A 72,089-nucleotide genomic window follows, 5' to 3' on the forward strand; every position below is an offset into this window, starting at 1 on the left:
TATTTTAGGATGATGTAGATTTACATACACTGTAAGAGCACCCCAGATGCTGTGTACCTTTTATTTAGTTTCTCCCAATGGTAACATATTGCAAACAATAGTACAATACCTCTAGCAGAGTATTGACAATGATCTACACAAGACACAATATTTCCATCACCAAAAGGGCCCCTCCTATTGCCCGTTTACAGCCACACCCACTTTCCTCCCAATTACCTCTTGAACTCCTTAGAAACACTAATCTATTCACCATGTTTATAATTTTGTCAATTCAAGAATATAATGTAAATGTTATGTAATTTCTTAGGATTGGTTTTTTTTTCACTGAGTGTAATTCCCTGGAGAGTCATCCAAGTTGCTATGTATGTCAATATTTCTTTCCTTTTTATTGCTGAGTAGTACTCTATGGTATGAATGTACCAGTTTGTTTGACATGCACCCATTGAAGGACACATGGGATTTTTACAGTTTTTTTTTTTTTTTTTTGGCTGTTATGAACAAAGCTGCTATAAACATTCATGTACATGTTTTTGTGTGACCAAAAACTAATATAAAACTAATATACTAGTTTAGTTTCCTATTGTTGCTGTAACAAGTTCCCTGCCAGAATCTTAGTGGCTTAAAACAACACAAATTTATTATCTTAGTTTTGGAGGTCAGAGATCAGACCAGAGGTGCTGGCAGAGCTGCCTCCCTTCTGGAGGCCCTAGGGGAGATCTATTCCTTGCCTTTTCCTTCTAGAGGTACCTAGCATTCCTTGGCTCATGGCCACATTGCTCCGAGCTCTGTTTTTGATGTCATACTTCTTTCTTTCCTGCCTCCTTCTCACAAGACCTTTGTGATTACACTGGGCATATCTGAATAATCCAGGATAATCTCCCCATCTCAAGATCCTTAACTTAATCACGTCTGCAAAATGCCTTTTTCCATGTAAGTTAATATATTCACAGGCTTGGGGGCCATTATTCAACCTACCACAATAAATTTTCATTTCTCTGGGATAAATGCCTGAGTATAACTTCTGGGTTATGTGGTAGTTGGACAGTTAGTTTTACATGAAAGTGCCCAACTGTATTCCATAGTGCCTGTATGACTTTACATTCCCACTCACAATGCATGCAGTGCAGTTTCTCTGCAACCTTGCCAGAATTTGGTATTGTCATTATTTTTTATTTTAGCATAGGTACTAATAACTTAGATGTGTACCAATAACTCATTGTGGATTTAATTTGCATTTCTCTAATGGCTAAAGATGTTGAACATCTTTCATATGCTTATTTGCTATCCATATATATTCTTCAGCAAAATGTCTGTTCATGTCTTGTTTGCCTTTTAGTGCAAATAAAATTCTGAAGTTCTTCAGAAACAATTTCATCAGGGCTAATACCAGAATTAGGGGATTCTTTGGGTAGATTTTTGACCTGCATCTTTGAGCAAATTTAGGGCAGTGGTTCTAAAACTTTGGTGTGCATGAGAATCATCTGCAGGCCCTGTTAAAACACAATTGTTGGGATCCAACCTGAGTTTCTGATTTTGTAAGTGGGAGGTGAGGCCCTAGAGAATCTACATTTCTAACAGCTCACAAGTGATGCTGGTGCTCTTATTCCTGGAGCACACTTTGATAACTGCTGCTTTAGGGAAACCCTAAGGTTTCTTGAGTTATTTTTTGCTGTGTTTTTCTTGTCACTATATATTTCCCTGAGTAAATATGGGAATGAATGAAAAAGCTGTGCTCAAGTGCTATGTAAGGGGAGGGAAAGGATGGGGGCCTTTAAAAAGAACACAAAAACCAATCTGATGCATCCCAAAGTAATTTGGGCAGAGAATAAAAATGTATTTGCAGGGCCCCCTGAGGAACTGGGGGGAAGTGCAGAAATGTTAGACTTCCCCACCTGGGTTATTACTGATATTCTCACAAACACTGAGGTCTAACAATTTTGGAGGACGAGCCCTTGATCTTGGTGCTTACCCTTATGAAGTTTGTTACTGCAAAGGAGAGGCTGAGCCTACTTATAATTGTGACCAAGAATCACCCCCACAGAACCTCTTTTGTTCCTCAGATGTGGCCTCTCTCTCTAAGCCAACATTGCAGGTAAGCTCACTGCCCTCCACCCTGCATGGGACACGACTCCCAGGGGTATGAATCTCCCTGGCAACTCAGGACATGACTCCTGAGGATGAGCCTGGACCTGGCATTGTGGGATTTAGAAAATCTTCTTGACCAAAAAGGGAAAGCAAAATGAAACAAAATAAAGGTTCAGTGGCTGAGATTTCAAATGGAGTTGAGTGGTCACTTTGGAGGGCATTTTTATGCGCTATATAGTTATCTCTTTTTAGTTTTTAGTGTATTGGAATTAGGAAATATCTGAAACTGTCAAACTGCAACCCAGTAGCCATGATTCTTGAAGACAACTGTATAACTATGTAGCTTACACGGTATGACTGTGATTGTGAAAACCTTGTGGCTCACATTCCCTTTATCCAATGTATGGACAGATGAGTAGAAAAATGAGGACAAAAATTAAATGAAAAATAGGGTGGGATGGGGGGGATGGAATGCTTTGGGTGTTTTTTTATACTTTTACTTTTTTTTTTTTTGGAGTAAGGAAAAAGTTCAAAAATTGTGGTGATGGATGCACAACTATATAATGGTATTGTGATCAGATGATTGTATACTATGGATGATTGTATGGCATGTGAATATATCTCCATAAAATTGAATTTAAAAAAAAATCAATCTGAGGTCCAAATGGACCCCAAATGGAGTTTATGGTTTTTATGGATTCAAACAAGGGGAAGTGGTGTTGTTAATGATTATAATAACAAGTAACTATGGAAAAACAGCCATTACAATAACAAGTATAAACAACTGTAGTCAATGGTTACATACTGCCTTCTGCTTCAAGGAAACTGAGCCCACTGCCCCTGCTACTGTCATAAACTTCTGGTCTCCCTCTCTATTGCTAGTCTTCTGTTCTCTCTTCCCTATTATATATAACTTTGAATAAAGTCATCCTTGCCTGATTAGCACAGTCTGGTGCAATTTCTTCTATCACAGTACCAGTGTCAATTTCTTAGTTTTGATAAATGTGCCATGGCTATATAAGATGTTACCATTAGGGGAAGCTGGGTGAAAGATATGCAGGCACTGTCTATACTATCTTCCCAACACTTTTGTAAACCAAAAATTAGTTCAAAATAATAATAATAATAAAGCTTTTATTTTGATACAGAATTTTGAAGATCCAAACCCAGTTTCTGATTCAGTAAATATGGGCTGGGCCCCGATAATTTTCATTTGTTATAAGTTCCTGGAGATGCCTAAACTGTTAGCTTCAGGGCACACTCAAAAAAGCACTGCTTTAGGGAAATCCTAGAACTACTTTAAGTTTTCTGCTCCTTTTTCTTTTTGTTGTAAATTTCGTGCAGAAAATACAAGGAATGAAAAGTTGTTGGCTTTTCTGTTTCAAAGCAGTTTTTAACTTTTTTTGGGGGGGCGGGGTGTTAGTCAGTCAGTGTCCTTTCCAGTAGTTTTACCTTGATAAAAGAAAAGCTTTTTGAACTTCTAGGAAGATGGCTGATTAGAGTTGTGGGGTGCACTTCTCTCCCAGAGAAACAGGGAGGGATGGGCAGAAACTGTCTGGAACAACAGTTCTAGGGCTCTGGAGATCGGGGGGAGTGTTGTGCAGCATCCAGGAAAGTGTGGGATGAAGAGGTGGAGAAGCTGCAGTGACAGATTCTAACTCTCTCAGCCCAACCTCAACTCTCAGGGAAAACAGCCTCAGCTGTCTGATCCTTTTCTGGTGAGTGGCTGCAGACTGACAGGGCTGTGTAAATTCACTTTCCCAAGTACAGGGCAGGTCACGGTCCAGCACTGTTTCAGCTTTTGACTGGTGAATTTACTGCTGGGTTCAGTGGTTTCACCCAGCCTGGCCAGGCATTGCTGTGCCATTGTTTCAACCCATGCCAGGGAGCTGGCAGAGAGATAATAGCAGCCTGCCTTCTCAGAGCTGAGGGGGATAGGCTGCCAAAGAGCGGCATCTGCTGGGCAGGCAAGGAATTTGCACACTTGGGGAGCAGAATTAAAGGCTTTTTTGGCATCTTTACTTGTCCCTCTCCCCAAGATCCTGTGGAACTGGTGTGCGCTTCCTTAATGGGTCCCTGGCCCTGCTTTGGTTGGGTAATACTGATGAACCAAGTGTCAAAGAAGAGCATTAACACAAAACCAATAAACAACACAATCTTAGACAAGACAGAGAATTCAATCTTCAGAGTAAACTCATCAAGATAAACTGATGACTAGACATCAGCAAAAAATTACAAGCCATACTAATAAACAGGAATATATGGTCCAGTCAAAGGAGCAAATTAAAAAGTCGGTGGAGATACACAATTTGGAACAACTAATTAAAAATATTTAAACGAATCTCCTAAACAAATTCAGTGAGATGGATAGAGTTATAGGATATTAAGAAGATACTGGGTGAGCAAAAAGAAGAGTCTGAAAGCATGCAAAGAAAAATAATGGATTCTATGGGAATGAAAGACACAATAGATGAATTAAAAATACACTAGAGGATTACAAAAGCAGATTTGAAGTAGCAGAAGAAAGGACCAGCAAGCTAAATGACACGGCATCTGAATTTGAACATACAAAGAACAGGGAAAGTAAAGAATGGAAAAAATTGAGCAGGGTCTCAGGGAATTGATTGACAAAACAAAGCACACAAACATAAATGTCATTGGTGTACCAGAAGGAGAAGAGAAGGGAAAAGGGGCAGAAAGAATATTTGAAGAAATAATGGCCAAAAATTTCCCAGCTTTTATGAAAGACATAGATATTCATGTCCAAGAAGTGCAATGTATTCCAAACCAAATAAATCTGAATAGACCCTCTCTGAGACACATATGAATTAGAATGTCAATTAGACTGAAATTATACAAATGCCAAAGATAAAGGGAGAATTCTGAAAGCAGCAAAAGAAAAGCAATTCATCACATACAAGGAATGCCCAGTAAGACTAAGTGCTGATTTCTCATCAGACCACGGAGATGAGAAGGCACTGGTATGATATCTTTAAGGTACTGAAAGAGAAAAACCGCCAGCTAGGAATTCTCTATCCAGCAGAACTGTACTTTAAAAAGGAAAGAGAGTTTAAGACATTCACAGATAAACAGAAATTGAGAGAGTTCATTAACAAGAGACCTACCCTAGAAGTACTAAAGAGAGTGCTGCAGACTGAAAGGAAAAGACAGGAGAGAGAGAGGCTTGGAGGACAGTGTAGACTGAAGATTATCAGGAAAGGTTACACAGGTAAAAAGAGAGACAAACATATGACATATAAAAGCCAAAGGATAAAATGGTTGAAGTACTGCCATTACAGTAATAACACTGAATGTTAATTGATTAAACTCCCCAATCAAAAGACACAAGCTGGCAGAATGGATAAAAAAAAAAATGTGAGCCACCTCTATGCTGCCTACAAGATACTCATCTTAGATGAAGGATACAAATAGGTTGAAAGTGAAAGGATGGAAAATATTATTCCATGCAGTAACCAAAAAACAAAAGCTGGAGTAGTTATACTAATATTGGACAAAAAAGACTTTAAATGCAGAGCTGTTATAAGAGACAAAGAAGGGCGTTATACATTAATAAAAGGGGCAATCCACCAAGAAGAAATAACAATCATAAACATCTATGCATCTAACCAGGATGCCCCAAAATACATGAGGCAAACATTGGCAAAACTGAAGGGAGAAATAGAAGTCTCTACAATAATAGTTGGAGACTTTAGTACACCATTCCCATTGACAAACAGAGGATCAATAATGAAACAGAAAATTTGAACAGTATGAGAAATTAACTAAACCTAACAGATAGAACAATGTACTCCCAAACAGCAGGATATACATTCTCTCAAGTGCCCAGGGATCATCCTCCAGGATAGACCACATGTTGTGTCACAAAACAGGTCTCAACACATTTGAATAGACTGAAATTATACAAAGCACTTTCTCTCATCATAATGGAATAAAGCTGGAAATCAATGACAGGCAGAGGACTAGAAAATTCACAAATTTATGGAGGTTAAACAGCATAGTCTTAATCAGTGGGTCAAAGAAGAAATTGCAAGAGAAATCAGTAAACATCTAGAGAAGAATGAAAATGAGAACACAACATATCAAAACTTACAGGTTGCATGAAAGGCAGTCTCTTCAACAAGTGGTGCTGGGAGAACTGGATATCCATATCCAAAAAAGTGAAAGAAGACCTTATACAAAAATTAACTCAAAATGGATCAAAGATGTAAATATAAAAGTTAGATCCATAAAAGTCCTAGAAAAAAGTTAGGGAAGCCCCTTTAAGATTTTGTGGTAGGAGGTGGCTTCTAAGACCTCACACCCAAAGCATGAGCAACAAAAGAAAAAGTAGATAAATGGGACCTCCTCAAAATTAATATTTTTGTGCTTCAAAGGACTTTGTCAAGAGGGTGAAAAGACAGCCTACTCAATGGGAGAAAATATTTGGAAACCATCTGATAAGTGTTTAATATCCAGGATATATAGAGATCCTACAACACAATGATAAAAAGACAAACAACCCAATTTAAAAATGGGCAAAAGCATCCCATTCAGAAAGTAGCAGGAGCTGCAGGGAGGTGGGGGTACAGGGGAACACAAGTGGAAGCAAGTGAGGAAATGTTCTGATTAGCTGACATTGTTTCCGTTTTACATATGGCTGTGTGTGAGTGATGGCTTGAAGCTGTATGTATCCCAGAAAAGTTCATGTACTTAAAACTAATCCATTCCTGTGGGTGTAGACTTCTTACGGGCAGGACCTTATGATAGGTTATTTCAGTTGAGGCATACCCCAGTGGGTTTTAATACTCTTGCCGGAGTCCTTTACAAGAAGCTGAGACAGAAGGATTCAGACAGAAGCTAGAAACTAAGAGATGCAGAAACAAAGGAAAACACACAGAAGCTCAGAAAGAAAGCCACAGATGGAACAGCCAGAAGCTGAAAGCAAAGAAGCCCAGAAGAGAAGGGAAAGACCAGCAGATGCTGCCATGTGCCTTCCCATGTGATGGAGGAGTCCCAGATCACCAGTAGCCTTTCTTCAGAAGGTATCATCCTTGTTGCTGACTTGATTTGGACATTTTCATAGCTTCATAACTGTAAACTTGTAAGCCCACTGTCAAAAGCTGGCTCATTTCTGGTATATTGCATTTCGGCACCTTTAGCAAACTAAAACAGAGAGTCTTACGAAGTGGCGAGCAGATACACATTTGATTAGTATGGTAAGGTAGTCCATTCTGAAACCTAACATTCCTGGAAGGAAGCTACTTTTGTCACCAGGTGCTGGTTATCAGCAACTCTTTAGGGTGTGTTCTGTTTTCTTGGAAAACCCCTTCTCCACAAAGGGAGTCCCTCCCAGCAACACCTAATGCAGGTGGCCATTTTATTTTACTTAATCACCTTAAGCATGATATTTAAGGATACCTTCCCTCTAAAAATCCATCATTTAATCTTTGTGTTCAATTTTCCATCTTTGGTTCTCTCAATATGTTATTTCAATCACAAAAAAAAAAAAAAAAAAAAAAAAAAAGCTTTGCAAATTTTGATTTAACTGGCAAACTCCAAGATAAGACAAATGCTACAAAGTGGCCAAGTGAATCTGGTAAATTTATGACTAACTAGTTATCCCTCACAATTCATTCCCCTGTGCTTCTCTGTAGTAGTAAACTCCCTGATTTTTAGCTGGGCACAAGGGTACCCAGGATACATTTTCCGGTTTACCATCAACTAGGTCATTTCAGAAGACCACGTTCTGGCTATTAGGAGGTAGGTGGAAATGGGGAGTGCAATGTCTACAAAGCGCTATTAAAGGCAAGAGAAATATGCCCTTTTATGCTTTATTTTCTGCTAGTGGGAATGTGATTACTGACATAGGTGGAAGAGTACTGATGAGGATGATGGAGCAATAAACTAGAAGGAAGCTGGATACCTGACACTGGCAGCCGAAGGCCTGGAGTTACTATCTCTGGACCTTTTCCATGGGAGAGAAAAATAAACTTCCATATTTAGTTTCTGTTATTTGGACATGATGTCTCCTGCAGTAGATCCTAATCAAACTGATACAAGGGGTAATGTAGAAGTGGAGGACCAGTGCTTATAGTTGCCTAGAGTGGAAGTGCAATGCATAAGCACACAGATGACTGAGGGGCAGATGGGAACTGAAATCCAGACTGCTGTCTTTTTTTCCAAGTTTTGCACTGTTGAGATTGAGACAGCAAGCCCTGTGGCAGAGAGCACCTTTGTCTAGAATCTACCCTAACGCAGCACTTTCCCATAGTATCCCTGCATATGTGCAGTGACCTTAGAGATGATTTTAGGTAGTTCCCAGATACACTTAAAAAAAAATGCTAACTTTTAATTAAACGTGTTTATATCAGATTGTAGTTAGCGCTCCGTTCTTCAAGTTCAGGCCCCAATGCTGCGAAGAAGGGCTATAAAGGAGGAAGTTGTCTGCTGAAGCACAGGAATGAAAGAGAACAGCAGCTCACCAGAAAATCACATCATCAGGCAATAGAATACAAGCTTTGGAGCAACCAGCCTGTGTTCAAATTTTGGCTCTCACAGTGACTGTGTTATTTTGAGCCTCACTCTGTGTCAGTTTTTATAATAGCCCTTAACACAGAAGGTGGCAGTGAGAATTTAATGTTTACTACAGTGCTTGGCATATAATGAACACTCAGTAAATGCAAGCTATTACTATCACTCTGGGATTCATCTAGCAAAGGAACAAGGAACTAGTTGCCCATAGCCATGATTTGTTGAAAGCTGATTCTGTGCCAGGAATTGTACATATATGACCTTATATGACCTTATTTTATTCATGAGGAAATAAAGGCTAAGAAAGGTAAAGTGACTTTCCGAAGATTCTACAACTAATTCTAATCCAGCTAGAATTCAGACTCAGATTGGTTGCATTCCAAAGCCATGCTTTTAACTAAGATAATTAAGGAACAAAGATAAGGACTGCAATATTTCATAAACTTCCTCTTGCACATTCTACGTTTCCCCACTCGTGTCATGTAGCAGTCAACACACCTAAAAAGTCTATATAGGAGTGGAGGATTGGGAAACGGGAGATGGTAGTCTGGGGGGAGTCTTGGGAAATGGCAAGTGTCCTTAGCAGAAAAGAGCAAGATGAGTCTCTGGGATCTGTGGCAAAGAACAGGAGACACAGAAAGCTGATTAGATCAGAGAAATGCCTCATGGAGATATACATGTTAACAGCGCCCCATCGAGAAAAGTTTCAGCTCTATCATTCAGTTCTTCCTCAAACATTGTTACATTGTAAACCATAAAGTTAACCCTATAATTCAGTAACTTTATACTTTCCAAGTTATTATTTTTCTGATGGCTTCAAGGTATAGAAAGGACTTGGTTAGTTATCTTCTTAAATGGAGTCCACAATATCACAACTCAAGAATCTTTGCCTTTATCGCAAAGATGTTATAGTCCAACAAACGTTTCAATATGTTGCAAATTGGCTACCTTCGATTTTGCAGATTCGTAGAAAAGTAACTTTACTAGTTTACTGAAACTGTAACCTTTCACTCCGTTTAGGATCTAAAATCCGTCCTGTAGGTCCTGTATGTATCTTTCCCAAGCCAACTTTATCCAGTCATAAAAATCAACCGGAACAAAACCAAAGGCTTGAGGAGAGAGGCGAACACAGTCCAAACAGAAGTTTCACGAATTGGGTGGCAGTTTGGCTACGGAAATGACGGTTGAATTGCAAGTTATTCTTATTATAGTCACGGGGCGTGGGGAGAACGAATCCTGGCCAACGCACCTATTTTACATGTGTCAGTGCTCAAAGCTCACACCCAGCCACTTTCGCTGCTCGCGTTGACTCGCGGGGACGGCTTGTCAACTCTGTCTCGAGGGCAGGTGACTCACCAGGGCTAACCGCGCGGCCTTGGATGGCCTCGGGTGGCTCGTGCCGAGGCTCCCGCTCACCGGGGGGGCGTCCATCCTTCCGGTCCTCGCACCCGGCCCCCGGCTCTAATATCTCCGGCCGCCGCTGCCTCATGCCCGGGCTTTCGACCTGCCCAGAGTGCAGTGGAATCTAGCTTTGGCCGGGCTTCTCGCTGCCACCCCCTGGCGCGCCCTGCAGTCCCGGAGCGGGCTTAACCTCTCTCCCGCGAACGGAAGGAATCCTGGAAGTTCGCGCACCCTCCCCGGCGCATGCGCCTGACCCGGCCGTGCAGTCTTATCTTCCGTGACGCGGCAAAGCGGGGGCGGAGCCAAGGTCGGTAGCGGGAGGGCGGGGAACTAAGAGCGAGGTGAGCGCGGACGTCAGAGTGGAGAGCGGAAGGTCAGGGAGGCTCGGAGCGGAAGTGACACTAGGGAGTCGGTCCGCCATTGTGGACCCGAGAAGCGGAGAGCGAGGGGGGAAGAGAGCGTGCAAACGGACTAGACGGGCGCCTTCCGCCAACAACTGAGTGCGAGTCCTTCGTTTTTGGTTTCTCAGCGAGCGGCGGCAGCGCGGCGGCTAGAACAATCTCTCGGCTGAGGGCGGCAGCCAACTGCTGTGAGTGCAGGGGGAGAGGCCCAGGAGGCGGCGGCGGCGGCGGCGGCAGCAGCTCTCGGGTTGCGGTGAAGAATGTCAGCCACTAGCGTGGATCAGGTGAGGGAGCAGAGGCCCCCAGGCTTGGCGAAGGCCCGAGCCCCGGGGCTCCACCCTCGCGTGAGGCTTCGGCTCCTCCCCGCCGCCGCCGCCGGCCCCATAACGGTGCTACGGGCGCAAGTTGCTGCGGTGCTGTCGCCTGGTCCGGGGCTTGCTCTGGCCCCGGGGCCTGCGGCGAGGCAGGCGGGCGCGGTGCCGTCGGGGAGCGGGGAAGGATTGCTCCTAGGGGCCTTAAGGTGCATCCTGAAGGCTGAAGACGTGGGGATGAGCCCAGGCGACCTCCAGGAGATGGGCCCCGAGTGGTGGGTAGGAGGTTTAAAGGCTGAGGGGCATTTGGGAAATTGGTGGCTGTGGAGGATGTGGTGGGATTTACTCCTACGCGGATTGTTTAAAATAACTTGTTTTTGGTAATGTCTTTGATTAATACGCTTTCTCTCCTTTTTTTTTTTTTTCTCTCTCTCTTTACCATACCTTTGGACTTGATGTTCAGAGACCTAAAGGGCAAGGAAATAAAGGTGAGTTTGGATGTTTTTCTTATTTCCTAGTGTTGGCTTGGTATTACTTTGAAATGTATGTGTGTGTGTGTTTTGCCTCCCCCCTCTTTTTTTTAAATATAGGGTTAAAGTAGAGAAAGATCATGGCAAAAGCAGCCAAATATCCCAACTTCAGTAGTTTCCTACTTTGAAGCCACTTTTGTAGAAATCAGAGTTGTACAAGAAACAGTTTTCTCAGTTGTATTTCCATTAAGGAGGTATTTTTATGAAGGTCGTGGTTTTTGTTAATGTTTCAATTTATTTTATTATTTAACTTATACCACAAAAATTCCTACATATTTATGTAGAAAAGTATGTTTTCAGGTGGACATTTTGTTCCACTTCTGTTTAAATTGGAAAATGAAACCCACATAATATTCCATTCCACATTAATGAAAATTGTTATACTGTTAATCACTAATTCTGTTGAAATCAGTTGCAGTGAGCCAACAATATGTGAGAACTCAAAGCTCAACAGGCTCTTCACCTTGCTATGTAGTCTTGATTGCAAGCTTTGACTCAATCTGGAATTTTAGAAAGGACTGGGAATGAAATTATTTGTAAGTTTTCTACCAGTATTATATGATTTATCATTAGTTTCAGTACCACTGAAAGCAGTGTTTTTAAATAAGTGTATTTTCTAATTTTAATATGGACTAGTGCAGTCAGCTGACTGAAACATTGCGACATTAATCATGTGACGTTAGTAAGTGTAGAACAATAGCTGTTTTCTTGGGACAAGGCCAGTTAAATAACATTACAGCCAGTTATGTATTTATAACATTTTGTAATAGGTTTTGAAATTACACTATTTAGAATTGTGCTTCCTGTTTTTTTATTTCAGTAGCCAAGTTTTACTTAGAAAAGATCTACAGTAGTGTTAGCTGTGAGTTCATTGACTTTACTGGTGCTCTTTAAATTCTTAAGGTTTTTATTTGCTATTGCAGATTTGGTTAATTTGAAATTTATCAGAAAGTCAGTGTTCTTTTTTAGGAATTAGATTCTGTATACATAGCTTAGTTAAAATTTTTGTGCTGTACAATTTATGTAAGAATTTGTACATTTCAGATATATGGTGCTGTACTAGGTAACAAATTTATTGCTTTGTTTTGCTTAAAGATGTGTTTTCTTGCAATATATAAACATTTAGAAATTGTAATTTTAGATTGTAATTTTTTTAATTGGAATTTAAATTTTATTTTTAGAATTTTCTGTGTGATAAGCATAAAACTAAGAATTTGCTGCTGATTTGTTTTAAATGAGTTTAAAACATTTTGTAAATTTAAAAAGAATGATTCATTAACTTATTTTTTGCTAGTCTGTCCGTTAGGAAGTATGTAGGCTTGGAGATATGTGAAATCTATGGTCATTATTGCCTAGCACAAATTATTTTATCCTAGATTTGTGGGGGGGTGGCACTTTGCAAGGCTATTTGAAATGCTAATTGTTTTATATTATCTGCTTTAAAGTAAGTAAGCAAGATCTCTGAACCTAATAACTTGTTGGACTAAACAAAATAGAGTACCTACAGCATTGTAAGCCAGTATTGTATGACTATAAGTTTGATTCATGGCATAGTGATTTCACTTAAGTATATCCCAATGACATTTTTGATATTATAAATTATTAAAAATTACATTATATGTAGACTATAAATATATTTGATTACTTAAAAATTTTTAATCCATGAGTGGTACTCTGTTAGGTGTATTTAAACACACACACAGTGTTGATCTGGGTAGATCTTTATTCTGATAAATTTTCTTTCATTCTTCCTTATTGTATAATTCATAGTTTCATCCATGGCTAGAGTGATGGACTGGGATTCCCAGGAGACTTGAGTTCTGATGTTGCCTGTGGCTACTGAGTTGCCTAGTGAGCTTGGTCATATTTCACCTTTTGGTCAGAATTTCCCCCCTGTCTGTTAAATGAAAGTAGTAATTCTAACCATAACCCCCATTGTATGTTATAAGGGGTGCTGTAATTATAATAGATATAATCCATTGATCTAGTAGCCATTATATTTCCCGGATTTCTTTTTGCTTCCCTCACCTCAGCTATTTTTAAGATACAGTAATAGTCCATTGCCTAAGTCATGGCAGGAGGGGAAAACCATTGGGCTTAAAGTATGTAGTCATTTAAATTTCTTTAGAATGATAAAAGCTACAAGTGCACCGATCCTCGTATACATTACTTGTGTTTTATACTTCTGCAGGGAGAATTACAAGGGAAGGCAGCACCTACAGTAAACTGATATAAGAGCTGTGGATTTGAGAAAAAAATTACTGTGCCTTAGTGATCTTGGTTTTAAAGCTAGTAAAATTGCTTTACAATTATTCTGTTTACTTTTATGAAACAGAAACCAAAGCTAGTTTTCTTGAACCACGGCTTCAGTGTGCTAGTAATCTGAGTAGTAGACTTGAATTCAGAACTTACCAAGCTTTATGAAAAGTGTATGTCCCTGAGAAGTTGGTGTCAGCTAAATTTATTAAAGCATAATCCTTTTCAGTTGACTTATTGTAATTTTAGAGATGCTGTGTTTTCTTTTCTGAACTATCTTCACTTTGCAGTGATAGCCTAACACCTGGCTTTGTGTCTTTGATTTTCTGCTAAGGGTTTTTCTGTATATCCTTAATTAACTTAAATGTGCTAAAGGAGCTATAATTTGAAAGAGATTCTGTATCAGTCTCTTTGTAAAGCAAAATATTTTTACTTTTGTAAATAGCGATATCCTAGGTTTGCCTGTTTATAAGTTTGATTTCTTTTCTTAATTACAGTAGTCCCTATGTTAAATACTACAACTCTTTTTATTATCCTTGGCAAGGTTGGTACTGAAGGATAGTAGAAATTTAGGGATTATTGTCTCTTGGTCCACAGTTTAATATTGACTATATAAATTTTATTTATTTATTAACAGGTAGAAAATTTGCTTGCTGGATTAAAGGTGTGATATTCCTTTCCCTGAGGGCACCAAGAGTGGAAGTGTCAGATCCCATACCTCCTTGTAATCTCAGGCTTTGCTGCCTGCTTTATCCTATTCTTTAACTTTATAGATAGACAAATATATGGGAAATTTATCTTTTGCTGCTTCTTCATCCATCCACTTCCAACATGGGGACATGTGCATCGTTTCATATAACTGCAGTTTAAAATAATTAGCTTAAAATTGGCGTTCTAATGTTTCAGAAAAGTAGTGGAAAATGCCTTGTATTTTGGCACTATTCTGTCGTATTCCCTCTGCAGCTTTCTCTCCAGAAATGATTTCAAAGCACTTTACTGTCATTTTAGGCTTAATTTTATTATTAGTTCTCAAAACATTCCAATAAGGAGATAGAGGGTACATGGTATTGTCCCTGTTTCTGTAGGTGGGAAAACATGATGCACAGATCTGTTGACTTTCCTAACTTGATGTAGTCAGGACCAGAGCAAAGAATCACCTGGCTCCTAAGGCCCATGTTCTGTCTTGATTTGACTCTGCTGCATAGAGCAGAGGAAACAGGCGAAGGATCATGTAAGTCATCTGTTCTTTTTTCCCTGAAGAACATCTGCAGCTTACGGAATGGGCTTGGATTTCATTACTATTTAATGGCTTTCAGTCTCCAAGATATCAGATTATCATTAAGTAGAGTTCAACAACTAAATTCTTGAAGACAGTTGAATTTCTTAAAGAAAGGTATGCTTCTGTAACTCAAGGGCTAGCATTTTATTCTTATTCTAATTCTAATTTAATGCAAATTGCTTGTCAATATGCATGAAATGCTTTTAATAAAACTATTTCTTCCTTGGAGTGATTTATTTCTTGAAAAGTGAGTTCATTTTTAGACATGTGTATCATTTAAAAATGCATTTATTTAGTATATGAGAATATAGATTTCTCAGTCTCAGCCTTTTAGAGTTAGAAGAAGAAAGGATGTGAGAAAGGATGTCAGCATAATATATATTTAGATAAATTTTAGGTGTTTTTTTGACCACAGTAGCAGTATGCACTAGATTTCTGAGAATCTAATGAATACTAGAAATAGTTGTCATTTTGAAATGGTTAGCTGTTTCAGATATGGACTAATATGTACTAGTGTAATAGTCTAATAGTGAAGAATTTTTTTCTAAGAGGTAATAGACCATGCATGACTGACTTCCTTTGTTGAAGGAATGGTAAAACCAGTGGTAAAGGAGAACAGGTATGTCAGAGATCCTTGGACTGAAATGATTAGCACCAGCCTTAAAATGGCATCAGAAATAACCTAAGGTACCCTCTTTTGTTTGCATTCCTACAGACTTGATGTATTTAAACTTGTGGGAGCATATTGGCTCAACTCTGGCTGTGATGCGTTTTATCAAATACAGTTAAATGACCCCATTGGAACCAGGATCAAGTTGACCTTCAAGTTGCTTATGTGGCCTTTGAGGGACAGTGTGGTATCATGAGATCCACTTTGAAGGCTTCAGGGTTGCTTCTTAGTGAGATCACTTCTTTGAGCAGTGACTGCTATTCAGTGCACAGCAGAGAACTAAGTATTTCAACATTTATGTGCTTTCCTGCCACAGTTAACTCATAAAAATGAATCTTCAGTGATCTTAACTCATTGGGAAAATTAGGAATAATAAAAATGCTCGATATTATAGAGGAACATAGAATTTAAACCCATCCACCCCCCCACCTTAATTTGTAATACAATGTGACACTATTTTTTAGCAGTAAGTCTTCAGGTATTGATTTCTTTTTGTTTCTAAAAGATTAGTCAGCATTCATCAGGAATACTTTTTTTTTTTTTTGGCATGTTTCAGAAGTAGTTTGGAATAATACAACCACATCAAGTTTTAGCCTAGTAAAACTTTTCTGTTTATATTGTCTTAAAGTCATTTTTCATTCTATTTGGATCTTGAAATTTGGTGCAATAATAATACCCAGGATTATTGAGCACTGTCATTTAACCCTCAGATGAGATGAGGTAGTTACTATTAAATAACCTCCTTGAACAGCTAAGTAGAGGGTTAGAGAGGCTAAGTTACTTACTGGACATCATCCAGCTCCTGAGGGGTGGACTTGGGATTCAAACCCAGAACCTTTTTAGTTCTGAAGTGTGCTCAAAAGCACCCTGAGATACAGCATCCAGAGAATAACTTTATAGAGCATTTATGGAATGACCCTTGAACAAATGTGGCACTATAAATTATTCTGTCTGGTTTTCCCATGTGTTGCAAGAGTAATCATGGTTTCCTTTGGTGTATTAATTTTATTTGTCCTTTATTGTGAAAGTCTTTGTATTTTTTGGTTTAAAATTAAGGCCCATTTTATTTAGATTTTTCGTAATTATGTTTATTCATTGTGATACTGTTTCAAGTGAATTTTAGCTACTTGAACTGCTGGCATTTATTTTACTTTTGGTAACTTTAGTTACCAAGAGAAAAAGAGTCATTTCATTCTTTATTACCTTGATTGGTCTAAGTAATATAGACACTTAAACGAAGGTAGAAAATATTCAGATATCTCTGTGTCTACAGCACTACTTGAAGTAGAGTTTAGATTCAAATACAGCATTAGAGAACCCTTTCAATGCTTTCGTATAACTGTTTACATACTTGGTACAGTGTTGGGAAGTTGGGATATTTGTTTTTTGTAATGGCAAGTATGTATAAAGTTTGTGTTTGTAGTCTTTGACATATATATGACAAGATTTATAAGTTTTTGTGGGACATAAATTTGTATCCAAAATAAAGTTTATACTAAACAGGGTTCTTAAGTGAAAATATGAAAATAACTCAGGATAACTTTTTCTGAGTTAGTTTGAACTATATTGAAAGCTATAGGTTATGCTGTTGGTTTCATGAAGATTGATTCAGCACATCTAATTCAAGCATGTTTTTTTAGTTTCAGTACAAAACGGTTCGATTCATCAGAAAGATGCTGTAAATGATGATGATTTTGAGCCATACTTAAGTAGCCAGACAAATCAGGTAAGTCTTGTGATAGTCCCATATTTCAGGAGATTAAACTTTTATTAGAATTAACTGATTTGAAAAATAGATATTCTAATTGAATGCGATTAACCCATAATATGATGTAATTCGTCTAGTGTGTCTTTCTAGTAGTGAATAGCAGTTGCAGGTGTATGGCAAAAGAGAGTTCTCTTTTAGAACTTATAGATAACTGAAGAATATATTCTGAAATATAACAATTTGAAGGTGAACATTATTTGTATATGTTATGGTTAGATTTATTTTTTTGGAATGTTCAAAAAATTTAATCTTTTACTGACACTGCCGTATCGTCATAGCTAAAGCAAATTAGAAGTTTTAATATCCCAGAAATTTATGGGAGAAAACACTCTTCTGCTTGAAATTTTTGGTTGAATGTAGTGTTTTCTGTTTTGTAAGGCATTCTAATTTGAATTTTATTGAGAATTATTGAAAGTATTAATATAATTTGGAAACTTTAGGGAATAAAGTATTTTTGTGCATACTTGTTTCTATATTTTGGAACGTGGAGAATTTTTATTAAATCAAGAACTTGCTCTAAGGCTCTTGTGTTTGAGTTTTTCATAATTACATAATCTTGTATACAGTAATACTTTAGATTTAAACATTAAAAAACAATTCTGTTCTTTAGTTTCTGTGTAGTCTGTTTCTGTTCATAAAAATGTCACTAGAAATTTTAAAAATATATTTTCATTATTAGTTTCTTTGGAGAAAACTTTCTGAAACTGCTTTTGTTGTTTTACTGAACAAATGATCTAAGAAAAATATACATTAAAATTTTAGCCTTTAGATTTTTTGAAATTATAAAAGAACATGGAACCAAATATTATTACAGAACATAACAGTATAATTGTAGAGAATATTTGAAGAAAAAGTGGCCCCCAGTTTGGAAAATGTCAAATTATTTTTAGGATTGTGGAGAGATGTGGTTATGTACAACCTGATCTACCTCTTGGTTGTTTCTCCTTAATCACCACCTCCTATCTGCTGAGTTACATGCCTCGGATACACTGGGAAATAGTGAATAAATGAGAAAGAATAAAAACTGCTGCCATAATCTATGAAAGTCTGGCTACTCTTAAAATTAGAACATTGATTTGATGCTTACAATCTAACTTCATGATCTCGATAACTAATTTACTTTTCCACTTGAAGTTGTGAGAAAATATATCACTGGAAAGTATGGGAAGTTTATTTGTTGTAAAATGTAAAGCAAGTTTTAAAAGAAATATAAATTTATTATATTTGGGCTGACTCATACAATAATCTCAGTTAACATCGCATATGCCTATGTTTTCCAACTTTTTTGAGGAATTCTGTTATTGCGAGTAGATGTTTCCCCCCAAAAGGACTCCATGATCAGATAAGTCTGGGAAATTTATCTGGGCTAAACAGTTGAACCGATTTCTTTACTACTTGGTTTCAGAATCTTGACATTGTAACATAAAGTGAACCTTTAAGAGGGATTTATAACATGAAGCTCCTCTAACTTGTTTGTTTTAACTCTGTTTTTAAGGAATTTTAGTTGACCATAAAATACAATTTGGGAATTGGTTACCTGAAAGAATCCTCTTGTTTTCTCTGGTCACAGATACTTTATGATTATTTCTGTTTGCCGCAGGGCTTAGAAGATTTGCTTTTTGACATTCTTCATGTTTCCAGGGCTGCCTAGGTACCCTCCTGTGCTGGAACCAGAGCCTTGCTCTCCTTTTTATCTGTTTTATATATTAGAATTCTGCATAAGATTTTATTCATGAAAAACTTAACTATTGGAAAACCATTGTTTTTTTTTTTAAATTTAACATTTACCCTAATGAACCCAAATGATATTTTTAAATTGCATCATAAAAGATACCTTGTGTTGGGCAGAAACACCTATAAAATATTTGTTTTAATGTGATATTCATATACTTGAATCAACAAACCCATCTAATATTTAAAGAGATTTAAAGTTTGATTCCGGTTAGTCTGTAGTCTACCTTTCTCTTCTTGTCAGTGCTGAAGTAGACTGGTGGGGTTTTTTGGTGAAATACCTCGAGTAATTACATGCAGATTTAAAGTTATGCAAGTATTTAAGTTCCTTTTTAATTAAAAAATTTTTCAGCCTCATATACAGTAGTATGTCTTTAAAATTATAGATAACAAAAATGAAAATGTTAAAGGGAAAGCAGTTGAATGTTTTCACTAATGATTTAAGTGGTTTTCTGCGTTTCAGATCTAATTCACATCAAATGCAAGGATACTTTGTAAACATTTCTTGGCCTTTCTACTTATGTGGTAGCATATTTCTCCTATTGTATGGTGCTCAATTTCTTAGGGAATAATTTTGTATAGTAATTAAAAAAGCAAACGTCCCTCCTTCGGATCTTAAAATTAGGTTTCCTCTGTAGTTCTTTAGAATAATAGGTAATTAATTGTAAAGTTGAGATTTTAATTGGCACTGTTTTAGTTGCTGCGTAATTTATGCATATATATTTGAAGAAAAAAAATGGGAAATTGAAGCTCAAGCTTCTCTTGTATAAATAGAGAAATAAATTCTCAGTCCCGCTTATCAGAAAAGAGGTTTAAAGAAATAAAAAAATACAATAACATTTTAAATTTTGTTATTTTCTGTCTCTGCTATCACTGCTTTTAGTTCAGGTTTTCATTATCTGACTGTTACAAACATTTCCTATCTATTTACCACACAGGAGTCTTCTTAAAACTTGTTTGATTGTGTCAATTGCCACGTTAAATAATGAACCACAGCTTCCTGTTGTGGATGCATTTATTATATGAAGGTCCTTAAATGGTTCTGTTCTCACTGTACCCTCGTCTTTTGTCAGTTTTCCCCCCTAACTTATTCTGAGAAATAGAAATTATAATTATTTTCTGAAAAAAAATTTTCTGGATATTTTCTTTCATGATTTAACTTATTTCTAAATATGTTTTTTTGTATACACACTCATGTATGTTATTTCCTCCACGAAATCTTTTTCTGATTTCCCAGTTATTTGCTCTCTTCTCTTCTTACTAGTGTACTTCTTGCTTTGCTTCGTTTGTACTTAGATTACAGCACCTTTCGCATTAGGGTAATTTTGTCTTCTCCACTAGACTGTGAAGTGCTTCAGGTTAAAGACCATGTTCTTTCCTCTTTTCTGATACTGGTGCAGTATCTGGCAAATAGTAGGCAATCATTATATGTTAAATGAATGAATGGATTCATTTATAACATAGAATTAGGGGATAAAGACTTAAGGCTGATGATGAACTATTCTGGTTGAGTATTATTACACCTTTTTCTTAAGACAGTCTTATGGTTAGATATGTACAGGTGATACTTTTCCAAAGTGAGATGATATTTTTAAAAGATTAGAAGAAAATACGTATAAACATTAAAACTAATGAACATCCCTTAACTTTTTGTTGTTAGTTCAGAGTGTTAACAAATGGAAAAATGGGTTGAGAACTTTGCTTTGGGGAATTTAAAATAAGAACGTCTATATCAATTAAGTGAATGATAAGCATAAGCCTGCAAAATGATACTGACTTTTGCAAGGGAATATTAGTTGTTCTGACTGGATATTAGCCAAAATTTTCACCTTGCTTAAGTACAGATTCTCAAGTTCTGTATAATTTTTTAAGGTCATGCCTAAATTGAAAATTGAAAATCTATTATTAGGTGTTTATTTGGCAAAAGAAACCTATGTTCAAAGGAAATCCTTAAAATAGGTTTTATATTGGCTAGTAAGAAATATGAGTTTTTTTTTTTTTTAAATAGAATTTGGTGCCTTAATTTTTGACAAATTATTATTATTAAATGCATGACCATTTAACATTACTCAGAGTGAAAGTTGGTCGAATGGCAGTGATTCTGAAAAAAAAAAGATATACAAGTTTACTATTTCTGAATTTAAAAAAATTGGGCAAAAAGATATGTTTATTGTATAAAATTTGGAAAGTAGAGGCAAATACAAAGAAAGAAAAAAAAGCACCTGATATTCCAATATTAGGAAACCATAGTAAGAATTTTCTTTTGTTTCTTTTTCAAAATGAATAAAGCAAAACAAAACAAACTGGGATCATACTATAGTCATCATCGAGAATCTGTTTTTCTTCTCAGAATGTGAGCATCACTCCATTTTTTCTTTATGAAAGCACAATGTTTAATTGCTGAACTGGGTTCCATTATATATATATATAAGCTGTAATTTAATAATTCCTCTACTGTTTGATGTCTCCAGGTTTTAAAAAATTCTTACCAGCAAATTTTTTGATACATCAGTTGCTTACAATACAGCTGAGTGTAAATGATAAATTTGTGCCTGTGAAGTTTATAAATCAGCATTTTGTAGAAATTGCATTATTTTAAGTTGCAGTTTTAAGCCAGAGGCGCTGGCTCTTAAAATAAAAATAGCTTCCTTCCCCCACCTACCCCCAGAAGAACCTGCAAGTAATTTTGTAATAAGTATTTTAAAATATGAATACTCATCAACTTATTTTTATTTTGATAAGATTGGATTTGAAATTTTACTTCTGTGTATCTAGAACAGTTTATCTAGAACATGTATTTAACATTGTTTGCATTTAATCTTTCAGGTGTTTATTTCCCTGCTGTTAAGAGGACATTTCGCTACTGATTATCTTCTTTTGTTTTCCAGAGTAACAGCTATCCACCAATGTCAGATCCATACATGCCTAGTTACTATGCTCCATCCATTGGATTTCCATATTCTCTTGGGGAAGCAGCATGGTCCACGGCTGGAGACCAACCCATGCCGTATCTGACAACTTATGGACAAATGAGTAATGGTGAACATCATTATATACCAGATGGTGTGTTTAGTCAACCTGGAGCATTAGGAAATACCCCTCCATTTCTTGGTCAACATGGATTTAACTTTTTTCCTGGTAATGCTGATTTCTCTACATGGGGGACAAGTGGATCTCAGGGACAATCAACACAAAGTTCTGCTTACAGTAGCAGTTATGGCTATCCACCTAGTTCTCTTGGGAGAGCTATTACTGATGGACAGGCTGGATTTGGCAACGATACTTTGAGTAAGGTGCCTGGCATTAGCAGTATTGAGCAAGGCATGACTGGACTGAAAATTGGTGGTGACCTGACAGCTGCAGTGACAAAAACTGTAGGTACAGCCTTGAGCAGCACCGGTATGACTAGCATTGCAACCAATAGTGTGCCCCCAGTTAGCAGTGCAGCACCTAAACCAACCTCCTGGGCTGCCATTGCCAGAAAGCCTGCCAAACCGCAACCGAAACTTAAACCCAAGGGCAATGTGGGAATTGGGGGTTCTGCTGTGCCACCACCACCTATAAAACACAATATGAATATTGGAACTTGGGATGAAAAGGGGTCAGTGGTAAAGGCTCCACCAGCCCAACCAGTTCTGCCTCCTCAAACTATAATCCAGCAGCCTCAGCCATTAATTCAACCACCACCATTGGTGCAAAGCCAACTGCCTCAACAGCAGCCTCAGCCACCACAACCACAGCAGCAACAAGGACCTCAGCCACAGGCCCAGCCTCATCAAGTGCAGCCCCAACAGCAGCAGCTGCAGAATCGCTGGGTAGCTCCTCGAAACAGGGGAGCAGGCTTCAACCAGAACAATGGAGTGGGAAGTGAAAACTTTGGTTTAGGTGGTGTTACTGTCAGCGCTTCACCTTCTAGTGTAGAAGTGCATCCAGTACTGGAAAAGCTAAAGGCCATAAACAACTATAATCCCAAAGACTTTGATTGGAACCTGAAGAATGGGCGTGTGTTTATAATCAAAAGCTATTCTGAAGATGACATACATCGCTCCATTAAGTACTCTATCTGGTGTAGTACTGAGCATGGGAATAAGCGTTTGGATGCAGCTTACCGTTCCCTGAATGGGAAAGGCCCACTCTATTTACTCTTCAGTGTGAATGGTAGTGGACATTTTTGTGGAGTGGCTGAGATGAAGTCTGTTGTGGACTATAATGCATATGCTGGTGTCTGGTCTCAGGATAAGTGGAAGGGCAAATTTGAAGTTAAGTGGATCTTTGTCAAAGATGTTCCCAATAACCAATTGCGGCATATTCGTTTAGAAAACAATGACAACAAACCAGTTACCAATTCAAGGGACACTCAAGAGGTACCCCTAGAAAAAGCTAAGCAAGTGCTTAAAATAATTGCCACTTTCAAGCATACCACCTCAATTTTTGATGACTTTGCACATTATGAAAAGCGTCAAGAAGAGGAGGAAGCCATGCGTAGGGTAAGAATACAGTTATTTTTGCATGTAGGATATTTTTATTGGGGTGAGCACATGGACTGGTGTTCTTTAATCCTTTTAATATTACATTCTGAGTTTAGAACTCTGCAGGAAACCATCTAATTAGCCTAAGAAACAACTCTACAGACACTCTCTGTGTGCCCCTTCTGAATCATTTCCCCCTTCCTTCCCAAGGGTAAACCTTACTCTGAATTTGCATCCTGCCTATTCTTCATTGAGACTCACTGAGGTCATTGAGCCTCAGCATTCATCAAACTTGTACAAAATAGTGAGGGTTTGATTATTTTAGAAGGCGCTTTAGGGTTGGGAAGAGTATGGGTTTAGAATTAGACAGCAGAATTTGATTTCTGATTCTGTTATTTACCCCCTATAAAGACACTTGGGGAGACTTGCCTGGAAGTTTACATACCATTTGTGCTTGTATCGAGTTGGTCAGAATTTGGTCATAGGGCTACACAGGGGCAAGGCAGGCCCAGGGAATGTTTTCTGTCCCAAGCTATAAGGGAAAATTGGGGTCTTGTTCTTAGGGACCCAAGGGAGCAATGAATGTTGCGGTAGCCAGCTAGCAGATTTTTCTTCTCAAATGAAGCAGGGGTAGAGTTAGAAGCTCCTCTAGCAAATAACCTTTGTTATGTGGTAAACCCCTGTAAGAAAATAGGATAAAACAGGAACTTTAATTCTCTATCTGAATGTGAGGTGTCAGTGATACCCCTGATTTGCTTCTGCATGTGAGCTTATGTCTTGTGCCTTCTTAGTTGTCCACAGAAGGGGGAAGTACTTCAAACAACATTGCTCAGTGGTGGGGCAAGTTGAAATAATGATCTTAGAGCAGTCATTTTCAAACTTTAGGGTATGCGTAAAAATCTCTTGGGATTCTTCTTGAAAATGTAGATTCTTGAGACTTATCCCAGGAAAATCTGATTCATTGTATTAGATATGGGACCTGGTAGTATATATTTTTAACAAGCATCCCTAGTGATTGTGATGCTAGTGATTGCTATATTGAATTGTTATAAACTTTGCCTTGGAATAGTAAAAATGGCTTGAGGCCTTGCTGAACCTTTTAAATGGATTCCTGGGGATAAATTTAATTTTCTCTAATAGAAAGGTTTCAAAGGAGCTATGTCCAGGAATAATGCACCTGTATTTTTAAAAAAAATGTTTTCTTTATTAATTCAACTAAGTGGAGGTAATAGTCTTCTGCATATGAAACTCTAGTCAGTATTCCAGTATGAAATGTTTTGTATATGTGAGTAGTATCCTGCCTCAGGTCTGTTTCTGTATTATCTACTATAACTGTTTTTGGGGGGCTTTCTTTAAGGCTTTATGCCAAGAAGTTGCTTTCCAGAGGGTGGATTGTCTTTTTTGATGTCTCACAAGGACTTCTATGGTGTTTTTTGTTCCCTCTATTTAGCCTCACTCACTGGAAAGAGGATTGGATTTGGAACTTTTTGCTAGCCATGTGACCACATTCAAGTCTCTTAACTTCTGTATTTGTTTCATTGTGTGGCAGATAGAGATGAAACTGGTACAAGGTTAATCATAAATATAGTAGATGAATATGGAAATTAAAAGATGTAGTAAAATAGAAAATGAAATATGAAATTGTCCAGCACCTTGTCTTGCCCTGGTAAAAAGTGTTAATTGAACAAAAGAGTTTGGTGACATACTTTTAGTACCTATGTACTAAAACTAGTACTCCATCAGGTTATTTAAAATTGCACTGTTCATGAAGATTAGGTAAGTAAGATGGTTCACTTGGTGTAAGCAACCTTGTCCAGAGCAGGGTCTCAGTAACTATTTGCTGACTGAATTGCATGAATGTATTGGGTAATATCTTCAAACACCTTTGTGCTCCTGCTCTCTTCTGTTCCAGTGTTCTCCCCTTTGCCCCCCAAAGTCGGGTACAGTGCATTCAAATTCAAGAAGAGTTGTAATTACTTTGGTCAGTGGAAGGATGGTAAGATGTAATAAGAAACAAAAGTGCTTCTCAGTAAACGTGTCAGACTTTAATAAAAAACAAAAAGTATTGCTATTTCATGCAGCTTTTTGTGTTAAAATTATTTGTTCTTTGAAGATTAACAGAACTGGAGTATGTTGAGTATTCACTTGCGATAGATGTATAATTTGATAGGCATGAAAGAATGTGGGCAGTAGTCTAGGAATGTTTTTCAGTTCTGGAACATTTTCAGTTAGCATTATTGAGCATCTGCTATCTATGAGGAATAATACTTTCACTCACGTAATTTCTGCTTTATTGAGATTTCGTTTAACTTTAACCTTTTGTGCCGTGAAATTCATTATTCTGTTTAAATAAAGCCAATAACAATTCATGCATTCTAGTGGCTAAAAACTAGTTTTGCTCTATAAGTGTACAGTCTGAGAATAAAACATAGTGATCAAGAAAAGATTCAAAGTATATGTATTTGCATCTGGTTGCATCAGGTCAACTAGATTCTAACCTGGTTCAGTTAATGGAATGAGGATGAACACGTGGATATATTAGAAAATTCATAATCATACTCTACAAAGTAGGATTAAAAAACGTGTGGAAATGTTGTTTGTTCATTTATGTATGTTAACTAAGAGACCAAGTCTTTTACAATAATTCTGACTGAAATGAATTATTGGGGAAATTTTGAGAAGAAAGGCAGTATTATTTTGCAGTAATAATTCTGACATGCTTTAGTTAACTATTTTTAAAACATGAATATGTTTACAAGCCTTAAGATTAACAGCAAGAAGATAGTTTAAAAAGGGCCTCCTTAACAGTAGTAGACCAAATAGTTAATCTAAAGTGAGTATATTAATGTAGTTATCTTCCTTCTAATAATCAGATTGAGATTTAATAAATATCAATATGATCTTAATATTTTGTAAACAGTATAGTTTCTTACAGTTTATCATGATTATAGGTCTATTATCATAACTTAAAGGTTGAGTATTTTTTTATGTTTAATCTTATGGAACATGTAAATGCTTCTTGTTAAATTATGCCATAAGCACTTTAATTCTACAAACTGAAGTAATTATTATTTTCCTGGCACTAAGTTAGGGCCCAGTTATTAATAAGACATGTTTTTTTCTGATACCATTCTTTCTAACAGTAAAGCCATGTATTTAAATAAATTCTATAATGTGTTGGAAGCATTCAACAGGGAGTGAAGAGAATTGGGGAAGAGTCAAAGTGACATGAGACATTTAAGTTGGGTCTTGAAATGTTAATAGAAAAGTGAGGAAAGTGTATTTTAAGTGAGGGCATTCCAAGTTAGGTAGCAAAAAATAAAAATGGCTTTAGCTAAGGTTGAAAAATGAATTTTTGGAGAAATTGAAAGAGTCAGTCACAGGACCTAGTTACCAGCTAAATGTGGGAAAGAGGATCAAAATTTACGTTTTCCCAAAGGTGAATATCTTTCTGACTTGGGGTATAGTAGGAATTCTTAAGACATAAAAGAACAGTAACTGTAAAAGAAAACATTGTTAAAATTGATTAGATTAAAATTCAGGTCTTCGGTGCATCAAAAGATGGCTTTAAAGAAAGTAAAAAGACAGGTACTGGAAGAATTTTGAAACACGTAATCAACCAAAGATTAATATCAAAATTTATATAAAGAACTCTTATGAAACAATTTTTTAAAAAAGATAAATAATCCAACTGAGAGATGGACAGAAGACAGGGATAGGTATTTGGTGAGAGAGGAAACATACTACCAATAAGTATATAAAAGGATACTCAGCCTTATTAGTAATTAGGGAAATGCGAAGTCAGGTAGTCTTCTAAAATTACTATAATTTAAAATTGGGCTGTTCTAGGTCCTCTAACCTGATCCTAGTCTAAATCCTGTACTTGAAGAAAAAATAAAGGCTATAAAGGACATTGTAGATCAACTGACAGAATACTGTTACTATATAAGAGACTATCCTTAATTCTTGAGAAATGTATCCTGAAGTACTTAAGAAAAGAGTCATAATGCATGCAACTTACTTTCAAGTGGCTTAGAAAAATATAAAGCAAATGGGGAAGAATATTAATAATAGTTGAATCTGCAGAAAAGGTATATGTGTAGTCTACATATTATTCTTATTCTTCCTAATAGATTTAAAATTCTTTCCAAATAAAAAGATAAAGTAAAAAAAAATCCACCTACACCAGTGCACATAGCTTAAGTTCAATCATTCCTCTGTATTACTATACCACCAATATATTTATCCACTCTCTGCTGACGGGCATTTGGGTTGTTGCTGGTTTTCTGCAATTATCAGATGTACTCCTGAGAACATTTTGTACATGTCTTCTGGAGTAAATGAGAAGTTTCTCTTGGATATAAAAGGTATATGAATGTGCCAAAGTGACTCTCCAAAGTGGCCATATCAATTTATACACTCATCTGCAAATGTATAAGAGATCTTGTTGATCTATAACTTCACCAGTACTTGATACTTCTTAATTTTTCCAATTGAATGGATATAAAATAGTATGTTATTGCATTTCCCTAATTACTAATAAGGCTGAGTATCCTTTTATATACTTATTGGTAGTATGTTTCCTCTCTCACCAAATACCTATCCCTGTCTTCTGTCCATCTCTCAGTTGGATTATTTATCTTTTTTAAAAAATTGTTTCATAAGAGTTCTTTATATAAATTTTGATATTAATCTTTGGTTGATTATGTGTTTCAAAATTCCCCCAAGATTGGGAAGATTTTTTCCTTTGCTTTTATTTGTTTATTTAACTTACTTTTTAACTTTTTATTTTGAAATAATTTTAAACTTACATGACAGTTGTAAAAATAATACAAACCCCATACAGAGAACTCCATCATACTTCCACCCCCAGATACCCAGATCCGACAATTTTAACATTTTAACTTCTTTTCTCTCCGTGCTTTCTTTCTTTCCTTCCTCCTTCCCTCCTTCATTCCATTTTTCGAACATTCTATATTCCAGTTTTTTCTTATGTCCCAAAAATGTCCTGTCGAGCCTTTTCTTCTCCATTCTTAGATCCCTGGATCCAGTATCATGTATTACACTTAATTGCTGTTGTCTTTTTTTTTTTTTTTAACTTGTGGAACCAGGTAAAACATAAGTCTTCCCATCCCAAACCCTCCCAAGCATACCATTCAGAGATATTAATCACATTCACAGTGTTGGAGTACCTGCACCACCATCCACCACCAGAACTAACCCTTCACCCCAAACTGAAACTCTGTACTCTTTTTGCATTAACTCCCCATTACTCCTTCCCCACTCTCCAATAACCTCTCTCTACTTTCTTTTTCTTTTTTTTTTTAATTTTATTTTGAAATAAATTCAAACTTACAGGAACAGTTGCAAAAACAATACAAACCCCATACACAGAACTCCAGCATACCCCGACCCCCCTTCCCCGATACCCAATCCACCAACTTTAACATCCTGTCACACCACTATTTCTTTCTTTCCCTCCCTCCCTCCCTATCTAACATCTGTCATCTATTGCTCTGTCTTCTGAACATATGGGAGCAAGCTGCACACATCCTTGAACAAACAATATAATTCACATATACATTTCCCGTGAACAAGAACATTCTTTTATGCAATCACATTAAGCGCAGCTAAGAAGTTCAAGAAATTCAACATTGATAAGCTTACATTCTATATTGCCTTTTTTTTTCTTCTTATGTCCCAACTGTGTCCCTTTGAGCCTCCTCTCCTCCACCCTCAGATCTCATCCAGGATGATCCTTGGCATTTAATTGTCTGTCTATTTAGACTGTCTTTTTTTTTTTTTTTTTTTTCAATTGTGGAAACATATATACAGCCTAAATCTTCCCATTCCACCCTCTCCCTAGCATTCCATTAGAGGGATTAATCACGTTTAGAATGTTGCAGTGCCATCTACCTTCCCACCATCCATTTCTAGAAATTTCCCTTCACCCCAATCATGAACCCTACACTCATTTCTTAACTCCCCATTGCCCCTTCCCCCACTTCTCATAACCCATACTCTACTTTTCATCTCTATGGTCATATTCTCTGATACTTTCTTTGTGTTTACCATGGGGCTTAAATTTAACCTCTTAAATCTTTAACAATCTTGTTTTCTTTGCTACCAACTTGACTTCAACAGGACATGTAAACTATGTTCCTATACTCCTCCATTCCCCCACCTTTATGTAGTTCTTGTTAAAAATTACATATTTTACATTGAGTCCAAAACCACTGATTTATCATTACAGTTTATGTATTTCAGATTCTGTAAGAAGTAAATAGTGGAGTTACAAATCAAAAATACAGTAGTATTGGTATTTTTATTTACCCTGTGATCTTTACTGGAAATCTTTATTTTTTCATGTGGTTTCAGTCAATTGTTTAGTGTCCCTTCCTTTCAGGCTGCACAATTCCCTTTAGCATTTCTTATAGGACTGATCTACTGGTGATGAAGTCCCTCTGCTTTTGATTATCTGGGAATGTTTTCATCTCCCCCTCATTTTTAACCTGCAGCTGTTTGTGAATTTTCTAAGTCTCGGATGGTTGTTGACTTCTATTTGTATTCTGTTGTGGTCAGGGAATGTGCTTTGAATAAATTCAATTTTTTAAAATTTATTGAGGCTTGTTTTATGTCCCAGCATATGGTCTATTTTGGAGAAAGATCTGTGATCACTAGAGAAGAATGTGTGTCCTGGTGATTTGGGATGTAATGTTCTATATATGTCTGTTAAATTTCTCTGTATCTCTTTCTCCTTTCTTTGTTTCTCTGTCAGTAGGGCTCCATTTAGTATCTGAAGTAGGGCAGGTCTTTTATTAGCAAAATCTCTTAGCATTTGTTTGTCTGTGAAAAATTTTAGCTCTCCCTCAGATTTGAAGGAGAGTTTTGCTGGATAAAGTACTCTTGGTTGGAAATTTTTCTCTCAGAATTTTAAATATGTCATGCCACTGCCTTCTCGCCTCCATGGTGGCCGCTGAGTAGTCACTACTTAGTCTTATGCTGCTTCCTTTGTATGTGGTGAATTGCTTTTCTCTTGCTGCTTTCAGAACTTGCTCCTTCTCTTCAGTATTTGACAGTCTGATCAGAATATGTCTTGGGGTGGGTTTATTTGGATTTACTGTCTTTGGAGTTCGCTGGGCATTTATGCTTTGTGTATTTATATTGTGTAGAAGGTTTGAGAAGTTTTCCCCAACAATTTCTTTGAATCCTCTTTCTAGACTTTTACCCTTCTCTTCCCCTTCTGGGACACCAATGAGTCTTAAGTTTGGACGTTTTATCTTATCTATCATATCCCTGAGATCATTTTGGTTTTTTTAATTTTTTTCTCCATTCTTTCTTTTGTTCTTTCATTTTCTGTTCTGTGGTCCTCGAGGTCGCTAAGTCATTGTTCACCTTCCTCTAGTCTTGTACTATGAGTATCCAGAATCTTTTTAATTTGGTCAGCAGTTTCTTTTATTTCCATAAGATCGTCTTTTTTATTTACTCTTACAATTTCTTCTTTATGCTCTTCTAGGGTCTTCTTCATGTCCTTTATATCCTGTGTCATGCTCTTCTTCATGTCCTTTATATCCTGTGCCATGCTCTCATTGTTTATCTTTAGTTCTTTGATTAATTGCTCCAAGTACTGTGTCTCTTCTGATCTTTTGATTTGGGTGTTTGGGCTTAGGTTCTCCAGTATCATCTGGTTTTATCATATGCTTTAAAATTTTCTGTTGTTTTTGGCCTCTTGGCATTTGCTTTACTTGATAGGGTTCTTTCAGGATATGAAAAATACCAGTCTCTAATTTGTCAAATCTACAGCTTGGTGGCGTACGCTTTGTCTAACTAACCAGCAGATGTCTGCGATTCACCTTTTCCCCTAAAGTCAGGTCTCCCTAACTTCGTCTTTGTGGTGTGTGTGGGTCTGATTCTTGTGAGGTTCATTTGCTGCACGAAGTTTGGGTGTGTTGTTGGTGCTGTCCGCTCTGAATGTGGGCCATGTGTCTGAGTGGTTAGGGAGGCAGGGCAGCTTTAATAATCAAACCTCCCAAGTTTTCCTGGAAATTTAAGGCTGTTGCAAGAGTCTAAGCCTTCGTTTCAGTCTTGCCACAGATTGTGTCTGCCGCCGACCCACAAGTCCTTGGTATTGGCATAGGGTGCCTGGGATTTCTGAGTGGGTCCCCCTTCTCAGCTGTGCTATTCCAGGACCTCTGCCGAGGGAAGGCTGTGCCATGTCACAAGTGCGCGCCGGCCCTCCAGGGAGGCCTTGGGCCGCTGGCCCTTGCAGGGTCGTTCCCAGTCTGCTGTAAAGATGGCTGAATGTGGCATGTTAATTTCCCCCTTTTCACCAAGCCCCGCCTTCTCAGCTCCAGGACAGTTAGCTGTGGGTGCACTAAAGGCCACTGTCCATGGCTGATATTGTGGCGTGTGCACAGTGCTGTGGTAAGCACTCCCCGTCACACTGGGACCCATGGCGTGGCTCTGGGCTGTGGCCCCAGGCCCAGGCAGGAGTGTCCCCAGCCCGCCAGGAAGATGGCTGCAAAGGGCGTGGTTTCTTTCTCCTTTTGGCTCCCCTCTGCCTTCCTGCCTCCGAGACAATTAGCAGCGGGTGTGGGAAGGGCTGCGTTGCTTCACTGCACAGTTCTTGCCGCTGTATCCATAGCCGCTCCTGGGTTTTTTGTTTTGTTTTGTTTTTTTAAAAGAACTAATCCATCTCCAAACGCCAACTCATGGTTTCCCCACACCACAGCGCGGCCGCGGGACTTTCAGCCGGCTCACTCACTCGTTTCAGAACGCAGACTCCTGGTTTCATCAAATGCACGGTCCCTGTGGATTTAGCAGACCTTGTCTGGCTGATGGATCGCTGGAACTGGTGTTCTGGGTCTCTTTCTGGCTTTTATCTAGTATTTTTCACGGAGGTGTTTTTTTTGCCCTGTCTCACCTAGCCACCATCTTAGGTTCTCCTCTACTTTCTTTATATGTTTGCATGTTGTCTGATATTTTCTTTCTGGTTACCATGTTGCTTAAGTTTAACATCCCAAGTCTGTTAACAATCCTGTTTGCTTTTATAGAAAGTTAACTTCGATAGTATACACAAATTGTGTTCCTAGACCCCTCCAGTTCCCCATCTTTATGTATTTTTTGTCATACAGTACATGTTTTGTATATTATGAGTCCCAGACCACTGATACATGATTACATTTTGTGCATTTGTCTTTTAGAGTCTGTGGGAAGTAAAAAGTGGAGTTACAAACCACAAATACTGTACAATAGTACTAGTATTTATATTTACCAGTGTCATTATCTTTACCGGAGATCTTTTTTTTTTTCTTCAGGTGGCTTTAGTCATTTGTCTAGTGTCCTTTCCTTTCAAGCTACAGAACAGTGTTTCCAGATATATATATATATATATGTATATATATTTCTTGGTTGGCAGAGGTTTGTTTTCAGCACTTTAAATATGTTTTGCCACTGCCTTTTTTGCCTCCATGGTTTCCAATGAGAAATGGGCATTTAATCTTATTGAGGTTCCCTTGTATGTGACATGCTGCTTTTCTCCTGTAGCTTTCAGAATTTTCTCATATTTGGCATTTGACAATTTGATTATAACATGGTGTGGGTCTATTGGCATTTATCCTGTTTGGAATTCATTGAGCATCTTGATGTGTATATTATTGTTGTTTGCTAAATTTGTCTTTGAATATTTTCTCTGGCCCTTTCTTTCCTCTCCTTCTGGAACTCCCACCAATGTGTGCATTGGTACACTTGATGGTGTTCCACAGATTCCTCAGGCTCTATTCACTTTTCTTCATTGTTTCTTCTTTTTGCTCCTCAGACTGGATGATTTCCATTGTCTATCTTCAAGTTCTCTGATTCTTTCTTCTGCCAGCTCCAATCTGCTGTTGAACCCCACTAGAGAATTTTTAATTTCTGTTACTGTGGTCTTCAGCTCTGTTTGGTTCCTTTTCATAATTTCTATCTCTCTTTTGACATTCTCTTTGTGTTATCTTTTCTGTTTCCTGGTTTCCTTTAGTTCTTTGTCCGTATTTCCTTTAGCTCTTTGAGTGTATTTAAGACGATTATTTGAAAGTCTTTGTCTGGTATGTCAGGTCTTATCCTCTTCATTGATGGTTTCTAATGCTTTAATCTTCTCATTTGCCTGGGCCATCACTTCCTGTTTCTTTTTATGTTTTGTAATCTTCTGTTGAAACCTGAGTGTTTTGGTATTTTAATGTGTTCAGGCTGGAATTTAGATTTGGAGGCGTCTGTTTCTTAAGCTTGTGTGCAGCTAGTGTTATTACAGAGCTTGCCTTGAATGCCAGGAGCTAATTAAAAAGAAAAAAAAAAAAAGGAAAGGAAATAAAATACCTTTCCCAGACTTTGCAGATTAACCTGTGAGAGTGTTGTCCTTCAGAGCTAATATATACATTGAATTTAGGGAATAGCTCGGGCCAAAGTTTAGGAGCCTCCCCAATCCTTTCTGTGCATGTGTCTTTTCTTGTCTTGGGCATGCACATGTGGCTGCAGAAATTCCCCCATTTACATGGATATGAATGTCCCGTCTTTCCTCGGAAACTGTTTTCTCACAGTCCTAAGCACTGCACTCTATGTCCTATTGCCAGCAGTCCCTTCCCAAGCAGCCACTTGATTTCTGTCCCACAGCGTTCTATGGGAGATCTCTGTGAGCTACCTTCTATACACAGGGCAAGCTCTGGGACAGTGAGTCCATAAAGCCACCACCAGGCAGATTGAACCAGCATTCATGCTATCAGTATTTGCATGAGAGTTTCTCTCCTCCCTCTGGAACCGGCACCAGTAGCCCCCACTAGGAGTATGGGCTGGCTCTGCATCCAGCTGGTGAGGAGTGTGGAAGAGGCCAGCCAGGGCAACAGGAGATCCTACTGCTTTTGTGTGGCCTTTTTCTTGGTTCAGCACCTCCTTTGTTACTACAGTCCTTTAACTGTTTTCTGGAGCTTTTGGAAAGATGTTATCAATTCTTGATGGTTGTCCATTCTGTGGGGTGATGGAGCCCTCAAGTTTCTCACTATTCCATTTTGATCTTGACAGGGTTCTCTTTCCTTTGTTTTCATATAAGTTTTGTAGTTTAACATTTTATATTTAGTTTGTGATTACTGTAGTTTTCTTCCATGTCTCTTTTCCCCATGTTAATGTTTTTCTTTAATTTATTGAGCATACTTATAATAGCAAGCAAGAACTTAAAACATTTATGTTCTTTCTGTCATTGCTGGCTGTGTTTCTGTTGACCTTTTTTGTGGTTGTTTTGGCAGTGGAAGAGTTCCCCTGGTTGTCTTCCCAATTGTTCACCAAGGGAACTGCATGATATGTCCTGTCTACCTACAGAAAATTTAGAAAGTCTGACCCCCCACCCCCATTTTAGGGTGAGTGGTTCAACTGCAGAGGAACTCCATGCCAGTTATTTTTAGAATTTTATAGTTCTTTGTTCTTAGAGTTAAACAGGTAATTTTGATATATTTCGGTAAACTGTGCTTGGTGAAAGAAAAACCAAAACAAACAAATCTTCAGGGAATAGACGATTACTTAAAATACAAAAAAAAATTGTAATTTGTGTTTTTAGAGAAGTTTCCTTTGTGAAAATTGTGGAGAACCTGAGGGTGTTCTTGGAAATTAGAAATGTAATTGCCGAAGTAAAAGAATCAGTGGCAAGCAGATTAATAAAATGTTCATGTTGGAATCCAGTTGATAACTGAATTTCAAATCAAAGAGATCACTTAAATGTGGAATAATAGAGTTGAAAAAATATAAACTGTGTGGTAGAAAGAGAGGAGTTCGAGCATCTCTCTGGAGGAGTATTAAAAGAATATAGGGGGAAAATTCAAAGGGGGAATAAGTAAAGACAATTTTCTAGAGCTACGGAGTACACTTTTTTGGATGTCATGGGATTCAAGTGACCTGCAGGATTGTTTAAAATTTTTTTAAAAAATTCATTATCTACAAAAGAAGAATCAGACTGTTGCTGGAATTCTCTTCTACAACCCTGAATACTCAAAAGTAAAACCTAAGTTGGGGGAGGGAGGAATGTTTTATAGAATTATATCGGGAAAGATGAATGTATAATTAAATCAGTGAAGTGTGGGCGCATGAGAGTTTCAAAACTTAAAAATTAAGAATTTTTCAGATGTACAAGAACTCAGTTACCTCCCTTACATGAAAAAAATTACTTGAAGAGATACTTTAGAACGAGAAAGGAATTCAAGAAACATAACATCATGTATAATGCACTAGTAGGTGGGTAAATTAGAATACATAACTCAGCAAGGGCCTTATTGGTGTTCGGGGTTGGGCAAGTCCTTGTTGTCTATGGCTCATTTAGGGACTTACAGCATCTTACCCTGTCTACTAAGAGTCACTACGGTCCTTCATTCCTGACAAACAAAATGTACCCTTAGTTGGGAACCATTGACTTTGAAGTGAAAGAAGCTTTAAAAAAAAGAAATAAAGAAAAGAAAATATTTCCTGCTAATCTTTATTCTTATTGGAACAAACAGGCTGTATGAGAACAGGACTTGCTTTGTTTTCTCCTAAATTCCTAGTACCTAGACAATTGCCTGCCACTTAAATAGATTTTTTAGTAAATCTGTGGTTTGAATATTATAGAAGGTTTCTTTCCTTATTGAGCCAGTCACTGTACTTTGTTTAGGAACTATTGATAATTTAAGTTACATAATAAATCCTGTTTGTTTGTTTTTTTTCCATTTGTAGAAATGGGCAGTAGAATATAAAGGATTTAATTATAGTTAGAATAGAATGTTAATAGAGTGAGAAGGCAGTTTAAGGAAGGGTAAATAAATGCACTGATTTTCTTTTTTGAAAGTTACAGACACTTGTATAAAGTTGATAAACCAATGAATAGTGCCTTCAGCATTTTATTTAAAGTTGTAAGGACAGCCACTAAAAGAATGAAAAATAGTGTGGCTTTTAGTATAGGGAAGGAGAAGAGAAATGGGAAGTAAATTCAGTGTGATAAATGACTCATATACAATGAAGAATTGAGTATCTCAATTGATAAATTAATTAAATTAATTTATCTATTAGTATGCTATTTAAATTTATATTAGTAGACCATCAGAGAAGTTAGAATTAGAGGAGAGTAGATTTTTACTTTTTAACTTTAACTTGTTTTTAAAAGAAATTATTTGCATACATTACTTCTGCAGTAAAGCTGGCAAATAAAGAAAAGAAAGAACCAATATGTAGACCCTGTGCATATTTGTCCAGGAAAAATTCAAGTCATCTACATTGCAGTTAGAATCTATTTTTATTTTAGATAATTTGTTTAATGAAATTTTACCATTGCTGTACTGAATGTGAGTCATGTGGATCCTACTATATTCTTTCATTTTCATTAAATCCTTTTTGATCAAGAAGCATCTGAGCTGAGAGTTATAATTTGATTAGCTGTTTTAATTCTACGTAGGAATAATTAAGAGTTTTCAATTGCCTGTAACTTTTACATGAGCTTCAAAAATAAGGCAGTTACCTATTCCCCCAGAAAGATGGAGCCCTGCAGCTTACACAGAAATAAGTGAGGCTTAATTATACTTAAGTCCTTAAATATTGTTATTAGTTTCTAGAATCTGTTTCAATCATGTGTGCTATCGTTATATTGTTAAATATTTCCAAAGGCTAAATTTTAATACCTGATAATTGTTTCCTATATTTGGAATAATTTTAATTTTAAGTTGAGATGATATGAAGTCTTTCTCAAAGTGCCCAAGTTTGTGTTAACATTTAAGAAATTATTTTTAACAATAATTATCCCTGCAACAACAGTAAACATTTCCCTGATAGTTGTATACTTATTTTCCTTAAGTGGAACATTTTTAGTCTTCCCACTAATTAAAGTACAGTTCTTAGGAAGAAGAGAGTGTTGAAGTCTCTATTTGCCTACCTTTTGGTAAGCTTTTTTGTGGTCGTGGTTCCTGGTTGCTGATGAAGTTGATGATAATTAACAAACAAATTTAGTATATAGAATCTTAATTTTCCTTTTTCATTGTAAGATTTTGTGGAGTATTTCTCTGGAAATAGTTTTGGGCCTAGGATGTGAAACACTTCAAGATGCCATAAACTTCTGTGTTACATGTTTAAGTGCATAATTCTCTGATAAAGCACTGAATGGCATTTATTTTGAATAGTCAAGATGACTTCCATTTGTATTGCAGTAGTAGTCTTTGCTGAACTCAGTAAATATTCTTTAAAGAGTCCGGGTGGGAAAGGAGGAGGTGCTTTGATTAAAAAAACTCCATAGTGCTCCAGTCCATGCTGCTATGTTACGTTATGATGCTGATGAAGAATTTTATGAGGTTTTAGTAAATGAACTCTGTCCAACTCCAACTTATCAGGTTAATTGTAGATCTTTTGGAGATATTTTTTCCATGCTATAGTAGTAAACAGTCATTGCTAAATTGAATGGCGTTTCAGTGATTTCATTTAATTATTTTTCCTCAGCAAGAAATACATGATGACTTAAGCATATATATACATAAATATGAAATATCTTAAATTTCAAGGAGAAACTGGTTATTGGATTATTCTCCTGTTTATTTTTAAAGTATGACATGCAATGTCTTAATTTAGAATAAGTTTTTCCAAGAGAAAAAAAAGCTGTAGCTATTGAAGAACAGATTCATTCTGCAGTAAGTGTAAATTGAGGTGCTTAACTAACTTTACCTGTTTCTTGGAGTGGCTTAAAATATTTTTTGTCTGTAAAACTTTCCTTTATTCATGCAACGAATTATTGACAAAGAGGAATATGCCATAGTTACTTTCCTTGATGATTGTGGATTTATGCCAAAATTTAAGTACTGAGGGCATTGCTGCCAGTCAATCAAATGAGCATAGTTAGTGCTTATCTATTGTGAATTATTATATAAGGTATCTATTGCTGCTGAGCAAATTCTCCAAAACTCAGGCTTAAAACAGCAAAACTTTTACAGTTTCTGTGGGTCACTGTTCCAATTTGCTAATGCTGATGTTTTGCAAAACACCAGAAATGGATTGGCTTTTATAAAGGGGGTTTATTTGGTTACAAAGTTACAGTCTTAAGGCCATAAAATGTCCAAGGTAGGCATCAACGATAGGGTGTCTTCACTGGAGAAAGGCTGTTGGCATCCAGAAAAACATCTGTTAGCTTGGAAGGCACGTGGCTGGCTTCTGCTTGCTCCTAGGGTGCATTTCAAAATGGTGTTCTCCAAAATGTTTCCCTTGGGGTGTTTTGTCCTCTCTTAGCTGCAGCTCCTGCTCTCCAAAATGTCTCTCTTAGCTGCTCTGTTCCTTCCATCTGTGAACTCCATTATACGACTCCAGTGATCCAATTAATACCCATGCTGAATGGGCAGGGTAATACCTCCATGGAAATGATCCAATTAAAAGTTTCACTCTCAGTTGATTGAGTCACATCTCCATGGAAACACTCAATCAAAGTATTCCAATCTAATCAAGACTAATATATCTACCCCCACAAGATTGCGTCAAAGAACATGGCTTTTTCTGGGAGACATAATACATACAAACCGGTACAGTCACCAACCTGGGCCCAGCTTAGCTGGGTCTTTGGTTTCAAAGTCACAAGGCTGCAATCAAGTTATAGGCTGGGGCTGGGATCTCACCTGAAGACTTCACTAAGGATGTGCTTCCAAAACGCATGTGGTTGGCATGATTCAGTGTAAGGATAGTTGAGCCGAGGGCCTCAGTTCCTTGTTGGCTACTGGCGAGAGACTATCCTCAGTTATTTGCCACATGAGCCTTTCCCACATAGCAGCTTGCTTCATCAAAGCATGCACGCTGAGGAGGTAATAGTTAGCAATGTTGAAGACTATAACCTAATCACAGAAGTGAAGCTTGTGCTCAGGAGAAATGTGAATACCAGGAGGAAACAGATATTTGAAATCTGTGTTAGAAACTGCCTGTCATAACTACTTTTAAACCTTTTTCATAGGTAGTGTGTATGATTGTGTATCAAGTTATTGTACATAATTTGAATTTGTGCTGTTCTGGATAGTATTGTTCATGATTATCATGTCTTTAACATTTTTATTTTTAAACTGAAAGATTAAAGTGTTGTTTAAAGTTTTTGCAGTTTTGTTACCTTTATTTTGAAATAAAAACAATACAAACCATACAGAGAACTCCAACATTCCTGTCACCGCTCGTGCCCCTTCCTCACAGATACCCATATACACCAATTTTAACATTTTGCCACATTTGCCATATCATTCTTTCTAGCCATCTATCTGCCTGGCTATCTATATTAATCCATTTCCTAAACACTTGAATGTAGCTTCTACACATGATACTCCTTGAACGCTTCATGCCAGGTACATTTCCTAGAACCAAATTCACTTACGTAATCTTAAGTACAGTTATCATTCAAGAAATTTGGCATTGCTATAAAGCTTACGGTTAATATTACAATTTTCTCATATGTCCTAAAAATAATGTCCTTTGACATTATGAGCGTTTTCTCCTCCCTTATTAGATTCCATCCAGGATCATATATTTAATTTGTCTCTTTAGTTTTGTTTTTTCAATTATGGAACCATACATACACAACTTAAACTTTCCCATCTCAACCAAACATACAATTCAGTGTAATTAAACTCATTCTCAATGTTATGGTATTCTCACCACCTCCCATTACTAAAACTTTCCCATCTCCCCAAACAGAAAATTTATGCCCATTATGAATTTACCCCCAATACTTCCTGCTCTTGGCAACTCTATATTCTAATTTCTGTCTCTGTGAGCTTGAATATTCTCTAGTGTTTTCTTTGTAGTTACCATGGAGCTTAAATTTCATATCCTAAATCTATAACAATTTCATTTACTTTGATACTAACTTCACTTCAACAGCATATACAAAGTATGTTCCCTTACACCCCTCAGTCAGCCCACTTCTATGTAGTACTTGACACAAATCACATATTAAAACATTATGAGTTCAAAATCATTGCCTTTTAGTTTCTATAGGAAGTAAGAAGTAAGAGTTACACACCAAAAACACAGTAGTACTGGCTTTTATATTTACTAATGTCATTACCCTCACTGGAGATCTTTATTTCTTCATGCGGCTTTGATCTATTATCTACTGTCCTTTCCTTTTTTTTTTTCTTTAATTCATTTTTATTGAGATATATTTGCATACCATGCAGTCATACAAAACAAAGCGTATATTCAGTTGTTGACAGTACCATTATGTAGTTGTGCATTCATCACCAAAATTAATTTTTGACATTTTCATTACCACACATACAAAAATAATAGGAATAAAAATTAAAGTGAGAAAGAACAATTGAAGTACAAAAGAACACTGAGTGCCTTTTTTCTTTTTTCTTTTTTTTTTCCTTCCCCTGTTTTCTACTCATCCATCCATAAACTAGACAAAGGGGAGTGGTGTCCATATGGCTTTCCCAATCACATTGTCACCCCTCATAAGCTACATTTTTATACAATCGTCTTCAAGGTTCATGGGTTCTGTCATTTAATTTTAAAAATTTAATCTTTATCCCTGGTGAATATAACTTTGATTGGGAGTATCAAGAAGTTGAGGTAAATTTTTTGAGATCAGTTTGGTAGTCAACAAAGACATTCAGAGCTTAGAGTATTGTATGTTCAAGTATTCTAGAATGGCTAAAACTTGGAAGGAGTACAGGAAATGAGAGAAAGTTAGAAAGATAAATCAGTTAATGAAACCTTTTTTAGGCATTTATTGAGCAGAATACTCTGTGATAGACACTGAAGGATAGATTTCATTAAGATAGTACTGATCTTCAAGGAGGTAAAATCTGGTAGTATCGAGTCATATTTAAACATATTTATGTCTCTAAGTTAACTGCACTTTGAATTGTCACTTAAGAAATAAGCGAATACGTGTGTTATATGAAGATAAGCTTTGTGTTTTCAATTTCACGTGATATATCAAGGCTGGTAAAACCTTTTAATAGTGTTTTGTTTTATGTTTTTTCTTTCCATTTTTGTTAGTACAGGTAAGAAATTATCTCCATAAAATTCAGCTTATGTGGTCTGTAGCAAGTTAGTATACCATTTACTAGAGGTTGAGTTAATCTCTTCATTATGGGAGATCCCCACCAGACTTTACTAACCATATTATAGTCTTAATTCTGAGAAAAACTGACTTTACTGTTTCTTGGCAAAAATCTTTGAATTTATTGGAAAAATGTTTTAATGCTAGTATCTTAGACAATATTGTGCTCTCTGTTGCATTCAAAGTAACATTTTATGAGGGAATGGAAAAAAGTGTTATAGAATCTATAGTAAAGGAACTAGGATATTCAGAAACTACTATTCAGCAATTCTACATGTGAAAGATAATCTGGAATATAATAATTTTATTTTCATTTTATTATAAGTGTTCAGAACTGACACCCAGAATATGAGTAAGTGGATTCCTTTGCTTGTCTTTAAGAGCTTCTGTTGTCATGTCCCTGATTAGGGAAGTAAATACTCTTTTTCTGACTGTTACTGTACTAGCACACATCTTCTATTTTAGTCAGGCCTATATCACTTTACATTTAGATCCTACTTTTCTTTTCTTAACTGTGTTTCCATATTCAACAGGTGGATATTAAAGATTTGTGAGCCACCCAAAGATAAATAACCCTTTCTTTGTAGAGCTCAGTCTTGCTTGGGGAGACAAACATACAATTTCTCTGAGGAGTGTTCTGTAGTCTTCAGTGTTGAAGACTTGGCATGTCTGTTGTTAATTCTGTTCCCTAAGTATTTTATAATTTTTGGTGCCATTATAAATGGAATTGTATTTTCAACTTTAATTTTCTAGTTGTTTGCTGCTAAATTATAGAAATAAAGTTGATTTTTTTATATATGTCCTTTTTGTATCCTGTGACCATTCACCTATTTCTTGTAGTTCTAATAGAACATTCTTAGAATTTTCTACCTAACAATCACATTTTCTGCAAATAGAGACTTTTATTTTTTACTTACTGATCTTTGTTTTTTCCTGAGATTTTTACTTTTAATAGTGTTACTTAAATGTGAAATTAAGTGAAAATGATAAAAACCAAAACAAACTATGCATAAAAATTAATATGATGGATGATGATATTTTGCTGAAACTAAATCACAACTCAAAACCTGAATTTAGTCCTGACTCTTAGAGCCATGTTCTTATTCTCTTTTTGAACTATCTAAACTGCCCTTTAAATTTCTTCCTAATTCTTGCTTTGTGTAGGTACACTTTGAGGTTATTTGATCTTTGTTTGGCACAGATGAATAATTTATATTTTGAGACTTCGTCTGTTCTTTTCTCAGACACAAAACTTGGGCACTGGAATCTTTTGGGGTAGTTATATATTATAATGTGATCATGTAAAGGATTAAGAATGTTAAAGCCCCATTAAAATGGAAACAAAAGTGTAAAAAATTGGAAGAGTTGATTTCTAAGAATAGAACCTCTATTCTCAAAGTATAATCATTGTCCCTTTCCCTGGTGATTATTTGGTTTTCAGTTTGTTTAGCAGTGGAGAAATGCTCTGTTTTCCTTTACATTCGTTGTCTGTTGCTCTCTTATGCAAAGGGAGCTACCATATGGCTGAGACAGTGCACATCTCAGTATTATAGCACTGCAACAGCTCTGGGCAAATGCTCAGACTGTTGAACAGCTGTTTCTTTTTTTCTTTCAGCTGGGGTTTTTATCCATCTGTTACTCCTCTTGTTCTACTTCTTAACGTGAGTTTTTCCAGTCCTATAGGCCAACCTATGCAGATTTAATTCCTGGCAATCATTAATTTTTCTGAGGAATTAAGTGTATTAGATGTTTTAACTTCAGTTAGTCTACTCTCTCATTGTTCATCTGTAACCTTTGTCTTTTCTGGAAACATGCACACTGTTTATTTCTTTTTTTAAATTTAAAAATATAGTCTGATGTATTTCATTTTGGGGTGGAATTTAAGTAACACTTTTATCCTCAACACAGTGCAGAGAGGAGGAGGACAGTCATTAAAATAACAATGCCCTGTGGAACATCTCTGTATTTTCGGATGTCTTCAGCAATATTGTTTGATATGATAATTGGTGTTTGGAAGCTTTGTGCTAGTTATATTTTTCTAGCTTTTTATTATAAATTTTTTAAACATTTATTTAGAAATAATTTGATATTTACAAAGTGTTGTAATGATAGTATAGAGTTTCTATATTCCCTTTGCTCAGTTTCCACTAATATTCACAAGTTACATAATCATGCTACATTTATTTAAGAAATTAACATTGGTACAACACTGGTAAGTAAGCTACAGACTTTTATTTGGATTTCCCTAGTTTTTCCACCAATGTTCTTTTTCTGTTCCAAGATCCAGTCTAGGATACCAACATTACATTTAATTGCTGTGTTTCCTTAGTCTCTTCTAAACAATAACTCTTTCTCCATCTTTCTTTGTGTTTCATGGCTTTGACATTTTCGATGAGTACTGGTCAGGTATTTTGTAAGATGCCTCTCAGTTTTGATTTGCCTGATGTCTTTTCGTGGTTAGGGGTTTGGGGGAAGAATACCACTGGGGTGTTATGTACTTCTCATCGCATCACATAACTGGAGAGGGGTACAGTGTATCAATATATCCTAGTACTGGTGATGTTAACTTAGGTAACCTGGTTAAGGTGGTGTCTGCTAGATTTCTCCACTGTAAATGTCCTGTTTTTTTCCTTCACATATTCTGCTGTTAGAAGCTAATCACTTAGTTTAGCCCATGCCTAAGGGGAGGGGATTCAAGCTCCACCTCCTGTAGGGAAGCTTCTGGAAGAATTAGTGAAATTTTCTTTACATGTAATTATTGTTGTTCTATTTATTTTTTTTCTACATCTGGAATTTCTACCTCTGGAATATTCGTCTGTGATAGATGTCTTGGATCTAGCCTCTAGTTCTCTTATTTTTTATGGTTTTCATCTCTCTTTTTTTTCCTGCTCTGAATAGAGACTTTTCTTGGATTTGATATTGCATTTGACAAATGAGGCTATCTGCCATGACAATTTCCTCCTCTAATCCTCACTTTAAAACTCAGATTTGAAGCTATATAAGTGGTCTTTTAATGTATGTTGCACATGGATCTCAAATTCCTGCTTGCTTGCTGTTTCCCTCTCTCCTTTCTTTCCAGGTGTTCACTGACTCCTTCAGCTGAGTGGTTATACTCATACTCATTTTTGGATGCTGTTGCTTTTTGTTAGGCAGTTAATTTACCTCTCCTGGCTCTTTCGGGCTCAGGTTTGGTTACTGAAGCAAGCTATTGGGCCCTCTGAGGGATCTTTGTTTTCTGACTCTCCCCTAACCTGAAGGGTAGGGAATTCTTAGCTCATCTGTTAAGCTAAGTAAAAAAAAAAAAAACTGCTTCCTGGAGTTCATCTCCAAAGGCCAACCAAGTTCTGGGTCTTGGCCTTAGGGTCCTGTATTGGTCTCCAGTGCGTTTGCTTAGCCAGGATGGGGAAGAAGCCTTATATTCCCCAGTGAGACTTACTAGCCCTGAAATCTCAGACTCTACCTGGCCAAGGCTTATGCTATTAATGGATGAGGGAGGGGTGAATCCCTTTGCAAATCACTTTTGAAATGTCAATGATTATTAAAAATTAAAATAGGGTTCTGTGAATCACTTTGGAAAGTTTGTATCCTAAAGAGTATATGTTTAAAGAGTCACTTTCTGAACCTTCACTAGCAGCTTAGTCCTCCTCTCTGTGTGCTGTAATACTATACCCTTAACATAATTTGGGTTTCGTTTATCCCTGTATTGCCATACTAGTATGTACAACGATGATGTAGTTGTGTAATGTGTGCCTCGTTTTATAATTACACTAGAAGTTAGTGGTAACACTGATTGCTCAGTATTTCTTGTTCTCCTGTTTCTAGTGTTCCTTAGCCTGATAGCATGCCTATAGATACTTCATTATATTCAAATATTTATTTAGTAGTGACACTGCCGGGCAAGGTCCTAGAATTTGGCAGTAAAGATGTGATTTGTTTTAAAGCAGAGTTCTTAAAGTGTGGACCATAGACTTCTGGAGAGCTTGAGCTTTGTTGATAGACATTTACTATGTATTGAGGAATCCCAAATTTGTGTGCACACCATGGACCTTTCCTCGTACGTTGAGATTCAAACCCAGTTGCCTATTTGACACCTTCACTTAGTTGTCTAATGCACATGTTAAATTTAAGGGAACTCTGGTTTCTTTGTCCCAAACCTCTAGCTTAGTAGAGAGCACCACTGGCCTTCTAGTTGTTTATGCCAAAAGTCCTAAACTAATATTTGATGTTTCTCTTTCTTAATTCATATCTAATCCATCAGCAAGTCTTGATGGCCTTCAAATTGTAAGCAGAATCCAAGAAGTCTCGTAGCTCTTTACCTCTTCCACCCTGGTCACCCTGCTATTACATTACCGTGGATTATTGTGATAGCCTTCTTACTGGTCTTCCAGCTTCCCCTTTTCTCCCCTATACTCTCTGATCGGGAAAACAACCCTTAAGAGATCTGTTTGTGACAAGCAAGATGGGACTGTTATTTTTCTCATGCTTTTCTTGTCAATTTAATATCAAAGTATTTATGCTAACTTCAAAATAGTTCAGGAAATATTACCTCTTTTTCTATTCTCAAATAGTTTGTGTAAATTTGGAATTATCAGTTCTGGGAAGCTTAATCAAATGCACTTGTCAAACCATGTGAGCTTCGTGGGTTTTTTATTGTTTTGGGTAGATTTAAAATTACTGATTAAACTTCTTTAGTTATTATAAGCGTCTTCAGGTTTTCTAGTCTTGAGTTTAATTTGGTAAATTATATTTTTAAAGAAGTTGCCTATTTTGTCTTAAGCTTTCAAATTTATTGGCGTAAAGTTATTCATCTATCGTTATTTTTATTCTTATCTGTGTTCATGATTTTTTCTATGCTTCAGTTCTCTCCCTTTTTTAAGTCAGTCTTATCAGAGATGTTTCTGTAGTTAGCTTTTTTTTTTTTAACACAGCTTTTAATTTTTGTTCTGTATGGTTGTTTTCATTTTGTTTTTGCTTTCCATTTCATGACTTTCTGCTGCTTTTTTCATTCCTTCTACTTTTGACATTTTCACCAGAGCTGGCTTGTTAATTTTTTTTTTTTAAGTAAATTAATTTATATTTTTACTAACTTGTCTACTTTGTTAGTTACTAAGAGAAGTGTGTTATCTTCTCCTGCTATCATTGTGGGTTTATCAGCTTCTCTTTGTACTTCTGACAATTTTAAGTATATTTTAAGGGTATATTTTTAGTTTAGTGTTAGTTTTTTCAAAAATTGTTTATTGCATATGTAGTGACTCCTTTTCTCTCCAGTAATGATTTTTGCCTTTCAGATCTTTTTGTCTGATTTAATATAGTTACACTATATTTAGTATAGTCTTCATTTGGTCTGTGTTGTCCTTTGGCTTTCTATTATTTTACTTTTAACCTTTCTATGTTATGCTTTAGGTTTGACTCTTATAAATCATGTCTAGCTAGGTTTTTAAAAAGTCTGGGCTGATAATTTGTCTTTTTCATTTATGAGCTAACATTTATTTATTGTGACTTCTGATATAAATGACAGACATGTTTATTTCTACCATTTTATTTTGTAGAAATAATTAATATAACTCTTTCTAAGCTACCCATCCTCCCGCCCCCATTTCTGTCTTCCTGGATTGATGCGGTATTCTCTATTCTCCTCTTGTCCACTGAATTGGAAGTTAGTATTTTGTGTCTTTTTCTTTTTTGAGTGATTCAGTTAAAATGTATACTTTGATTGCAGTTCAAACTGAAGCAGCATTTCTGACTTCCATTTAAATAACATGGGATCCTTGAGGATTTAACAGGTTTTAATCATCTTTCTCACATTTTAACTTCACTTTGTCAATCTTAAGTAGAATCATAACTTTTCTGTAATTTCTGGGGCTCTTCATGTAGTGGTAAATCTCTCTAGTTTTGATCAGTTATCTTTTGGCAAGACTGAACAGTATGCTCTTGCCTTTTCATACTTCATCTATAGTCTGTAATACCATCTTTTATATCTAGCTAATTAGAGCATACTTCCCAGACTTCTCATACAAATTGGTTTCCTTCAGCTGAGAGCTAAGCTTTCTTTAAGTTTAGTGTTGTTTGTAAAAATTTTTAGGGCCTTTGTAAAATTGAACTATAGCTTCGTGGTTATCAAACTCTTTCTTTCTTTTGGTTTTTGTTTTTTCCTTTTGCTTATGTTGTTGGATTTCTGTTTTTGTTTATCCTTTTGAAATCTGCTTAATCAAGCAAGCTGTTTGATTTTGTTTTTATCCTCTCCTTGTTTCAGTGTATTACACTTTTGAGTTCTGTGAGTCTATGAAATAATTTTATTTGCAGTTAGTATGTAGCAGGACATTTATTTTATTAGCTTTACACAATTAAATATTGTTATTCAAGTTCCAGACATATATTAACATATAAAATAACAAAGAAAGGACTTTAGTAAAGAACTAGAAGTTTTCTTTTGAATTTAAAATACAGGTTTCTAATAGTGTCACACATGATTGGGAACTAATTTGACACTGCAAAATATGTTCACATTCATTGTAGAACATGTATTATACATGCAGAATTAAAATGGGAGTGGCAAAATGAGAAAGAATCCTATAATGTGTTAAACACTAGTGGTTTTCAAAGTGAGTCCCTGGACCAGCATCAGTATCACCTATGAGCTTTTTAAAATGCAAATTAACAGGTCCCACCTCAGACCTGGCTTGATTTGACAAGCCATCCATATGATTCTGACCCAATGAGTTAACATTAAAACAAGATGATACAAATACTTGATGCATTCAGTTATGAAGTATGCACAATACAATGCTAGTCGTCTTTTGTTTTCAAAGACAAAAGTATTATCAGTGAATACTTAAGAGACATTGTGAAAACATTACTCAGTTTGACTTTTGTTCAAGTGGTTTCTGCTACTTAGTGTTTTAGTTTTCCTCCGCTGCTGAAGCAAGTAACATGCAGTGGGTTGGTTTAAACAATGGGAATGTATTAGCTTACAGTTTTGAGACTAGGAAAAAGTCCAAATCAAGGAGTCATCAAGGTGATGCTTTCTTTCTGAAGACTGGCATTCTGGAGCTGGCTGCACATGGCAGCCTCTCCTTGTCTCTTCCTTCTCTTCCCAGCCCCATTGACCTTCAACTTCTTGCTTCCCCTGCAGTCCTCTCTGTCTGAATTTCATTCTGCTTACAAAGGACTCCAGTAATAGGATTAGACCCGTCCTGATTGGGTTGGACCACACCTTAACGGAAGTAACCTCATCAAAAGGTCCTAGGTGCAATAGGTTCCCAAGCACAGGAATCGATTAAATTTAAGAACATGTTTTTTTTCTGGGACACATACAGCCCCAAACCACCACACTTAGAAAGAATTGTTATATTCTCTCAGTTTACTAATGTCATACTCCAGCAATTGGTTGCATCTGCCTAACATTCACCATACTTCTTGACGTGAAAAGTTGTGAAATGCTGTGTGAGAACAAGATATGGAGGAAATGTATGACTAAAAGTTTTTTTAAAATTAACACTGAAATCTTTAATGCAACTCTTTATCATTCCTTCTTCACCCACCCCAGCCAGTAGTTTTCATATTGCTGTCAAGTTAGTGTTTAGTTTACTCGCTACCTCATTGGTGAAAACTCAATTGAAAGGACCTGAAAGGCATTATTTTAATATTCTTGCCATAACAAAATCCTGTGGGAAAATAGGGCTGTGGAGAGGACTTTTACTCTCCTGAAATAGGTTTTTGTGTTTGGGGTTCTTTGTTTGGAGGTGGTTTACATTATATGTATATATGATTTAAATATTTAAATAATGATAGTATTTTGTTAATTCTTTGTATGTTTTTCTTTCAGGAGAGAAATAGAAACAAACAATAACCGAATGGAGATATCCTTTTAGAATTACAACACTAATGATGTAGACTCTGGAAATGCCTAATACGTCAAGGAAGACGTTATTAAGGAAGACGTTATTAAGGAAGACGTTATTAAAGCTTTTTTTCTGCTTAAGGTGACATCTTTGAACACTTTAACACAGAATTGACTCTTCTTGTAATGGTTTTCATCAGCGCATCTGCCCTTATATTCTCACCAAACACACTTGAGAACTGTAACTTCATCAAGCACTTTCTGTCCTGAAGCTTTTACCAGTATCTGCTGTCTTTTGTAATTATGCATCCTAGCTAAGGCACAGAAGACTGAATGAATGCAAGGATTCATTAACTCTTTGAATTTGTTAAATACTAACAGTTAACCATTAGAAGTGGTTCAATGATGTAAGAGTCACACTGCTTCAACTTTTTCTTTGTTGTAGTTTTTAAATTGTCAGTTTTTAGCTATTTGAGAGAATAAAAGCAAAATAATCATGCCATATTTAGTCCTGGAGTTCAAGTCTAAATGTTTATGTGAAAAATTATTGTAGTAAACTTTTAATATGGCAAAGCAACCTTAAGCTCTATTTTAGCCAAATGAAACATAATCTGAAATTATATTAGAACGTTTCCCTTGTCTTCAAACTGTTTGGTGTAACAGAATATTGATATGCAGCTTGGTGAATTTCACCAGTTAATGCACATTCTTCTCCTTTCCTTCCCCCAATGAAATGTATACTGAAAAATGTGCATTTGTCTGAGGAATTATTTTGTTTGCTTTACCACTTAATGAATCTCAAAATTTTGAGTAAATGTACCTCAGTCTAATCAGACTTTTTATGACCTTTATAACTACATTTAAAACCCTTAATTCCTATTTCTGGGTGTTTGCAAGCCTGATTGCTATCATGAAGTAAAAATTTATTACTCTAGGTATTCACTAGCTAAATAAACATAGTTCTTGTTTAGTAAGCATATACTGTTCCTCAACTTTTTTCTCCAGCTTTTGCAGTGTCCTGGCATCCTTAAAATACTTTGAAAATATGGCCTTGATCCATGGTTTAAATCAGTATCTAAGTGAATGTGTTGATGTTTATTGATCAGAGCTATATAAGTGGGAATACAGCATATATCTGGGTATTCTTATAGTTATCTTTTTGACATCTTATTTTTTCTCATTAATTACATATCAACATTAATTTTATATCTTGAAACAAATTAATTTTATATAATTAAATATGTCAAACATCTGTATTAACTGATTTGATGGAATATGGTTATAAAGAAAATGTACTACCCCTTATATTCCTGTTCTAAAAGAAGAAAGCTGTGTAGAAGGAAGATATGTTAAGGGTGAAAATAGCAATACAGTTGATTTGAATACCTTGATATTTGGCATTACTCTGTTTACATTATGTTTAGAAACGTTCTCATTTACTGTGTTCTTTGGTTACTTCAATTCATAAACTTAGTGACAGATATTTCTTGGAGGTTTTCATTTATAGAAGTTTTTTCTACAATTTTTTTCCTAAAATGTACAAATACTGTATTAAGTGAAAAAATTACAGTATTTGTAGATAACTGTAGCTACGTCACAATTCTTTGGTAGTCCCAGTGTAGTCATATCAGTGTTTACTGAAGGTAACATCAAAATATTAATAGTATATTACAAAATAAAGATTTTCTTAAAGGAAAATTGCACCTATTTTACCTTTTTAAGTGTTTAAGAAATAAGCCATGAAATCTTGTAAGTATCTCTTAACTATTTATAATGAATGAAAATTGGTATTTGGGTATAGTCACCACAGCAATGTTTTACATCCCTTAGATTATATATAGATAGAACATGTCAAAGACTTCTGTCATTCTGGAAGTCCTATTAGAGAAAACTTTAAAGGGGGATGGGGGTGACCTTGTAGAAAGGATCTGAGTCCTCTCTGGAGGTTCTCTTTTTCTTGGTGCTTTATTAGCAACTCTGAATATTTTTATAAAAATAGTTCCATTATAAATGGTCTCAAACTCGTTTAATTTACATTAAGTTTCTGTGTAGGAAGTGTCATGGAAGCACTCAAAAAACAAGCTGATTGCAATAGCAGTCTCAGAAATGTCAGATGTAATTGGGTAGTCTATTCGTGGTGAGGAGTACATCTCCCAGTGCCTTTAACCTGGATTTCTAATCTTAAGTGAAATGGGTGCAGCATTCCTTTGGTGTAAAAAAAAACAAACAACAAAACTTTTTTTTTTTCCTTCCCTTTTCAGTTGGTAATTTTGTGTTTTTCTCATTTAAGCTTTCTCCAGAGCACCTGCCTTCTCTTCCTCCTTGGTCTATCAGTATACTGCAAGATGTTCCCCCCCCCCCCCCCCCCCCCCCCCCCGAGTGAAATTATCAAAGGTTGTCTCAATAGCACAACTAACTAAATCTTTCTTAACTGTAGGGACCATTAGGGAGAGTACCTGGACTGTACAACAGGACTCACATAATCAAATGTTTGAGTAATCACAAATTAAGAAATTATTGGTCCAGTAAATTTCTTAATGTTTTTCCAAGTTCTGGTTTGAATGTTTCTTACTAAAGTTATCTTATGTGGGTATTTTATTTTGAAAGGTATTATAGTTTGTATATTTAACAGTAAGGGGAAAATGTAACCAAAATTAGTATTCTTTCTCAATACATATTGGTACTTGAAGATTCCTTTCAAAAGAAACCCCAGCCTTTTCCTAGTTTCAGTTCTTAATTCCTCATTTTAACTTAAGTGATCTTTCTAATTCAAAAGCTGTGTTCTTTTTGAATACCATGCATGGGGTAAAGCTGATGTTAAAACAGTTTGCAATAAAAAAAGAATCAGCTTAAGTCATTTAATCATTTCAAGTGCATTTTTTCATTCTTTAGAAATGTTTTGAGAAATTTAAAAAAATTTTGTTTTCATTAAGTTTTGCATATCTTTTGTTATGCCATGTAAGTTCCCGTCTTTATTGATTCTTGATTAAAGAAAAGCTATGATAAAATGATTAGTTCATTTACATTCACTTGTAGCAGTTAAATGGGAATTTGAATTTTGTCGTGTTTGGGTTTGTTCATTCCTGTGAATGATGGTACAGTTAGGTGAGATTTTCTGTTATGGTACCCAAACTCACCATTTAGTCCTCTTTAATCTTTGAGGGTTTCAATAAAAATTGTTCACTCATATCTGTGTTTTTTTTTTCTATTTTATCTTTATAAATGTCTTGCCTGCCATAGATTATTTTAACATTTTTGCCTATGATATTATGAATTTCCCAGTTTGCCGTGTCTTTCAAGTGCAAATAGATTATATCACTTGTTGTGGTTAGCAATTTAGATTAAGTAGGGGAATTAAAGAGAGGGAGGATAACAGTATATCCTAATCTTTATCCACTTATGTGAGCTTATTGAGTTACATGCTCTTAGTACTAATCTTAGAAAGGGAAGATCTATTTATTTTCGTGTGCTTGAGGAAGTAATGGCACCAACCATCTAATTAGCCTTAAACCCCCACTCTTGATACCAAGAGTGATTTTCTAACAGTCTGTGTATTAACCTTTGGAAAGATAAAGATGATATTTGGATTGGATGGTAGTGACTCTGGATATAGTGCTTTGACCATTGCCGGACTCTGAACTAAGGTTCAGAAGGGGAGCACCAAAGGCTGTAAAAATCAGAAGGCTGCATGCAACACTTGTAGCCTAGGCCCAAGGCCTTCTTTATAGGATCATCCCAGGTTCTCCACCTTCACACCTCCCCATTATCAGAAGCCTGCTTTTTACTAGTCCTCTCCTAAAGGAAGGGCTTATGTTTTAGCATAGTTGCTCTTGAAGCTCCTTATTTATAGTTGGGACCCTAAATCTAATTGGCACAATGGCTTTATCTTGCTTAGTGTACTGAATTTAGTGTTCTAGTTTAGAAACTAAGTTAGTCTTGCAGTCAAAAGTTAACTGACCGTTTCAGGGTCATCTTTGCTTTCTTGTCATGGTAGTTGCCATTGGATAATCTTGATGTGTAGTCTTTCGTCTCTTCCCTTGGTACAGCAGTGAGAAGCAGAACTCTCCAATATATCACCCACACATAGTGCCAATTAAAATAGTTTTTTATTAACAGTGCACTAAATTCAGAATTTATCTTCTATATAATTTAAGTTAGCTGTACAACATAGGGATTAAATGCAATTGAAAATTCTTTTCATAAAATGCAGTGTACAGAGTTAAAACACTTGTGAATTCTCCAGCCCTTTTTTTAAACTGAATATCCTCTCTTTTTGGCACCCCACTTGCCCCACAGAAGAATATCCCCCCTTAGGGACCTAGATATTAGAATATAATTTTTTAAAATTATTGGATATTTTTAAATGACACATCTGTGACCACATTGGGATTTGAAAGCCCTGACTTCCAATTGTTGCTTTTAACTGGTAGCAACACACTACGAAAATTATTTTCTTCCTTTGTTAGTATTATCAAAATCAGGAAGTCAGTAGAATGCATCTAAGGGTATTTTCCTGTTCTTAGTTTTTATAATTTATTATTTAAATAATTGTAATTTATTTATAATTTAAAGAGTTAGCTTTGTAGGCTATTACTTATTCTAGCAATGGTGAGTATGTATTATTTTGAAAATAAGTTTAAGAGCTGAAATAATAAGTTTGAGAACTGAAATAATAGTCATCCTTTAATCAGAGTATTGGTAATGAGTACCTCAGATCATTTTATTGGTTGAACCTGATAAAAATGTGGCTACTAGTTCAGTGAATTTTGAAATCTAATGGTAAAATTCCCCATCTTTTTGCACAATTGTTGAAAAAGAAAAGCACGAGAATGTGTGTCCCAAAGAAATCCAAGTTTTGTTTTTCTTCTGCTATTTTACATTATCCTTGTGTTCTTTTTAAATAGACTAATCTTTTTTTCAGAAAAATTGAGAAGATATTACATACACCCTGCACCCAGTTTCCCCTATTAACATATAATATGGTACTTTTGTTACAATTAATGAACAAATATTGATACATTATCATTATAAAGTATATATGTTTGTCAGATTTCCTTTGTTTTATCTAATATCTTTTTCTGTTCCAGGATCCCATCTAGGATGCCACATTGCATTTAGTTCTCATATTTCCTTAGGCTCCTCTTGGCTGTGAGTTTTTTCATGACCTCAACAGTTTTGAGGGGTCCTGGTCTTGTGTTTTATAGGATGCCCTTCTACTGGAACTTAGTCTGCTGTTTTTCTCATGATTAACGGTGGGCTTATGGGTGTTGAGGAAGAAGACCACAGAGTTAAAGTGCCATTTTCGTCACATCATATCAAGGGTACATATTGTCAATATGATTTATAACAGTTAATGTTGACTTTGATCACCTGGCTGAGATAATGTTTGTTGGATTTTTCCACTGTACAGTTAATCTTTCCATACTGTATTCTTTGCAAGAAAGTTACTGTATGCAACCCACACTTAAGGAGGGAATTCTGCTCTCCCTTACCATTGTATTTTTAAAAAAGAATTAGGAAATCTGTTATATTACTACTTAGCCTTACTCCAGCAGACTTGTGTGACAGTACATTTTCCTTTTTGCTTATGTGTTTTTAAGAGCCTTCTGCCTTACTTTTCTCCTTCTCCTTCAACAGAGCAATTGTATTTTGGAGGAATTTTGAGGTAGACCTATACCTATTCCTTGAATTCTAATTGTGTGTATATAGGAACAGTGATATTAATAAAGAGATTGAAGATGTATAGATAAGATTTGGATGATGGCAACAAAATCTGTGTGATTATGGGTAGGAACAGGATGAGTTGGGGAGAAAAGCTTGAGGTAGGAGTTACACAGTATTTAAGGCTAGAATTGTGCATTCCTTTTCTCTTTTTTTTTTTAAAGTGGTTTAAATAGTTTGACATCTTTTTACTGATGGAATTCTGAAATGCTCTGGAGGCTGCGTAGCGTGATGGCTAAGATTTGGAGGTCAGTAAACCTGGCTTTGGAATCATAGGCCCACTGTTTACTTAGCTCTAATCCTAGTTCTCATCAATTTAAAAAAAAAAGAAAAGAAAAGAAAGGTAATAGAACCTACCTCAAAAGAATTAACTGAAGTAACTTCATAAAGCATAAAGTGCTTAGTACAATACCTGGGCCCATGGCAAGCCCTCAAAAGTTAGTTCTTACTATCTCCTTTTGTTTCTTTGGAGAATTTTTAGGTTGCCTTTGAAAATTTATTTTCTTGGGTAAACTTTACTGCTTAGATGCAGCTTAGATTTTATAGTCAAAGTTGGTAACTTTCAGTTTGTATCATTCAGATCCTGAGAATAGTCACTGCCTAATAAAACTTAGTTAAATTAACATGTGTCTTTGTTTCTGCTACTTTTGGTTTCCAGTGTTTTCAGTGACTGTCAGCCATGCCTTTTCTTAGTAAGTAAAATATGAGAATATAGATAGTTTATCCTGCTAGAGCAGATGGCAGAACCAAAAGGAAATTAGGCTAAAAGCATAGTACATTTGGGGGGGGTAATGGTAAGAAAACCTAAAAACCATAGAAGAAAATTAGAGAAGCCGAAGACAAATGAGATCAAGAATAAATTTTCTGCTTTGCTTGTTACAAATGCCCAGACAGATTGAGTGTCATTTTAAATATGTGAGTAAACTGTAAGCTTCGTTGTGAATATGTAGTAACATTTCAAAATAGAAACAATGTGAATGTATTACTTCTATATTTCATCAGTGAAATTGTGCAACTTTGAAAGGAAGAGATCCTTAATATACACAAAATAAGATGGCAGTTTTAACTATATATTCAAAGGGAAGATTATATCTTGATAAGTTTACAAATGAAACAAATATTAGCTTGAATGTATTGCCTGCAACATTAGTATTAGCATATTTAATATTAGCATACAATATTGTAATCTGACATGCATGCTAATATTAATGCTGTTATCTGTAAAAATATGTTAAACTTATTATTTCTGCTTGGGACTTGATATATTAGCTGTCTTTGTTTCCCCTGTGAGACACCCAGTGCTGAGGGCACAATTAATGCTTGCATCTAGTAACTGTTCTCTATAAGATGCCTGTGCGCTTGTGAGCCCAGCTTTCATTTTGTGTGCTTACTCAGAGTCATGTGGCTTCTTTTAAAACTTGTTCTGACAGTTTTACTCTGTCTTTTACTATGAAATTTAAACATGTAAACTGATAAAATGTGACTGAAAGAGGGTTCCTATGAAAATTAAAATGACTGCTTTAGAAATACCCAGTAAAGTGAGTTGTTTAATTAGGTATAGATTAGGCAACTAAAAACTTAGGGAAAATCATAAAAATGTAGAAGTCAGCAATTTGTAAGTGTTTTTTCACTCCCCTGGGAAATCTCAGATGATGAATTGTAGATGTGGTTCGTAGAAGAAAGACATCAGGGAACTCAAGTCAGTAAATGCCTCTTTAAAGAAAAAACTCTTGGACCTATATCAGATGATCAGTGAGTTAAAGTATATGTTTCTCTTAAATGAAAATGTTTAAGGTTTGTATGTATCTCTTTATATTAATCCACTCCTTAGCATCTGTTTCATTAAGACTGTTCATATAAAAATATTTAACCTAAATTATTCTTTTTTAAGTCCAGAAACATTATTTTTCTTTGCATTGAACAGTTTGGGTCGAGTCATTTGCTGCATGTGGCCACATGTGTACATGTGTAATGCTATATCTTTGTAAATAAATGCAATAAAGAGAAAGCATTATTCATACCTAACACGGAGGAAATGTAATGTACTAGCATGTATTTATTCCAAATAATAAAATTAAGAAATGTTTTCTCTGTGAAATATTGGAGAGAAGAAATGTGCCCATAAATAATTTGTTATCTGAATGTAAAGCCTCTGAAACCATGTCAAGTCTTTGGAATTGCCTTGAAGAAACTATTCCTCTTTTGGAAAGGCACATGTTTAATTTCTCAGAGCTTATGTAAACTGGTGTTTCCCCCCAATACTCCCATTTAATAAATTGGGGAGTGGGGGGGAATGCCCTGAGGAAGAGAAAGTTAGACATTAAAAATGTGTCTTGGAATTACATAGCCTAAGCTTTCCAGCAAGCCTTGTTTATTTGTTTTTTGTTGTTTTTTGTTTTCAAATTTCCTGTTGCTTTCTTGGCAATATTTGAAAGGTCATATACATTTTAAGAAATAGCGTATGTATGTAGAATAAAGTCATTTAGGTTGACTGATAGATTAAAAAAAAACAAGATTTCACAGAATAAAATTTTGAATAACTTTCCAACTAAACTTCAGATTTTTAAAAGACACATAGGTATCAAATTTTAATCATATAAATGCATAGCCCCTCTTTCCTCTTTAGTTCATGCTTACAGTTCAGTGAGGAAACTCTCCTCCACTATTGTCAAGGAAAGCCTGAATTACAAATCTTTTTTTTACACAAATTAGGAGTGTTTCAGAGGCCTACCACAGATGCACCAATTATCTATTGCCTTACAGTGGTTTTTGAGTGGTTTTGGTATTCGTATCTACAGTCCTAGGTATCTGGTCTTAATGGATTCTCCTAATAACTTATTAACAAAAATATCAATACAATTGTAATATTTACATAATATGTACAATGACAATAAAATAATACAATTTATTAGGTTGGGCAGCAGTTTTTAAACTTATTAGTCTCAAGACGCCTTTATACTCTTACAAAGTATTGAGGAACCTAAAGAGCTTTAGTTCATGTGAGTAATATCTATTGCTATTTACCATATTGGAAATGAAACAAATTGTAGAGTATTCATTGCTTTGTTTTAATAGAAAACAGCTGGATTTTCATATCTGCTTCTGCGTTCGATCTACTGCAATATCATTTGTTATGTAAGTATCTGGAAAACGCCGCTGTGCTCTCATGAGAGAATAAGAATAAAAAAATACATAGTTACTATTATGAATTTCAAGTTTGGCATTTCGGACTCCTTTGCAAACCACTGTTCCAGGATGCACTTGGTTCATGGACTATTTGTTGTTCATACTGCTTCGTGTAAGATGTATATCCTTAGGAGTACTGCTGAAGCACTTCCTGAGCAGCCCTGTCTTTTGGCTGCTCTGCCTGTCTTAATTTGCGATGGCTGCTGTATGCTGTAACAGACTATTAGACCAATAAGCTTAAACAACAGAAATTTATTATTTTGTGCTTCTGGAGGCTAGGCATCCAAAGTCGAGGAGGTCATCAAGGACGTGGTTCTCCTTAAAGGGGAGAATCCACTCCATGCCTCTCCCCTGGCTTCTGGTGGGTAGCAAGCTATCCACGATGGTTTTTAGCTTGTGACATAAACTCAATCTGCCTCTGTCACACGGGTGTCTCTCTGAGATGGCGTCCGAATTTCCTCTACCTAAAGAACATAAATCATATCTTCAAAGATCCTATTTACAAATATATTCGCATTCACAAGCCTGAGCGGTTAGGACTTCAACATTTCTCTTTGGGGGACACAATTCAGTCCCTAACACCACCATAAATAGGCCCTCTCACGCGTTTGCAGACTCACACCAGTTTCGTTCCATCTTGATCTATTAACAAAATCATACTTACTTTGCAATTAACGTGTAAATTACAAGTAATCTGTTTATTCAGGTCTTTAAGTTATCACTTTTGTTTTTAACTATGTCATTTCCTTAACCTTACCAGGGGCTTCGTTGACTATAAAAATAAGCACTGGTCCGCATAAGTAGCTTAACACTGAACAGTTTTGCTTTATATTTGATTTGTACCTCAAAATTAGTTTTGGTAAGGAATTTCTATGAAGATACCTTGTATCTGAAAGGAAATGTTTTTATTCTGGTCTCCCATCCCACTCTACCAGTGAGGGTTCTCACTTTTTTCCTCTGCTCTTCACTACTGCCAATTTATGGATCAAGCTCCAAGCAAAGACACTGGTAATAAAAGCGGGGATAATCGTCAAGTCATCGGTGATTACTCTCCTCAGCTGTGTTCCTTTCTCCTGTACAAAGAACTCTTCATTTCCATTGTTATCCAGGGCCAACTCCCTCTCAGGTCTGACCTCATGCCACCTTCTGCCTTGCCACTGTGCCCTAGCTTCAGTGGCTTTCTTGTCTTCCCACATACTTCAAATTCCCCACCTCACAGTATTTTCTGTCTTCTCTGTGGCTTTTCTATAGAGTTCTGCTGGAATAAAACTGGCAGAGAGTAGTCCCCGATCACCATACCTAAAAGTTAGCCTGTTTATTCCTTTGCCCTCTAATTTCATCATAAAACTTATCGAAAATTATTTGCATAAGACCTTGTCTTTGGTCTAAACTGTAAGATTCATGAGGGTAGGGACTTTGTTTTTATTGCCATGAACAATGCTTGGCACTCAGTGTTTTCTAAAGCTGTCGGTTGAACAAATCATTGCCTGTCCTCCATGCCCATTCCCAAGTTGTGATGAACTGGGGCCGTTACTGATCAATTAAGGCCCACCTTGCTTGGTCAATCTCATACTGATGATACATATAGGAAAGGTGTTGGTGTTGCCAATTACTGCTTGGAAAAAAGCCACTGTGACTCATTCTCTACCAAGGGGCAAGTTTACTGCCTGATAATAGCCCCCATTTCACCTTTAGTATCTATTTAGCTGCTCTTTTGATACCTTCCTGCTGCTTCCACCTCCCCGTTTTTTTTATTTTAATTTTTTACCCCCCCAAATTGTCTTTTATTCTCACTTAAACTGAATGTTGTCTGGGTCAGATCAGGTGGGGGAATTCAGTGATTTATGCTGAGATCATTGAAGTGTGGGAAAGGATATGGGCGGTCATTTAATCTCATCTTCCTGTTCTTATATGAGGAAACAGACTGAGAGTGTGACTTTCCCAAGGTCCCGGTTAGTGACACAACCAGGTCTTCAAGCCCAGATTTCCTAGTTGTCTTTCCTAAAGTCAGACGTCTAAATCTGTGTCCCAAACCTATTAGCTATTGACTGACCAAATGGTTAAATGTCTCTACTTTTTTTTTTTAATTGTGAACTTTAGCATATATACATAACAGTGATAACTTTCAACGTACAATTTCACAAGTTAGCAAATTTCATGGAATGTCATGGGTCACAGTTCCACAACTTCAGCCATTTCCATCATTGTAAAATAGAACACATACAGAAAGGTGTCAACTCTCGATGTACAACAGGCAGTTATATAGGCAATTTCAAAAATTGTTACGGGTTACAGTTCCACAGTCTCAGTCCCTTCCCTGTTATGCAATACAAGGTATATACGAAAGGTGAAGACCTTCAAGGCACAATTCAGTTGTGTCTCTGCTTTCTTATTTGTAAAAAAAGAAAAATCCTTTCTCAGAATTGTTCTGAGAATTAAATGAAAATACACATTGCTGGGATGTTGAAGCCTTCAGTATGTGTTCTTGCTCCTTCCCCTCTTCTCACACTAGCAGTCTTGCCTTTCATGCAGAACATGCTTTTTCCCCATTTGGCTAGTACTGTTTCTTTCCTTCTCTGCATTCAACTGTAGATCCTTTTCAAAAGCCATTAGCTTTATGCTTTCACATGGCCAAAATTAAGACAAGTGAAACTTTAATGGTTTATTTTTTCAAAAATTAGTCTTATTTTTAGATTGATTTTTTCCTTCTTATTGAAGTGTGTGTATATATATATATATATACACACACATATATATTTCACTCTTCACTTCAGAAATCTAATCACTTTAAATTCCGTTATACCTCCACCATATAGAAAAAAGTTTAAAAGCGTCGTTAGTCATGATATAGGAGTGATGCTTCCAATTTTAGTGGTGTTTCATCCACTATATATTTATACCACTCAGTTTAATGCAATTCCTAATCGAATAATTACAAAAGACCAAAAAATAAAAAAATTATACAAAATGACAGCAGAGGGAGCCATTGAGATTTGATTTAACATTTCCATTGCACTGGTTGAGGATTTTGCTTTTATTTTTTAAACTATAATATTTTTACGTAAGCTTTCTCATCTTAATTATCGTAAGTAATTATCAATAATGAAAATTTTTTTATCATTGAGGGCTGTATGTGGAGTATGGGAAGTTGCATAAAATACTGTTCCTTTTTCTTTCTGCCCCTCTTCAAGCACGTTATCACTCCCAACATTCCTGTAAAGGTAGTTGATAAGGAAAATAATTTTACAGTTGTAGTTTTAGGAATGGTTCATTCCATTGGCATAAATCTGGGTCATCAGGGTCAACTGTTCTACAGGCCACTGTCCTGTTGTGTTTGGGTTGGGCTTCCTAGCGACCTCTGCTGGGCTTCAGAAGTCTTGCAGGGATTACTTGTACAATAACTGTCACTGCCCATGTTCTCTATATGGTGGCGTGTAAGCTGAAAGTTAAAATTCAGCTCACAGCATTTTCTGAAAAGCAGTCGGTGAATGTGGGGTTCTGCCACAGGCGGTCTGGGTGTGTGTGTGTGTGTGTGCAGTCTGAGGGCGGGTGGTGGGTGGTTGGAGGAGTGAATCTGTGTCTCAAATGAGTATGACTCACTTCCACTCTTGATATTTTTGTCTCCCTCATCCTCTCACTCCCACCACCCCCTTTCCTCCTAACTGGTCTCTGGGCCTCAGATTCTTTACTCTTAAGTCCACCCTCCACTCTTCAGCCATGGTAGACGTTTCTTAAACACAATTTCTAAGTTCCTCTTCTAGGAATTTCTCCTTGTGTGCATAAATGCACAATAATGTGTGGATACATGGGGCTACTTGCAGCATTATTTGTAATAAATTTTAAAACGGGAACAAATCTGTTGATGTCAAAAATAAATTGTGGAATTTCCATATAATAGAGCATTTAATGCTGATGTAGGAGGATGTTAATGGATTTTCTTAAATTAATAAACTCATGGCACATATGATCTGGACCATGAGTTTTAAAATTTGATACATAATTTAAATTTAAGATTTAAATATAATTTTAATGGATAATTTAAATTTAAAATTTAAAACAATTTTTAAAGGATTTAATAGAGACAATTTCTGGAAATACGCACAAGGCATTCATAAAAATGGCTACTTCTGAAGTATGGCGCTAGACTTGCTGGGTGTGGGGGAGAAGAAGGAGGAGATTTTACTTTCTGCCTGGATTAATCAGGGTTCTCTAGGGAAACAGAACCAACAGGAGATAACTGTAAATAGTATGAGATTTTATAGCAGTGTCTCATGCAACTGTGGGGATGCATGAGTCCAAATTCTGTAGGGCAGGCTGCAAGCTGGCAACTCTGATGAAGGTTTTCGATGAGTTTTCCAGGAGTAGCTAGCTGGCTGAAGTAAAGACGAAAGTTCTTTTTTCTGACTGCTGAAGTCATCACTTCTCCTTTTAACGCCTTCAACTGATTGGATTCATTGCAGAAGACACTCCCCTTAGTTGATTGTAGATGTAATCAGCCATAAATGCCATCAACTTACTGATGATTTAAGTCCTCTCAGTAGCAGTTAGGCCAGTACTTGCTTGACTGGACAACTGGGCACTATCACCTGGGCAACTTGACACATGAACCTAACCATCACACTGCCTTGTATCTGTCTACCAAGAAGTTATAATTGACAAGATAATTTAAATTTAAATGAATAGAGCACAAATCTGATATTTCAAGATTTAACTCAATCATCAGGGTCTACTTTAGAAGGTTCTCCTTTGTGATCACTGAATGGTAATCCTTTTCCCTACCTGAGGCAGCATGATATAAAGGAAGCGGTAGGGGCTTTGATGTTAGGCATAATCGGGTTAAAATCAAGACTCAGTCTTTACCTGCTTTGGAATATTAGACAAGATATTTAACTTCCTTTAGCTTGAATTTCTTCCTTGAGAGTGGAGATGTTGATGCCATTCTTGCCAGAGTGCTGTGAGGGGCTGATGGAATTTATGAAAGTGTCATTGTATGATAGGCAGATGCAAGTGCTCAATATGAGGGAATAGGTATTATTATTGAGAATGGAAATTGTTTTATCTGTTCTTGGGGCCTTGACACTTTGTTGGATAAATGCACTAATGCACAGTGCTTTTTACACCAAGTTTTTCTTCTCTGGCAGGATATCATTTTCTACGTTTCTGTATCAAATTGTACCTGTACTGTGACTCATTCACTCCAGGCATGCTCTCAGCTAGCTATTTGGATGAACACTCTTGAGTGAGGCTTAATACGAAAGCCTGCTGGCATTTTTAAAAGGACCCTCTAATGCCTTAGTTAGAAGGTGAATCTGATGGTGGCATTCAGGCATCATGTTCGGAAAAGCACAGTTGTATAAAATTTGGAGCGCAGATTTGATATTCTCAAATCATCTACATAAGTAGTTCCTAGTTATATTATTGTATTAGTGTTCTCCAGAGCACAGAATTGACAGTGTGTGTGTGTGTGTATTATATATATAATATATATGCAATATAAACATTAAGAGATTTATGATAGGAATTTGGTCATGTGTGACTGTAGGGATTGGCAAGTCCGAATTCCCTAGGGCAGGCCATAAGTTGGAAGCCCCATAAAGGTGATGTTGAATTCCCTGGGAGAAGCTGCAAGTTGGAAACTCCAAAGGTGATGTTGAAATCCCCAGAAGCAGCTGGCTGGCTGGCTGAAGTAGAGAAAAATAATTCTTCCTGACTGCTGACATCCTCATTTCTCACTTTCAGGCCTCCAACTGATTGGATGAGGAGACTCCTGTCATTGCTGAGGGCAAGCCCCCTTGTTGATTGTAGATTCAATCAGCCATAGATGCAACCCACTGACTGATGTTTTAAATCTGTGTATGAAATACCCTCAGTAACATTCAGGCCAGTGCTTGCTTGACCAAAGAACTGGACGCCATGACCTAGCCAAACGCACTTGAAATTAATCATCAGAACTGTCTACCCATAGAAGGAGCCTGATTTGAGTTTTATCTGATGTTTGGAGAGAGAAGAGGAAATTGGAAGTGGGTGCTACTGCTGAGTGTATCACCTGCCTGCCTCATAGATGGTGGGTGGTCTGAAAATTTTAGCAGTGTCACCCCCTCTTATGAGTTATCTCTTTTTTTAAGGCACTTCTCTCGTGTTGTCTTCTATTATAGTTTCTTTTGAACTTCTAAGCAGCATTTGCCCCGTAGTAGAGTCTTGACAACACAAGTTTTTGAGTGAATAAATCAACCATTATTTTTGCCCTAGTCTGATAGTACTTCCAAGCATCTGATTTTATTTAATGAGATATAATCAAACTGTTTCTTCTGCTTCTTGAAAAGAACTTAGATGCCAAGAACGACTGATCAACTTTACCGTTATGTAAAGATGGAAAAAGTGCTGGCTGAGTTCACTTGTTAGAAGATGTTTCTGGAGCCTGGTATTGCAATAATGTGACAAGGTGATGCATCCAGGTGAGTGAAAAGCATGTCAGAAATAGATCCTATAAAAATTCAGTGCTGCCAGTTTCCTTTCGTTCTTTTCAGCAACAAGCAGGAAATGTGCTTGATTTTAGTTCTTTGTTTCTTTTGACACTTTGCTTTTTTTCAACAAGAGATGTGTTGTTTTATTTTCTGTTTTTAATCTCTGTATTAAATATTACCCCTTCTCTTCCTCACTAGAACAAAACTAAAAGTCTGTTTTTCTTGATATCTAAGATTGTTATCCCAGGGAATGAGTCAGGGACGATGTGTCTGCATAAAATAGTGGTAGCAAAATCTGTTCTTAATGAAATGCATCGCTTGAACAAGATCCCAGGCTACAACAAAGAGAAGGTTAGATGATTCTCCCAGATGAATGTGGCCAAAACCTTTGCCAGTGAAGTCAATATGCTATGTACCTGATAGTGAATATGTCCTAAAGTACATCTCAGATAAGACCGTTTGTAGTGGATAAACAATGGCCATAGTTTCATTGAGACTCTACTTCTCAATGAGGCCCTCATTGAGAAATAGTCTATCTTCCCCTTGAATCTGGTCTGCCATGTGACTGCTTAAGCAACAGAAGGCAATGGAAGTGATACTGTGCTAAGTGAGCCTAAGACTTAAGAAGGTCTAGCTGCTTCTGGTTTTGAATTTTTAAGTGCCCTAAGTGGTCATATAAAAATATCTGTCTACCCAGTTGGAGAGACCACAGGACATTACATAGAGATAGAGAAAAGCCAATCCATCCCAATGTTCTGGGGAAGCCTCTCAATAACTTCAGTCTCGTCCACCATCTGAATGCACGCACATGACAGACCAGCAGAATTGCCCAGCTGAGCCTAGATAACCTACAGAAATGCAAGAAATAATGGTTGTTTTTTGAAGTCACTAAGATTTGTGGTGGTTCATTACATAGCAGTAGAAGCCAAAACAGAAAATGTTCCTTGGAAGTGGGGCATTGCTAACATAAACCTAAAATACGGGTTTGGGTTTGGGATGGATGGAAAGTGGAAGGTATCAAGGGGATTGTCCTGGAAGGACAGAGAGGATGTTGTCATTGGATGCTGGTGGAACGTTGACCCATGTTACCTATGGCAGAGAACTTGGCAGAAAGTTGATAATGTGGAAAAGAGAAAAAGTATCTAATGAACTTTGGCTACAGCAATTTGCATAAATTTGCCCAGATCCAAAACAACTTCGGAAGATTGATTGTGATAAAAGTAGGTCAGCACAGTAGCCTAAATTGAAGGCCACCACTGTTGCTCTAGACAATATCCCTGAAGGCCAGATATGTTTTATTTTTATTGACTCTTGGGCACTGGCTAACATAGAACTTTCTGGTTGAGCACCTGTGAGGCTGTGGGTTCTGGAAAGCTAGTGCTGCACTCTGATGGGACATCTTGTAACCCATGTAAATACACTTGGAAGGAGTTCATACTCAGATGAGACCCGCTCGGACAATGTGGTTGATCACTCCAGATAGCTCTGGCAGGCAACATAACTACCTTTATTTGCTCTTATATGCTAATTTCATTATTGCTATCATTTTCTGAGTCTGCTTTTATTACATGATTTTCTCCTGGTTATAGGTCATCTTTTTCTGCTTTTCAATGTATCTGGTAAGTTTTGATTGGCACTGTAAAATTTAAATGGTTTAATTCCTGGGTTTTGTTGTCTTCCTTCAAAACTATTTGAATTTTATTTTGACAGACTAGATTTGTTACTTGGAGATTAGTGTAATACTTTTGAATCTTGTTATTATGCTTGTTGTTATGCAGGTCTAAAATAACTATTACTTGAGGGCTAATTTTACCCTATTTATAAAGATACAAATAGGTTAAAACTAAGAGGATGGAAAAAATATAACATGAAAACACTAATTATAAGAAAGCTGGAGTGGCTTTTTAAAAATCAGACAGAATAGAGTTCAGGACAAAAATTACCACCAGCAATAAAGAGAGACGTTTCTGATAAAAGCGTCAATTCATCAAGGAGCCCTTAAATAACACCAAGTGGTAACTGTGACAGAACTTAAAGAATAAATAGACAAATCCACAATTGCTGTTGGAGATTTCAATACCCCTCTCTTGGTAACTGAGAGAACAGGATATAGAAAAGTTGACCTATCAACCAACTTCACCTAACTTATGTTTATCGAACCCTCCACTCAACAACAAAAAACATAAACATTTTTTCAAGTGTATGTGGAACATTCATCAAGATAGATGACATTCTGGACCATACGGAAGGTATCATCAAGTTTTAAAAGATTTAAATTATGAGTGTTTTCTCTGATCACAATAGAATCAAAGTAGAGATAACCAAAAAACAAACAAAAACAACAACAAAAAACAAAACAAAACAAAAAAGTGAATAAACAAATAAACAAATAAATAAAAATATAAAACAAACAAAATAAAAGCCCTGGAAAAATCTCCAAATACTTGGAAATTAAACATCACTCTTTTAATGACCCATGGGTCAAAGATGACATCAAAGAAAAGTTAGGAAATACTTTGAATGGAATGCTAACAAAAACACAGGTAGAAGAGTGCTTTAGAAGGAAAATTATGGCTTTCAATTCTTATATTATAAAGGAGGATAGATTTAGAGTCAGTGATTTAAGTTTCCACCTTGAAAAGCTAGAAAAAGAAAAATAAATTAAACCCAAAAGTACAAAGAAGGAAGGAAAAACTAATGGTAGAAGTAGATATCAATGAAATGGAAAACAACAAGTTGAGAAAATTGATGAAACAAAAGGCTAGTTTTTTTTGAAACAACAAATAAAATTAATAAACATCTGGCTCAACTGATCAAGAAATAAAGAAAAAGTCCAAATAATCCAGATTGGGAATTAAAATGGAGACATCACAAATCCTATAGCTATTCAATGCATAATAAAGGAATATTATGAACATCTTTATTCCATAAATTTGACAGCCTAGACAAATTACTTGAAAGATATAAATTATGAAAAATGAATTAAGAAATAGAAAATCTAAATAGACCTATACTTATAAAATAAATTGGATTCATAATTTAAAACCATACACACATAGATACTTCATGCCCAATGATTTCACTGGTTTATTTTGTCAAACATTTAAGGTAACCCCCCCCCCAAAAAAAAAAACAAACATTATTGAAGGTCCTTTTCAGAGAATAGAGGAGAAGGAAATTTCTCTCTATTTTATGAGATCATTATGACCATGATAACAAAACAAAAGACTTTATACAGGAAGAAATTACAGACTGATATCTCTCATGAATAGGCTTAAAACTCCTTAACAACATAATTGCAAATCTAATCCAATTATACATGTGATTATTGGTTGTGAACTAGTGAGGTTTATCCCAAAATGCAAGGTTGGATAACCTTCAGAAAGCAATAATGTAATTTTTGTATTTTTGGTCATTATTTTCCTTTTTTTTATTATACAAGTAATTGCAATACATGGTAAAAAAATAACTCAAGCTGTTCTCAAGGGTATTAACAAAAAGCATTCTTTGTCTCTGGCTGTCTGACTTCCCAGAAGTAACCACTTTTAATTATATTTTGTTTTTACTTTTCTCAGCGTTTAACTCCCTAAATGTGCATAAAATGCTTTTATCTATAGACGCTATTTATTAACTTATATGATACTCATTTTCTCCCTGCTATGAAAAATGAGGAATTAACTACTTAAACTACCCCACCTCCAGAACTGTAATTTTTATTACTTTTTGTCATTATTAATTTTAATTCTATTGGTTACCTTTGTACATTTGATTAATACTTGAGATAATCATTTTAGACCATTTCCCTTGACTCCTAATAAGATGAGGAAGTCAGCAGGCTACACCTCCCTACTTCTCATCCTTTCCTTCTACTTCCCAACTTCATTGGGGGATACCATTACCATCACATAATCCAGGTTTGTAACACTTACATTCTTACATGGAAATCAATTCAAAATCATGCTCAAATTTTAGATTTGGTGCTCTAATTCTCTTGCACAGCTATTTACTTCTGTTTCTGGAACTCCCTCACCCAGTGACTATCCTTTTTCTTATTGATGATAGAAGTTTATGACTTCTTTACTCATATGACTAAAATCTTCCAGCTTTTTAGTGGCTTCATCTGTTGAATGAAGTTTACTTTCTTCTTGAGAACATTCTTCTCAGAGCCCTCTGGCTTCCAATTTTAATTTGGGTTGACGGCTTTCTGGATCCTACTGCTCATTTGTCATCTGAGGTTTGTTATCTTTGCACTCATAGTCTAATTCCATTGTTTCTTGGGTCCACTGTCTTTCTCTTTCTTGGATTTCTTTTTCATTTTGCTGGATGACATAATCAAGTAAATACAGTTTTCATGTAAACAGTTCTAAGTATTTTTTCATAAATATTAGATACACCGTAAAGCTTCTTTCTGCACCTTTGCATGTGTGAAGTCTATTTTCTCTCACACTTGTTGAAAGTTTAAAAGTATGTAGAATTCTAGATTGAAAATTGTTTTTCTCTCAGAAGTTTTTTGTATGCAATAAATTTTAATCCCATGAAATAAAACACATTTTTTTTTCTATTTGCTGAAAAGTAAAACAATATGTATGAAATGTTATACACAGGGTAAGTAGTACATAGCAGTTTCAGAAACATCATTGCATCAAACAGAGAAACTATTCTAAAACTGATATTCACATATTTTTATAACAGTAATATGTTAGAAACATACAGTGTGGCATTTAGTATATACATTCCCTTGCTTGCAAGCAAAAAATCCTAATCACTTCTGTATAACATGCTTTGCTTTATTTTAATGCCTAACCTTTAAAAACACTGTGCTGATATTACTAATGGCCTTTATAAAATTAATTTGTTATTTCAATATATACATCCTTTCAGTCATTTTAATAAACAATACTAAAATTAAAAGTTAACATGCTAGAAGTAATGTTAAAATGTCATATCCAGTCAAACATTTGTGTATGTGTCCTTGCAACTCTTGGAAATATTTTTAGTGAAAGATGTCAGACACTGAGGAAATTCCCTTGAAATCAAAGGGGTGCTCTCTAATTCTATATCTTCTCTTTCCCTCAGTCTCTTTAGTGCCCAATATCTTTTAGCCTAGTTCCCAGTCTTTCAGGGGCGGTCCCAGGGTCCAGGTCTGCGGGGGCCGTGCACACGGGCAGGTCCACTGTGTACCGGCGAGCATTCAGGCTGGACCCGGGTTTTGCACGCTGAAGTCGGAGCAGTGCGTTGCCCAGGCTCTAGTTACACATGTCCCTGAACGTCGGGAGGAGTCCGTGGTGCCTAAAGACAGGACGTCCATACCGCGGAATGCAGCGAGGGGCTGCTCGAGTTCCAGTTATTCAAGCTGTCGAGGCTGGAAGCCGGGACACCCATCACCACTGAAGGCACCATGCTGGATGGCACGATCATGGAGGAAATGGAGTTGGGTGGGGAGGACCTGCTCTGCGAGGATAGGGGACTGATACTCATCGAGGTGAGAAAGGGGAAGCCCTTAGTGGACAGGGAGGCCTACGTGAGGCCCTTGGCGGCTCCGGTTGTCGTTCCATGTAAGAAAGGGATAAGTTTAGTTTTCACATAGAAACAGCATGGAATAAGGGAAATGGAGGCAAAACCAGTTTAAACAAGCCCCGTGATAAAGAGAAAAAAGAATCTGCCAGCCCCTTATATGAAAAAGTAACCATGGTTACTGGAATGTAAAGAGATATGAGGTAAAATCAGAGGTGGGAACTCACAGCAAAAAAAAAAATTTTTTTTTTAAACTAAATGAACTCTCTGGGATAGGCTGATCAGTTCAAAATCTCAATAATGAGCTAGTTGGCTCTCTGGGATAGGCTGTACAAATTAAAATCTCAAAAGATGAATTAGTTAGTGTTCTTGGATAGGCTGTAACCTCTGTAGTACCCAGTCAATGGGAAAACGGGAGGGACTTGTGAATTAGGAGTAGGAGATTTAAAGATTGCCATTCTTTTCCTCTGGCGCGTCAGCCTACCACATGTTTGGCTGGACGCCCTATCTTGCAAGATTGTAAATAAATTCTTTTCTCCTCCAGAACCGAATGAGCGTTTATTCCCTTACAAGTACCGCTTTATTTCCGACACTCCATTAGCCTGGGTACATGCCGTCGCAGGGCTGCAGGAGCCGGTTGAACAGCAGCCCCGACCCACTCTTGCCCAGCTCCGCCTGCTGGTTGCGCTCCCGCTTTCTCCTCTTGGCCCGGTGAGAGATTCTTGAACCAAACCTCCTGGAACGTGCGCCCTCAACAGGAGCGGGTTCGCCACCCTCTTCCTAGCAAAACAACCAGATGAAAAGCAAAAGACTGGCTCCCGGACAGCTCATTAAAAACTCCAAGAGCTAGGCAATAAATCGTCGGGAGCCCATAACGGGTTGTTCTGCAACCTCCTCACCCTCCGCCCACGCCTGGCCAGGCCCGCGCGATTGATTGTTATGGGAATCATTGAGCCTACTGTCGTGAGCAAAATAAGACGTGCTTCTTGCTTTCGTGGAGCTTACTGTCTGGGGGAGTAGACACGATAATCAAAATGTATTCAAGTAAGTGAATAACACACTGATATATGAGGAAAGGAAGGGAAGGACCATAGTTATATGAAAGCAGATAATAAAATGGCCTGGTGTAGTAGGACACCTTTGGCTACAAGTGACAGAAACCCAACTGAAGCTGAACTAAGAAAAAGGGAATTTGTTGGCTCATTAATGAAGAGTCCAGGTCTCAGATGGTGTTGTTAGGGATCTTTCTTTTTTCATCACTTGTCTTCCTGTTCTCTGTGTGTTCTTTGTGTTTCATAAGTGTGTTCTCCACAGGCGGTGACAGAGATGGCCATGAGTGGTCTGGATTTTTATCCTACAAACCCAGCAACTCCAACCTAGCCACTAAGCAACTTACAACATCCAACTTTAACTCTCTCCTATTACTTAAGCAAACCCAATAAAAGGATAATATGTATTTTCCAATAATTTCATAAGGGTCCCAGGCTTGTGTTTTATTGACCTGACTTATATCACCTGGTCCTTCTCTGAGTCTATTACTGTAAAGGCCCCACAGTACAGAGTGCTCTGATTGGTTATCTATGTGTCTATTCCTAGAGTTGGGGTTAGGGTCAGTGTTAATGCCTTAGATTGGGGAAGGGTTGGCTCCACAAAGAAAAATGAAGACAATGGATATGTGGTGGAAAATGCGTAACATTAGATTTTAAAAAGTTTTATATTCATATCCCACCTTTGCTGTCAGTTGTTATGTGATTGGGAAGTTAATCATCTCTCTGAGCATTTGCATCCCCTTTAAAGGAGTATACCCATCTTGCATGATTTTGAATATCTTATATAATGGATGCAACTTGCCTGCATAGAGTAGCCAC

The 72,089-nt window shown here is 36.5% G+C and overlaps 1 protein-coding gene across 2 annotated transcripts; it reads left to right on the top strand.

Moving 5' to 3' along the window:
- Nucleotides 1-10,416: 10,416 nt before the first annotated feature.
- YTHDF3 (YTH N6-methyladenosine RNA binding protein 3) lies at nucleotides 10,417-51,034 on the top strand. 2 transcript variants are annotated; one of them, XM_037803483.1, is made up of 5 exons: nucleotides 10,417-11,004; nucleotides 11,193-11,217; nucleotides 17,105-17,190; nucleotides 21,852-23,450; nucleotides 49,322-51,034. In XM_037803483.1, the coding sequence occupies exons 4-5, from the start codon at nucleotides 21,870-21,872 to the stop codon at nucleotides 49,343-49,345; spliced, it is 1,605 nt and encodes a 534-aa protein (XP_037659411.1). In that variant the 5' UTR covers nucleotides 10,417-11,004; nucleotides 11,193-11,217; nucleotides 17,105-17,190; nucleotides 21,852-21,869; the 3' UTR covers nucleotides 49,346-51,034. The 2 variants fall into 2 exon arrangements, with proteins under 2 accessions (XP_037659411.1, XP_037659409.1); XM_037803481.1 differs by having other exon boundaries at nucleotides 10,417-10,702.
- The last annotated feature ends 21,055 nt before the right edge of the window (nucleotides 51,035-72,089 follow it).

Source organism: Choloepus didactylus, chromosome 14 (assembly GCF_015220235.1).
Source record: "Choloepus didactylus isolate mChoDid1 chromosome 14, mChoDid1.pri, whole genome shotgun sequence".
NCBI lineage: Eukaryota > Metazoa > Chordata > Mammalia > Pilosa > Megalonychidae > Choloepus > Choloepus didactylus.

Coding starts and splice junctions, on each gene's coding strand:
- YTHDF3 (XM_037803481.1), top strand. CDS start 10,679: ATGTCAGCCACTAGCGTGGATCAG. Junction 10,703..11,192: donor CAGCCACTAGCGTGGATCAG/GTGAGGGAGCAG, acceptor CTTGATGTTCAG/AGACCTAAAGGGCAAGGAAA. Junction 11,218..17,104: donor TAAAGGGCAAGGAAATAAAG/GTGAGTTTGGAT, acceptor ATGTTTTTTTAG/TTTCAGTACAAAACGGTTCG.